This window comes from Tachyglossus aculeatus, chromosome 10, assembly GCF_015852505.1.
Source record: "Tachyglossus aculeatus isolate mTacAcu1 chromosome 10, mTacAcu1.pri, whole genome shotgun sequence".
NCBI lineage: Eukaryota > Metazoa > Chordata > Mammalia > Monotremata > Tachyglossidae > Tachyglossus > Tachyglossus aculeatus.
In genome coordinates, this window is record NC_052075.1 from 27431426 (window position 1) to 27503514 (window position 72089).

Genomic DNA, 72089 nt, shown 5'->3' on the forward strand with positions numbered 1-72089 from the left:
GAACTTGTTTACCAACTGTCATATTGGTGGCCTCTGCACACAATAAGCACTCAATATATGATTGATTGATTGCCAATGTCTAAGGAGCTAATCTCCTTAAGGCCTGGTATCACTGACTGAGGACTATCCACGTCTTCTGGACCACTACTCTGGCAGAAATTAGGCCTGAGTGAGAACAAAGCTTCTACTGTATTCTTCCCATCACCCACTACAGTGCTCTGCAAGGAACAGGTGCTAAATAAAGTATGCTCTGCAAGGAACAGGTGCTAAATAAAGTACTGCATGAACACTTACATGAAGTTCTCCTATATAAAGCTCAACACAATTTTGGAACCAGAGGAAGACAAATTAGCAGAGGAAATGCTGTTCTCAAGGAACAGTCAAAAGCTTGGAGCCATTTATTTTTGGGGACCAAACAGTTGTCTATAAATGGATTAACCACGTTTCTCAGGCTGTAATAATAATAATGGCATTTATTAAGCGCTTACTATGTGCAAAGCACTGTTCTAAGCGCTGGGGAGGTTACAAGGTGACCCGGTTGTCCCGTGGGGGGCTCACAGTCTTCATCCCCATTTTACAGATGAGGGAACTGACGCGCAGAGAAGTGACTTGCCCAAAGTCACACAGCTGACAAGGGGCAGAGCCGGGATTTGAACCCATGACCGCTGTCTCCAGAGCCCACGCTCTTTTCCACTGAGCCACGCTGCTTCGAGCATAAGCCTGCTTTCCTCCGGCTCCGGCGTTCAGTTGGCAACAGACTCTTTCTATAGGCTTCCGTGCTTCAAGGCCGTCTCACTGTCAAGACGGATTTTCCGAAGCTGATCCCTCCTACTGCCTCCTAGACACGCAAGCACACGCATACACACAATTTCATCTTTACAGCAGTTGCTACCACGCAACGTGCTTCGTCAACATTTCATCCCCGTTTCACAGGTTGGTTCAATGTAGAGCCACTGACCAAAATGCCAATTGAAACAGCTCTAAAAAGATGTCCTCCTACAGCATCCAAATAGTCCTGGCATTTCATCGGTTCCTTCAGTGGACTTGGCAGTGATTTGAAGTCTGTGACTTACGATTTATTATTTGTTTAACTACAGTCACTCTGATATTATTAATATTTTATATCACACCACAGCACCATCCGGATAAAGTTAAAGACAGCTGAAGTAACATAAATGTCCAAAGAGGTGGATCTTCTGAATTATGGGCGCAGTTTGAAATACATTTTCATGGAAAACTACAGCTACGCAAACTTGGGACGCAAATTACGCACGAAGCTGCACTACAGGATACTGCAGGTGCATTGTGCAACTCCTGGAAACCATTTCCAATGGACTCCCAATCCCTTTTCAGGACAAAAATGTTTGCTCCCAGCTATTATTCTCCAACAGGATTAACCCTTTTCCTGACCTGGGGAAAATACCTAGATCCTTAAAGCTGTCTCCGAAAGACCAACACCGAAAGGTTCACGTCTTCTGCTCTGGAGATCTTAACTGTCTAGAAGTGTTGATTACATTAATCAGGAGAACGCACTCAAAGTAATGATTTCGTACAGCATTTAATAGTTTGTCTAACTCCCAAAGACACCAGATAGATCAGTTTATATGGTGCCCAGTCACCTATAAATTTTCAAAATTTCTCCCTTACCCATCACTGAATATCAGAAATCCAAGGTCAAATCAGATGGTAGATTTATTGATTAGCTATGATGAATAATCAGGAGAACACATCTGAGTTAAGAGCATTCGAAACATTCCTTATGGCTTCACGTTGCATTGGGAGACCAATATCAGTCATGTGAATGAGGCTGGGTTGGCATACAATGGCTACCCAAAAGCAGGGGCAGTGTTGGTTCACGCTTGTCCAGTGCTCCCTGTCACAAGGTTTTTACAGTAGTTTCCTCTTCTCAAACTCCTGCAGGAAAAAAAAAATGGATGGGGAGGGAGAATTATAAACCTCTCATTTGCACAATCCTTTGAACCATCACAAAAGGCAAATGCAAAAAGTACCCATAACAAGACACTTTGGGAAAAAAAAAAAAAAAGCTTTCAAAAGAATCTACGTCAGCTTAAATTTCACTGAACTAGATACTGGGCCTTCAGCCTTCTTCCTCCTAAATACCAAAAATGAGGACCGCAATTTTTCGGCTGCAGAATTATTATTTTGGGTTGGAGAATCTTGTTTCTAGCCATTTAGACGTATGGTGCAATAAGAGTACCGTTACTGGGTCCTTTCTGCACATGAAAGATGGCCAAACTTGGGCTCTGTTTTCCAAGGGGATGGTAAGGGGATGAGGAGGGAGAATCAATCAATCAATCGTATTTATTGAGCGCTTACTGTGTGCAGAGTACTGTACTAAGCGCTTGGGAAGTACAAGTTAGCAACATATAGAGACAGTCCCTACCCAACAGTGGGCTCACAGTCTAGAAGAAAAATTAAACACAGAGAGGAATTCAGACTGTTCAGATTTGAGAACAGTAGAAATGCTGAGAATACGATTGAATGAACGAAGAAAGGAAACAACTTCTGATAAGGGCGTTTCTCAAGCTGGTCGTCAACAGCAGGAATTTTAAAATGAAGATTAAAATGAAGACCTCTGCTGCCACAGGCTGGGGTAAACCGGTAACATACATACAAATATCAATCGGAGTCTGTTTCTGCTCATTTTCTACCAAAATGTAAAATCCTTGTATTCTATTTACCACCACCTTCCTACACCCAACCATTCCAATAACCAACCCCCCATCCACTGTGCCAGCCAATCATTCAGGAGTGTAAAAGGAGGGGGGGGAAAAAAAAATCAGTCAAGTCACCAACTTGTCCCTTTAAGATGAAGCACAAATAACAGAAGGCAAAATTTCTTCCTTTTCCTAGTGCTCACTGCCGCCGCTACCACCGACTTCAATTAAATACCCAGGCCGCTCGCTGATCACAATGGGAAAATCAGCCAGACTTTTATTACGTAAGACCCAAGGGGCCCTTCAATACCTAGGAATAATGCTCCTTTTCCCAGTGTCACAGAAAAGGCCAGGACTTTTAATGCTTTTAAGAATAAATGATGTTTCTGTTTTTCATGAACGAAACAGAAAATCATTTCCAAAGAATGGGATGATAGTAATACATCACAGTGTTATTCCAAGGTTCACTTCTAGGACCCAAAAAAAACAGATGGGTGAGTGAAGTGATGAATGAATTGGCTAGATCCATGATACAGGTAGTAATTAGAGTCAAAAAACAACCCAAGACAAATTAGAATTGAACACTGATATCCGTGCTTCAGGTTCTGGGTCAGGTCCAGCCCCAGAAGCAACACTTAATACCTGGTGTTGTGAATACAAACATCTTATCACCTCCTAGGCCTGGGTAAGGAAGGAGGATGGTCAGGGCTCCTCAGCAAGGGCCACACCTGGCTCAAAATCCCAAATAATCTGGAAAACACTCTGCGTCAACCCGCATGAGCCACCTCCTCACTCCTTAGGAAAGAGCCTTTAAAAGAAGGAAACGCTTTGCTTCAAAAAGTTATTTCCGGTCACGCCCAAGTGGAATGGGATTGAGCTACCGATGAGGTTACCTGAAATGAAGCAGATGGAGAGCCACCACTTTCAAGGGCCTAATTATAATAATAATGGTGGCATGTATTAAGCGCTTACTATGTGCAAAGCATTGTTCTAAGCGCTGGGGAGGTTACAAGGTGATCGGGTCGTCCCATGGGGGGCTCAGTCTTCACCTGCATTTTCCAGATGAGGTAAATGAGGCACAGAGAAGCTAAGTGCCTTGCCCAAAGTCACACAGCTGACAACTGGCAGAGCCGGGATATGAACCCACGACCTCTGACCCCGAAGCCCGGGCTCTTTCCACTGAGCCACGCTCCCCAGCACCTGTGAGGGTCTCATAACTCACCTTGTACATGGTGCTTCCCAGCTGAGCCGGAGACATACTGACGACCACGCCAGCACTCTGAAGAGCAGCGATTTTTTCTTTAGCTCCACCTTTCCCACCAGCAATGATAGCCCCGGCGTGACCCATTCTCCTGCCCGGAGGAGCAGTCAAACCCGCGATGAAGGACACTACTGGCTTGGCATGTGGCCCCTGCGGAGGAAGCAGAATGCCATTTTTAGACAACCAATGGCCGGCATCTGGGAAACAACCTAATGAAAAGAAATCAATCAAATACCAGTCACTAACTGAGGGGCCGCTTCCAGCAAATGGCCCGTGGTAGTTCAGCTTGGCAGAAGCCTAATCACCTCCCAACAGTATGGGAAACTGACACCACACATTACACCATGATTGGGGTCTCTTTGGACACTGCTGAGTTATTCCAAATTAGCTCAAGGCAGCTTGGAAGAAGTTTTCAATCAATCAATGGCATTTATTGAGTGCTTACTGTGTGCAGAGCACTGTATTATGTACCTGGAAGAGTACAAACTATGGGTTCTAATCCCGGTTCTGCCACTTGTCAGCTGTGTGACTGTGGGCAAATCACTTCGCTTCTCTGTGCCTCAGTTCCCTCATCTGGAAGACTGTGAGCCCCACATGGGACAACCTGATCACCCCGTATCCCCCCAGCACTTAGAACAGTGCTTCGCACATAGTAAGCACTTAACAAGTACCATCATCTTTATTACAAACTAACAGATTTCAATCTAATCAAACTTCCGTGACACAACTTGTTGGCTACATATCCACCTGGACTTTCATACCGCACCCAGTAAGCGCTCAATAAATAACGCTGACTGATTGGAAAGTGAGGATTAAGACTGTGAGCCCCCCATGGGACAACCTGATCACCCTGTAACCTCCCCAGCGCTTAGAACAGTGCTTTGCACATAGTAAATGCTTAATAAATGCTATCATTATTACTATTATGAGCAAAGGAGTGGGTCTGGAGTTTGGGAGACTGGTTCTGGCCCTGCAACAACCTGACCAGTTAAACTTTCAGGGTTTATCTTAACAGGCAGGGTCCTGGGGCTAGCATGCCATTTACTATGTTCCTGCATAAATTCTTAAATTAGCCAGCCCCCAGGTAACACAGAAAAAAGTTTCACTGGCTAGAAGCACTATGTCTCTTGCTGGAAACATAAGCAGTTTTAATGTAGCAAAGTAACCCAATGCCAAACAGCAGACCACGGGAACGTCATATTCCCCCTGGTTTCACCTCGCCACCAAAATCTTATTCTCCTACAAATTACGACTAAAATTTTGCAGTTTATGAATAAAAAACACAGCCCAATTTTAAAGATGCATTCGTGCAGTGGACAGAATAGAGCGTTTAAAATCTCTCGCACACCCAGGTTTACTTTTTTTCACCAGAAGTGAAGGTTTTCAAATTATTTCCTTGCCACTGGACACAAATGGGGAGTGGGGTCAGTCAAATCTGTGTCCTAAGAGAGAATACAGTTTTCTTCCTCACATTTTCTTTGCAGAACTATTAGGGACACATTGGCCTGAATCAATGGTAGTTATTGAGCACTTTGTGCAGGGCACGGTACTAAGTGCTTGGAAGAGTTACAACAGAGTAAGTAGGTACTATGCGCGCGCGCGCTCAAGGATCTTACACTCTAGTCAAGGAGTGTAGGAAGGGAGTGAATACCTAAATGTCTGGGGGGTAATTATTATTATTATGGCATTTGTTAAGCACTATGTGCTGAGTACTGTTCTAAGCGCTGGGGTAGATACAAAGTAATCAGGTTGTCCCACGTGGGGCTCGCAGTATTAATCCCCATTTTACAGATGAGGTAACTGAGGCACAGTTAAGTGGCTTGCCCAAGGTCACCCAGCAGACAAGTGGCAGAGCTGGGATTAGAACCCATGTCCTCTGACTCCCAAGCCTGTGTTTTTTCCACTGAGCCACACTGCATATAGACTCAAGTCCATGGATAATGCAGAAGGGAGGGAAAACTGGGTGAGGAGATGAGAGATTAGTCAGGGAAGGCTTTCCGGAGCAGATATGATTTGAGTAGGTCTATGAATGCAGGGCTAGACATGAAGTGAGAGGGAGTTCCGAGCAGGAGGGAGGAATGGCATGGGAAGGGATCGACAGTGAGAGAGATGAGAGGGAGGTTGATGTGTAGAGGACTGAAGTATTTACATTGGGTACTATTGGGAGGGAGCTGACTGACTGCCTTAAAGCCAACAGAGAGGAGCTTCTACTTAATGTGAAGGTGGATGGGAGGCCCATTGGAGGTTTTTGAGGAGTTGGGAGACTTGCACAGATTGACTTTCTTAGTAAAATGACACGGACAGCAGAGTGAGGGACGGACTGCAGAGGGAGAGGCTGGAGACAGGAAGGTCACTGAGGAGGCTGAGTAAAGTAACTGAGATGGGATACGACGCGCATGGACCAGTGTGATGGTTTGGATGGAGAGGAAGGGGTGAATCCTGGAGATGTGGTGAAGATAGAACTGGCAGGATGAGGTGACTGACTAGATACGTGGGGTGAAGGAGAAAGATACTGTCAAGGACAATGCCGAGATCGTGCACTTGTACGACAGAGAGGATGATGCTCCTGTTAAGAGTGATGGAGGAGAGTCGGGAGGAGGAGGATTGGGAGGGAAGATGAGAAGTTCAGTTTTGGACATGTTTCCCAGACTACCCAAATAACTGAGAAAGTATATTTGGGGGACATTAATCTGTAAGCATGAGCCTAGCATGAGAATGGTCAGCATTAAGTAAAATGTCCTCAACACTAAGTAGGTACTATAGCTGTTGAAGAAAAAGAAATGTATCAAACTTTCAATTAATCTTCCCTGTTCAGGAGACTCAACCATCATCTACTGTGAAAACCCCGCTTATTGAACTCTAAGTGAACTTCAGCCCTTGCTCTCAGTTCTCCCTTTCTGTAGCCGTGGTCATATCTTCCCCCTTATTGGAACTCCTTCCCCATTCAAATCTGCTAAATCATAAATTTTCCCATCTTCAAAACCCTCTTGTAACCCCACCGCCCCTGGGAGGCTTTCCCTGAATAATGTTTTCTCAGCTTCACCACTTACCTGTTAAGTGACCTTGAGTAAATCACTAAACTTCTCTGTGCCTCAGTTTCCTCTGTAAAATGAGGATTCGAGACCAGTTCTTTTTCCCCTCTTAGATTATGAGCCCTGTGTGGGACAGGGACTGTGTCCAACCTCATTATCTTGCACCCAGCGCTTAGAACAGTGCTTGGCACATAGTAAGCGCTTAACAGATGTCATCATTATTATCCACCCCGAGCTTAATATAGTGCTTGACAGATAGCATGCACTTAAATATTCATTCATTCATTCAATTGTATTTATTGAGCGCTTACTGTGTGCAGAGCACTCTACTAACTGCCTGGGAAGTACAAGTTGGAAACATATAGAGAAGGTCCCTACTCAACAACGGGCTCACAGTCTAGAATATCACTATTATTATATTATTAATAATATCACTATTATTACTATTATCATCCCCAGTTATGTACCCACAAACACCTAAGGCACATGCACATGTTGATTTGTGAACTCTACCACTTATTTTATCTTTTCATTCTCTTGTTATAAGAAGTTGTATCATTCTTTTACCTTTCAATTATAACTCTGTGTCCATCTGTCTTCCTGTTATATATCTTGAGAGCAGGGATTGTGTACTTTTCTTCTAATATACTCTTCCCAACAGTACAGCGCTCTGCACGTAGTAGGGGCTCGATAAATACTATTGACTGATTAATCTATTTTAGTGACACTAAATACAATTTACTTTAATCTATTTACAATTAGAGTATTTACAATTTACTCTAATTTACAATTAGAGTTGTAAAAAGGAGCAATGCTTTACAACCCACCTACGATGTTCTTTTAGGAAGAAATAAGAAGTCTTATTTTTTCCCCTATGCTATACTTACTGAATTATGTTGCTTCAAATATGCCGCTGCATCCTCTTCAGCATTGCCACCAATTTCACCAATTAGTATGATTCCTTCTGTGCTTGGATCTTTGAGAAAAACTTCAAGGCAGTCAATGAAATTTGTTCCATTAAAGGGATCACCTCCAATTCCTGAGGGAAAAAGATTACATTATTTGAAAATAGGATGTTGGATTTGAGTTTGGAAAATCAAAACAGGAAGATTTGACTTTTTAAGCATTCTCTTTATAGTTGTGGATATTTTCAGAAGGATTTACAATTATTTAAAAATTTCAAAGTTAATTTTTTTTTGCTTTGTAAAGTCATCTTGAAATAGTTTTAAAAATCAAAAACCTTAAATGTAGTGGGATTTGATGGGAAATGGCACACAAACTTTAGGGGGAGGCGAAAACCTACTTGGTAAAGAGAAAGTTGCTGCAATTTAAGTAAACAATATTTAGGGGCTACCTAGAACAGAAACGCATAATTTGAAATTCAAAAACTTGATTAAAATCTTCTACCCAATTTCATTTTCTAAAGTGAATTGAAAAGGACATTAAAAAAAAATCACCAATGCTTACAATAATGATATCAATAATAACTCTGGTACTTGTTAAGTGTTTGTGAAGCACTGTGATAAGGGCTAGATTAAATACAATCAGCTCAGATACAGCCCCACATGGGACACATCGCTGAAGAATGGGTACTTACTCCCTGTTTTACAACTGAGGAAACTGAGGCACAGAGAAGTGAAGTGACTTATCCAAGATCATACAGCAAGCAACTGGCAGAGCGAGGAGTAGAACCCAGGCTCCGAGGCCCAAGCATTTCCACAAGTCACGCTTCTACTTTATAAGTATGTCTTTTTTGTAAAGCCTGCAAAATTGACACCTCTAATGTCTTTACATTACTTTTGCATCGCAGGAGCCAGATGGCGCAGCTCAAATTTTGAAATGATTTTACGTCTTTACATAAACCAACGGTTCCTCTACATCCCGACAAATGAACTTCAAGGCTGCGTGACTTTTAAAATGTTTTTTTTAATGGTATTTGTTAAGTACTCTGTGCCAGGCACTTCACTGAACACTGGCGAAGATAAAAGCTAATCAGGATGGCCAGAGTCTAGGTCCCCATATGGAGCTCTGAGTCATAATCCCCATTTTACAAACGAGGTATCTGAGGCACAGAGCAGTTAAGTGCTTTGACCAAGGTCACACAGCAGACAAGTGGTCCTTCAGACTTCCAGGCCTGGCTTGTGGCCTTACAGTAGACCACACTGCTTTCTCACTCCACTCCTCTGACTTCATCTTGAATAAAATTCATTCAAAGAAATTACCCACCAACACAAAATGACTGTCCCAATCCAACTTGTGTTGTCTGATGAACCGCCTCATATGTCAGGGTGCCAGATCGTGACACAATACCTTAGAGGAAGAGAAGTCAGACACATTTGGTCTACAGCACAGTACTAGGAAGAATCTAAGTTAGGAAATAATTTTAGATTATTATAAAACTCGGTTTACCAAACCAACACTGGGTCTTTCTCTGAAAGGCCTTCATAAACGGGTTTGACACTAGTTTGCCTGAGCTGGGAAGTTAAAAGCCTGATGGGAACCCTTTGCAGGACAAAAGGAATATTCTCTGGACTAACAGTCTTGAAAACATTCGCTGGTGGCCTCAGCTTTACCATCCCCCCATTCCTAGTCATCTCAACTGCCTTTATCGGTGAACAAAGATGCAAGTATGTGCACTACAAGATCACCTAATGGTCTTAAAAAGATGCTCAGCCCAAAGTTCCTGACAGCCAGGGAGTAGCTTTAGACACTGGGAGTATTGGATTCACTGGATTAAAAAACTCCAAGTTGGTTACACTATCAACCCCAGAGTATGGAGCTGAATGCTGCAATAGCAACAGTGACATAGTTAAAATACATGGGCTCATCTATCTCTTGTCTTGTTACATCCCCTTGGGACTTATAAAGAGGCTGTCTCCCAGGAAATAGCTTCTCCGCTGGCCAATTAAAATGCACATCACACTGGGGGGTATAACTCCTAATTTCTCAGCATCAGCACATTTGAACTCGTAACCACAGTGCTGTGTTAGCATCATTTTACATCCGTTTGCAGCTAAGTTTATGGTTTCGCTATAAATTAGCGTTCCCATTCAAATCTGCATTTTGGTTCAAGCCAGTCTTACACCAGGACAAAGTCAAATTTGTGTTGCCCATTAGTCACAGTGAAGACAGATCACCTTCTAGTCTGGAATTTGATTAAATAAAACTTTTACCATGAGTATGATAGGTCTTTAAACTAGTTCCACTTTTAAAACATACACGCTCCCCAGGCAAGCATTTTCTTTCAAAATGAACGCCAGGTCTGACTGACATTGCCAACCAGCATTCCATCGCCACTTTTAAAGGAGCAAGCAATGAGAATAGTATTTTTTAATGGTATTTTAAGTGCTACTATGTGGTCAGGCACTGTACTAAGAGGCGGGCTAGATACGGGCTAATCAAATCTGACAGAGTCCGTGTCCCACGGTTTTAATCCCCATTTTACAGATGAGTTAACAGGCACAGAGAGGTTAACTGACTTGCCCATCATCACACAGCACAGCAGCGGTGAAGCCAGGACTAGAACTCGGGTCCTTCTGACTCCCAAGCCCGTGCTCTATCCACTAGACTATACTGCTTCCACTACAGAGTCAAATTTGTTACAACAGGAAGGGATGAATAGAAAGGGAAGGAAAAGACAGAAGAGGGAGGGGAGAGTCAAAAAAAGAAAAGCAGAATATGATACGGATCCCATCGTTTCTGGCACGATTCAGTGAAACTAAAGAAAAGTCTTCTCTTGCCTCATCCTTCCACTCATGCCTGCCTTCTTCCCCTCTATATTGAAACACATTCAGCTCCTTCCCCCATCATGAAAAAAGTAACTCTCCCACATAGTATTCTTCTCTATACTCCTTGAACAAGTTGTCACCTCTCACTTCTCCATCACCTCATGGCCAATTCGCAATCCAAGCCCTTTTAATTAAAAGCTCCCCTAACCAACAACTTCTTTATAACTGGAGTGATAACTCCTCCACCCCATTTCTCCTTAGACATTTCCCACAGGCCGGGTTCAACACTTTCCTTCACCATTCTCTAAGAATCCTCTTGGGTTCAGAGGTCTAAGTAACAACTTTCTCACTCTGGAAAGACAGGCCGAGGATGGGCTTTGGGGGAGGACGAGGGAGAGACAGGCGAGAACTGCTCTGGTGCACACTGTGAGGAAGATGGGAACCTCAGAGGTCCCCAGAAGGAACGCACCCAACCAGCCCAAATAGGTGGAGAAGTGGGAGGGCAGGGCCAGCTTCCCTTCCAGGCCCGTCCAGAGCCAAGCTGGACTTCCAGCAGGAGCTGACAGCATTGCCGATGGCTGCCTGACTGCTTGATATGCTGCTATGTCCTTAAGCAGGAACCAGTGTCGCATCTGGCCAAACCCACTGCTTCCAAAGGGAAAAGAAAATGTGCTCCGAAATCATTCGTACTGGAAGAGCCGCAGTGTGGTGCCCTGGTCAGGTGCAGAGCAGCCTGGGCGGTTCCAGCTGACTCCCCCTCCGGTACAGTTCTCCTCCTAAACCTTCCTTCCAGGACCCCACCTCCCATTAATGGTAGAAATTCCCCAAGCACTTACTTCAAGGCCTCCTAACCCTTCCCTTTCACATAATTTCACCTCCTCTCACAGCTTTAGCTTCCACTTCTTCAGAGAGGATACACAGCTTTCAATTCACACTATGGGACACTTCTAATCTGCCAGCATCCCTGTCAAGTTGATGTTGCAACAACAAAGTTAGTGTCTCCCGTCTTTCTACCTAAACTCTCCTCCTACCCAACCTCCCGGCTGCTTTGAACGACATCATCTTTCCCAACCACCAAGGCCAGAATTTCAGTCATGATACATTTCTGCTTTTCTTGTGCCTTTCCCAAATCTGCTAGCACTTTCCCAATAGTGTATGCAATTCCTAGCCCAAGTCCTGGTGACACCTCAGCTGAAGACGCAGAACCAGCTTCTCCAAATGCCTCTGATTCCAGCACTGCTCCCTGAACATTCAGATACCACTTCTCTTGCCCACCTTGTCAGCATTAACCCACATCTCAAAATCTTTCAGCAACCTCTCTTCACTCTTTTAGCAAAAGAAACAAACCCTTGTTCTCCCCAGATCCTTCGTCGAAGGCCTCTTTTGTGCCGTTGGCCTTCCCATTTACAACTCCCCATCCAAGCCCACCTCGCACCCTTCTTTTCCTCAATCTGCTCTGACAACACGAAAGTCAGACTTGATTACTCCTTCCAATCCTGGCATGGCATATCACCTCAGTGCCTGCAGTTTCCAAGTATACTGCAAAAATCTACCTTTATATTTTTATATATTTCCATATAAAATTGCCTAGTCTCTGTTGTTTCTGTGAGAGGCTGGTTGCTCGTTTAGGTGTGTCCCTGTCAACGTGATCCAGTTCAGATTAAATACACTTAGAGAGCAGGGATCCCATCTATCCGATTCACTACATACAATGTCCATCACATCACTAAGTGAATATAGACTGAATCAACTCTTTGTTGCTGATAAACGGTTACAGAAAATGAATACATGACTGGAATTTTTATTCAGCTTTAAAAAAAGATTTTCCATTGACTCTGCAGACTGTTATTTTACCAATACAGGCAAATTACAGATTAAAAACAGCAGAGAAAGAAGGTAATTTTTATACTGTAGTTCGCTTCTTTCTCTCAAGCCTAAATAGTAAAACAGATGATCATAAAAAATCTGTAGTAACAGCAACCAAGGCTTAGCACAAAAGTTAAATGTCACTCAGTTTGGAAAGTGTTCCCCTTCCTTCAACAACATTCAGTTAGAGGATTTGTTTTTTATTGCTCCTCAACCCCACCACAAACTGGAAATCTACAGTAAAATTTTACCACAATTAAGTTGTTTGAATGCATTTAGAAATAACGAAAGCGCTTCTGGATTCTCCAATACTTGCACTTTTCACTACGTTGCTACAAGGCAAACTTTAAGGTAATGCAAGTACCCAGCAGCGTGGCTGCCAAAGCAGTAGAGTGGCTGGAGCACACTTCAATCAGTGGTATTTATTGAGCACTTACTGTGTGCAGAGCACTGTACTAAGTGCTTGGGAAAATAAAATACAACAGGGTTGGTAGATGTGATCCCTGCCCACAAGGAGTTTACAGTCTACAGGGGAAGACAGACCGTAAAAATGATTAGCAACAGGATAAATAGTAGAGCATAAGAATATTAGCAAAAGGATTGTGGGGTTGGGATGAGTATCAAAGTGCTAAAGGGGAACATAGACAAGTTCATTGTCAATGCAAAGGAGAGGGCAGATACGGAAAATAAAGGGCTTAATCTGCAAATGCTTGTTGGAGATGTGATCTTCTCTTCTGGGTTGTGTTGTAGCAAGAGATAAGCGAGGTAAGGAAGGAGAGAGCTGACTAAAGCCCACGGTGAGGGGCTTCTGTTTAATGTTGAAGTGGATGGGCAGTCTTGCAGGCTTTTGAGGAGGGGGAGATATGGACTAAAAGGTTTTTCAGAAAAATGATCCAGGCAACGGAGTGAAGTATGGACTGGATTCGCCTCAACATCCTTTACTTCGCTCTTTCCATAAACTGAATGGTGTCAGATGTTTTATTTCAGGAACAATTAAGACAGTACTTTCTTAAAAGGAAATCCCGCCCAACACTTCAGAAAAGCACACCAATTCTTTATGGCCATAAAGCGAACAGATCTACAAAGGGCAAAATTGGCCAACTCTTTCACTTTTCCATTTTAACAACATGGGTACCCTAGAAATTGGAGGAGTGACTAGAATGCTAACTCTTCAGATTATACCATCGCCTCTTGTGCTCAACTTTATAGCAGACATACATAGCAGTCAAATACAATTAATAGTCTTAGTGGATTTGTACATGGGCCACCTAGAACATTCTGCTGGCTTTGTGGTTACCATGTCCACCCCTCTGAAAATGCCTGATAATGTGCTTCTGCCACGCACACTGACCCTAAGGGACATTAGTGTATCCAAAAAAAAGGCAACCTATCAACAAGACATTTGCTAAACTATATGGTCTCTGTTAAGTTGCCGTGATGAATAATTCTGTTCAATGACTACCAATCGCAGTACTCAAAAAAGGGGCATAAACACATTTGGCATTCCTGGAAAGTGTTCCCTTCAGATTGGTACTTAGAAATTGAGTACCCCCTTGAATTGAATTGAATGTATGAATACTTTGGTCAATTCTGCAACAATAGCATAGTTTTTCAGTGAAGTTCAAAGCTATGTGCATTAAGACCACATTTCCTTTGACACCTAGGTTGGCCAAAAAAACCCAAACACTCAGTTTTTAAATTGTTAAATGGAAATGAAGGAGGAAGGCTAAGAAAAGCAACTGAAAACAGAAGGCAAAGTTTAGTACCTCTAGGTCACTAACTCAATCTAGCCAACCTAGTAGTGACTCAAAGTCACTGACAATTTTTTTTAATGGTATTTGTTAGCACCTACTATGTGCCACACACTGTACTAAGTTCTGGGGTTACAAGTTAATCAGGTTGGACACAGTCCGTGCCCCATATGGGGCTCATTATCCTGTCACTCTTCTCTCCGGTCCATACTTCACTGTCCATACTTCACTCTGTTTCCTTATCATTTCTCTACCAAAACATTCAGTCCACGTTTCCCCAATCCTCAAGCACCTCCAAGGGTTGCCCATCCACTTCCACATCAAACAGAAACTCCTTACCATTGGCTTTAAATCACTCAATCACCTTGCCCCCTCTGACCTTACCTCACTGCTCTCTTACTACAACCCAGCTCGCCCACTTCGCTTCTCTAATGACAACTTACTCACCACCAATCTCAATCTCAAAATAGATTCAATCTCAAAACCTCAATCTCACCACCAACCTCTCGCCCACGTCCTGTCTCTGGCTTGGAATGCCCTCTCGTCATATCCAACAATAACTCTCCCCATCTTCAGGGCCTCTTTAAAGGCACATCTCCTTCAAGAGGCCTTTCCTGACTAAGCCCTCATTTCCCCTTTCCCCACTTCCTTCTAAGTCACTCTGATTTGCTCCCTTTATTCACACTTCCTCAGCCCCACAGCACTTATAAACATATCTGTAATTTATGTGTTTATATTAATGTCTGTCTCCCTCTCTAGACTGAAAGCTCACTGTGGACAGGGAATGTGTCTACCAACTCTGTTGTATTGTACTCTCCCAAGCGCTTAGTACAGTGTTTTGCACACAGTAAGCCTCAATAAATAAGACTGATCAATCCCCATTTTACAGATGACACACAGAAGTGACTTGCCCAAGGTTACAGAGCAGATACATGGCAGAGATGAGATGACAACTCAGGAACTTCTTACTCCCAGACCCACGCTCTATCCACTAAGCCACGCGACTCCAATGAAAGAGAAAAGAGGAGAAGAAACCCAGAATTAAGTTTTCAAATTTCATTCAGCCCTGATTTCCCATTTTTCCATGGTGAAAGGAAAGGAAGGGCGGAAGGGGAAGAGAAGTGTGTGCTTGAAAGTGTAAGGGTGTGTCCCTTTGTTGCAATGTGAGGGAAACAGAATTCAGCTAAAGAAAAATCAGACTCCCTCTCTATAACTTCCACTAGCCACCCTCTTCACCCTGCTGTTACTTTTCTTCACCCCGCAATGAGGGCTGAGAGTGACAAGACTCCAGATGCTTTTTTTTAAACAACCGATGTGTTCAGTATGAGTAAAAGAGGAACTTTCAAGAGTGCGTTTTTGAAAAATGACTCTACAATTCACAGCTTTTACAAATTCACAGTCCTTCCTATCTGTCAAACTTAGAGATTTTACTGTATAAGGAGGAAGTCACTGCTACTGACCTTTCCCAGGGCCGAAACCTCTTACTGACTCTCAACTCACATTAAGAAAAAGGGCTTGGAAAACTACATTTCTTCCTGGATTTGGAGACACTCTTCCTTTTCTTTCCATGTCCGGTGTTATTTAACTCATGACATGGAAATGATAAAGCATCTGTTTTAATGCATGCTTCTTCAATGCCGATTCTGTTTTTCTGAGTCACTGCCATTTTTGGTTGAACCTTCTGTTCTTACCCCAGTAGTTGAAAAATTTACAGTGGTTATATCTTTCTGCATGTGCCATCTGAGCTTTTATGACAAAGTCTCTGTTTTCCATACAGTGAACAAATGAACGCTGAACGGAATGTTAGTGCTCAACACTTACCAATTCTTCCTTTCTTGTGAATGTGGCCAGGCATGATGCCGATTTTGCATTCTCCAGGCTTAAGGAAAGTAAATTAGAAGCATAGATTTTTTTAAAGGCTTTAAAAAAAAAATCTCAGAACACTACACACAGATGACCCGAAAACGTACGGCTTCAATGTGTGGCTAAGCACAAGGAAAGGCCACTTTTTAACTCACTTACATTGATAACTCCGGGGCAATTGGGACCAACTAGCCTTGTCTTGCTCTGTCGGGTTAGGGAGTGTTTCACTCGCACCATGTCCTGCTGCGGAATCCCTTCAGTAATGCACACTACTAGAGGGATTTCTGCTTCCACCGCTTCGTTGATTGCAGCGGCAGCAAATGGGGGAGGAACATAGATTACAGACGCAGTAGCTCCTGTTTGTTCTTTGGCCTAAAACAATAACCATGATACTTTCATTAGAGAGTGAGAAACATCACAAAATACATTAGGTCCCCAAATCTCGGAGGCCACCAAAGAACAAGGCCCTTCTTTTTCCTCCCTCCCAAATTGCCACCAACCAACACCACCGAGAAATAGAGGTGCAGGGCTCAGCGTCGCTCTAACCTTATATAATAATTTATGCTCCCTCGTTGCCTGTGGTTTCCACTTCCAGGGATGGATAAGGCAACATTTCCTAAGTCAACACTGAGAGTGACAAGACTCCAGATGCTGTTTTAAACAATTGATGTGTTCACTATGAGTAAAAGAGGAACTTTCCAAAGAGTGCGTTTTTGAATAATAATAATAATAATGGCATGTTAAGCGCTATGTGCAAAGCACTGTTCTAAGCGCTGGGGGTGATACAAGGTGATCAGGTTGTCCCACATGGGGCTCACAATCTTAATTCCCATTTTACAGATGAGAACTGAGGCTCAGAGAAGTTAAGTGACTTGCCCAAGGTCACACAGTAGACATGTGGCAGAGCCGGAGTTCGAACCCATGACCTCGGACTCCCAAGCCCGGGCTCTTTCCACTGAGCCATGCTGCTTCTCTAAATGACTATAATTCAGTTTTTACTAATTTAGGCAGTCCAAACATTGGTTTGGTAACATTTTGAACACTTAACAAGGCTTACCCTAAAATAACTGAAACAAAGGTTTTAGAGACTCCAAATTAATATTTTACAGGCCTGTGGCCTTAAGAACATAATTCTAAAAAGTGACAGTGTAATTATATCAGTTAATTTGAGAAATATCTCAACATCATCATGCAAAAAATTTTGAAAATGGTCATGGCCCTTGCTGACTGCACCAAATGGTAAAGGAACAATGGCAATCACACCTACACAATATAACTGGTGATGCTTTCGTGATCATTTCAATCACAGAAAAATTAAATGCAGAATATTTCAAGGTATCTTTAAAAGAAGGCACTTTTTTCAGTACTTTCTTGGGCTAAGCATCGTTTGTTCATTAAATTGTAAGCTCCTTTTGGACTGAGGCTGTATCTCCTTAAGAACATAATTCTAAAAAGTGACAGTGTAATTATATCAGTTAATTTGAGAAATATCTCAACATCATCATGCAAAAAATTTTGAAAATGGTCATGGCCCTTGCTGACTGCACCAAATGGTAAAGGAACAATGGCAATCACACCTACACAATATAACTGGTGATGCTTTCGTGATCATTTCAATCACAGAAAAATTAAATGCAGAATATTTCAAGGTATCTTTAAAAGAAGGCACTTTTTTCAGTACTTTCTTGGGCTAAGCATCGTTTGTTCATTAAATTGTAAGCTCCTTTTGGACTGAGGCTGTATCTCCTTAAGAACATAATTCTAAAAAGTGACAGTGTAATTATATCAGTTAATTTGAGAAATATCTCAACATCATCATGCAAAAAATTTTGAAAATGGTCATGGCCCTTGCTGACTGCACCAAATGGTAAAGGAACAATGGCAATCACACCTACACAATATAACTGGTGATGCTTTCATGATCATTTCAATCACAGAAAAATTAAATGCAGAATATTTCAAGGTATCTTTAAAATAAGGCACTTTTTTTCAGTACTTTCTTGGGCCAAGCATCGTTCGTGCATTAAATTGTAAGCTCCTTTTGGACTGAGGATGTACCTCCTATTTCTTTCATACTCCCCAAGTGCTTAAGACACAGCTCGGTAGCTTAAGACACATGAACTTTCAGAAGATGCTATTATTGATTAATCAACTGAGAAGCACTGCTGCCTGGTGGATAGAGTGTGGGCCTGGGAATCCGAAGGCTCTGGGTTCTAATTCCAGCTCCGCCACTTGTCTGCCATGTGACCTTGGGCAAGTCACTTCACTGGGCCTCAGTTACCTCATCTGTAAAATGGCGATGAAGACTGTGACCCCTATGGAGGACAGGGACTGTGTCCACCGGATTTGCTTACATCCACCCCAGCGCTTAGTACAGTGCCTGCTACATAGTAAGTGCTTAAATACAATAGTAATAACTACTATTATCATTATGACAGTATATAAAATTTGTGAGAGAAACAAGTTTCCCTTCACATCAAATTAGTCACAAACTGAGCCTGTTGATATTATTTTATCTGATTTCCAGTAGGGCTCTTTTGAATATCAAAACCAGGCAGATCATCCCTAGAAGGAGTTGGGGGGTGGAGAAAAATGAGACTGTTGTGGGCAGGGAATATGTTTTATCCTGTATTCTCCCAAGCGCACAGGGTAAGTGCTCAATAAATACGACTGACAGGAAAAAAATAAGAAAGTTAGGCTCTGCTAGAGATTGTTAGATTGGACAAGTTTGACCATGATGAAAGGAGCTGCCCTAGAGAAACTACTTTGGACTACCACCTGTTTCCATCAGACAACCCTTCCTACTGTACACAGAGTGCTATCCTGAATCATAATCACCCTGAAAAGAATGTTTCTTACTCAACTCTCAGCTGCATAGGGCACAGGCTGGCAATACACACCACAAGAAGCAGAAGGCATAAACACCACAAACTTCTATTAGGTACTTTTAGGGCAGAAATTATATTCTGAACCTGGACTCTTGGTCGTGGACTTTTACCGACCAGTGTTTCTTTCCCAAAGTAAATAACAGCAAGGCTGACTTCCTCCTCCCTCTGGTCCCCGACCGGGCCCAGCAGCTATGGATTACCTCCTTCACGGTGTTAAACACCGGGAGACCCAGATGAGTCTTGCCTCCCTTCCCTGGAGAAGTTCCTCCGACTAAATTGGTACCATACTCCAACGCCTGCTGGCTGTGAAAGGTGCCCTGGGGAAAAAAAGAAAAAAAGCACAAAAAAACTTGAAAAAGGCGAACTGAGAAGACTAAACAGACCCTGCGGGCAAAATCTATTCTGATTCATTCTCACGTACAAACTGGAAAATCTATATCTGTCCCTAAATGGGGAGTGGTCTGAGAGAAAGAACAGCTCCAAAGAAAGCACAAGGGGAAGAGAATGAGCAGGTTAGGACAGATTGACAGATCAACTGAACAGCACAGCAGTTTAAGACTTACTAATAGACTGTACGCTCCTCATGGGCAGGGGAAGTGTCCACTAATTCTGTTGTACTGTACTTTCTCAATAATAATAATAACAATAATAATAATGGTATTTGTTAAGCACTTACTATGTGCAAAGCACTGTTCTAAGCGCTGGGGAGGTTACAAGGTGATCAGGTTGTCCCATGGGGGGGCTCACAGTTTTAATCCCCATTTTACAGATGAGGTAACTGAGGCCCAGAGAAGTTAAGTGATTTGCCCAAAGTCACACAGCTGACAAGTGGCGGAGCCGGGACTTGAACCCATGACCTCTGACGCCAAAGTCCGGGCTCTTTTCCACTGAGCCATGCTACTTCTCTTGCAAGCACCTAGTACAGTGCTCAGCAGATAGTCAGTGCTCAATACCATTGACTGATAGGTAGAGAAAGTCAGGAGGATGATTTGCTACCATCCTACATACTGGAAAAAACAGTCTTTGCCCTGTTGTGATCTTTGTTGGTTTGGCTGAGATTAACTTCTCCCAGAATCACAAAATGGATTTTTAAAGTACTAAGAAGAAGAAAACAGATTCAGATTCAATCACTAACAGGTGTAGAAACTGAATGCAAAAATAAATTCCCATTCTGTATTAAACTAAAGAGCTGTTACTTAAGCAATAAAGCTAACAACCATCTTCCATTTTAAGATACTTCATAATTTTTTGCAATACAACTATAGGATGTACACTCAAATAGCACTGTTTTCTTGTCTACCAAAATCCTCTAAGCCAAGAGTATGCATCTATGGAGGCAATGGAGGGGAAGCTACGCACGGGAATGAGCATATGACAACGGCCTGCTGTGTGGTCTAAAGAAGTTGAGGGAGGAGGAAAAGGTACAGAGGGCTGAAAATGAGCAAGAGGAACAGGGGGATGGGGACTGTCAAGACACTGATCTGGTAACCTACTTTTGTCACCAGCAATTGAATTTCCTGGAAGTTTTTCAAGCATCAGTATTACCACTGGGAAAGGATGTTTTTTTTGTTTTCCCTCTATCACCCAATGCACAGTTTTAAGAACAGGCTCACATTTTACAATCCTTCAAAATATTTCAGCAGCTCATAATAAAGAGATATATGGAATGAATGTTGACAGCCACCAATAATTTTCCTGGCTCACCTACCACCAAATTCAATTTTTGTTCACCCAAAAGGGTAGCAATAAGTGAATAAGATAGTGGAAAGAGCATGGGCCTGGGAATCAGAGGACGTGGGATTGGAACACAGGGTTCTAATCCCGGCTCTGCCACTTGTTCTACAGTGGGACCTTGGGCAAGTCACTTCACTTCTCTCTGTGCCTGAGTTACCTCATTTGTAAAATGGGGATTAAGACTGTGAACCCTGTGTGGGACTGGGACTGTGTCCAACATGATTATCTTGTATCTACCCCACCATTCAGCACAGTGCCTGGCACATAGTAAGTTCTTAACAAATACAATTATTCCCTCCGGACTATAAGCTTGAGGGCAGGGAACGTGTCTACCAACTCTGTTATACTGTATTCTCCCAACCACTTAATACAGCGCTCCGCACACAGTAGGCACTCAATAAATGATGGATGGATTTAAGAGTTAATGAACTGAGGTGAAATACGTACCCAGCTGCTCAATAGAAATAAGATCCAAACTTAAAACAAAAGTATTAACCCCATAATAACATAACTGCATTTCCACCTGAATGAGTAAATCCCAGCCAGGACAGCTAAGGACTCAGTTATTTAATATGAGAATGAAATTATGAAGTGAAATTACAGGTAACTTTTCAAATTTAAGTTATAATTATGAATAAATAATTAACCCGGGTTCCACCTAATTTACAGGCAACAGATAAAGCTCCAAAAAGTATCTACCCCATGTAGCCCTGAGGCTTAAAAGAAAGTAAAATTGAGTAGAGAGTTGGGTTAAACACATGACATATGGTAAAACAGGCATGTAACACAATATAACAATAATTATAATGGTACTAGTTAAGCCTTTACTATCACTATTATCAATGGTATTTATTAAGCATTTACTATGTTTAGAATACTGTACTAAGCACTTGGGAGAGTACAAAAATAATACTAATAACGATGGTATTTGTTAAGCGCTTACTATCTGCAAAGCACTGACAGTTGGTAGGCATATTCCCTCCCCATAACAAGTTTACAATCTAAAAGGGCTTACTATGTAGTATAATAATAATTGTGGTATTTGTTAAGCTCTTACTATGTGTCAGGCCCTGTACTAAGCGCTGGGGGGATACAAGGTGGTTGAGTTGGAAACAGTCCTTGTCTCATAAAGGGCAAACAGTCTTAATCCCCATTTTACAGATGAGGTAATAGAGGAGAGAGGTTAAGTGACTTGCCCAAGCTCACACAGCAAACAAGCGGCAGAGCCGGGATGAGAACGCAGGTCCTTTGGCTCCCAGGCCCGTGCTCTATTCACGAGGCCACACTGCTTCTCCGACCAGCTACGTGACAAACACTGTACTATGTACATTGTACTATTTGACTACAGTGACTGTACTATGCACTGGAGTACGTACAAGTTAATCAGGATGGACACAGTCCCTGTCCCACACAGGGTTCACAGTTACTAGGAGAGAGTAGGATTTAATCCCCATTTCACAGACCGGGTAACTGAGGCACACAGAAGTTAGGTGACTCACCCAAGGTCACCCAGCAGACACTATGGCCGAGCTGGGAATAGAACCCAGGTCCTCTGACTCCAGGCCCTGCTCTTTCCACTTGGCCCCGTTGCTTCTCCAAAATGTATTTCGTGAATTGCTATTTTAAAAATGAGTTGTCGAAAATCCTTCCTCCCACCATCCTCTAGCAACACAGCACCCCCCAGGCAATCTCTTCCCTCTAGACTGTAAGCTTGTTGTGGGCAGGAAACATGTCTACCTACGTGGCTTAGTGGAAAGAGCACGGGCTTGAAAGGCAGAGGTTGGGGGTTCGAATCCAGGCTCTGCCACTTGTCAACTGTGTGACTCTGGGAAAGTCACTTACCTCATCTGTAAAATGAGGATTACGACTGTGAGCCCCAGGTGGGACAACCTGATCATCTTGTATCTACCCCAGCGCTTAGAACAGTGCTCGACACATAGTAAGCACTGAACAAAACCATTATTATTATTAAGCGCTTAACAAATACCATAATTATTATTATTATTACTCAGTTGTACTCTCCCAAGTGCTTAATACAGTGCTCTGTGCACAGAAAGCGCTCTATAAATACTGCTGACTGACTGATCACTACGGTCTGTAACTCACGGTAACGAGGCCCGGAATCTACTATTACCAGTGTCCATTACAGTCTGGAACTAGCTTCTATTTCATTTAAGTGGGCTCACTGTGAATTTGTTTTTTATGCTTCGCAATCACAATACCCAAGTCATTGAAATAAACTTTTTTTTGGACACCAAACATATTTTTGTTGCCATTCACTGAAAGAAGTAGTTTCTTGCATGAGAAATCTCAAAAGTTAAATAACCTGGGATGCTTACAAGTTACTACACTTCAGCCTAAGGATAAAACTTGAAATGGATCATATAGACTGTGGCACCGCCTGAGGTCCGAGGTCCTTCTCTCAGACTGTCACAAATGCTAATAAATGTGACTGAATGAATGCTAAGGGAAACAAGACCGTAAAGCACGTATTCACACCACGGTTTAAGCCGGAATAGTTTATTACTGTACATTACAAGAATGAGTTACTTATGCGTACCTGCTTGCCAGTGAAACCTTGGCAAATAACCTTTGTGGTTTTATTGACGAAGAGATTATTCCGTGAGGCTGTGTAGGAACAGTGCCGAATTCCCTTCTGTTGCACTGAAAAACGCATAAGATAATTACATGTGTTATATCATTTCTTTACTGACCCACATCAAATATCCCAATGGTCACTGCATGAAAACTCATGACTTCGCAAACATGAGGCCCTCCTATGATCTCTCCCTTCACAACATCAACTGCTAAGTGAGAGTCTTCAGGAAAATGGGACAAAAGGTAGCCACTCACGCCACTGGGGTTGTCTCCCTACCTGAATACTACCACCTTGAATTCATAGAGCACCTTCAACAAGCTGGAAAAGTGTTTTTTAAATAATCAGTGCCTCCATCGCACAGCTGAGAACATGATGCCAAACTAACGGAATCACAATACAGCTCTGAAACCACAACAACTGTGGATTTAAATGATCCCTTGAAATCACGTTTCAGAATTTTTTTAAAAATCTATTCTTTCATTGAACTTTCCTCACATTCCTATTTTAAAAGCTACCCCCAAATTGGCTATCCCTCTCATTCTCTCCATTTTTTCTTCCAAACTGACAGCCTACATCCATCTCACACCTGGATCAGAGCAGTCGGAGCTGGTGGCAGCTGGAAAAAACACCCAGAGGCAAACACAGAAAGACAGTATATTCCTGACCAATCCTTCCTTCCTGCGAGGCAAGTTACACTAAAACTTTTCACCCCGCTGCAATGTTTCCTCTGTAGTACCAGAAAAAGACTTCCAAGTTCTTATGTCACTTCATGTTGAAAGGAGGGTGACTGAAGGACCAAAAGCCAGGAAACTTGGGTTCAATCTCAATCATCGGCAAAAAACATGAAGTCATACTCAAGAAAAAAAAAAAAAAGTCTCCCACCACAGTGTTACAAAAATTAAACTGCCAGGACAAGATCAAGGGACTAAGTAGTATCTATTACTATATAGAAACTAATACTACTTATGATTAGCCTTGCCATGTTTCCCTAAGTTCCCTGCTCAACATTCTAGAGCCTAATAAACACCCCTGGTTACTCCAGAGGGCCCCCCAAATTTCAATCCAGTCACACTCCATACTGACCTTTGAATCTGTTTGGTTTTCATTAACTCCTCTCAAAAGTGATTTCACAACTGTTAAATAGTGCAAAGGTAAAGACCTTCCTTCCTAAAAAAGTTGGTGCCTATGTTTTCCTGGATAAAGGCAAATAGAAATTTTATAAAATGCATATAAAGAATCATTAGACTGCGGTGAGCTCCTGGAGGTTTAGGACTTTATGGAGTGTTTCTCTTGTAATTCCCTTCGGCACCCTGTCAAGTGCGGCATTGTACAAAAAAAAATATGAATATACTGTGAATATATTGAATATATGAATATATTATGAGTAAATATACTGTTACCAGAAAGGCAACTGGGTCAGAAAATCAAAAATAAATATTATCAGCCACTACCACCTCAAATTCCACATGACACCTACATAGAAATTTGGGTTTGCTATTGTGGATTAGTGCAGGCCCGATTCTGTCTGAACACCTGAGCTGGCTTCAGTTCAGATCATCCTCAATCGTATTTATTGAGCACTTACTATGTGCAGAGCACTGTACTAAGCGCTTGGGAAGTACAAATTGGCAACATATAGAGACAGTCCCTACCCAACAGTGGGCTCACAGTCTAAAAGGGATGTCAGATGTTCAGATGTCTAGTTGGTTCAGAGAAAGATACTTGCTTAAATTATACCTTCAATTTTAATCAGAAATGGGTACACCTACAGAATATGCTACATAACCCCATGGTCTCATCTGTTCTTTTATACTATATGTTTATATTAAGTAGCTAGCCTGATTGTCCATGAGGCCCCTTTCAAAACTGGGAAAAGTGGAAAAAGAGACACAAAAAGGGTAGGGGTGGAATGTGGGTTGTTCCCCAATGAAGACAGACAGGGGAAAGAACTTAATTCTGGTCTCTCAAAAAACAGGAAAGGGGGCCTCACACTGCAATCTATAAGTGCCACAGCAGGAATATTAAGGGTTAACCCAGAAGAGACTTCCCTCCCTGTAAAAATTAGAATCAAACCAGGTGGCAGCCATCTCCTAAGGGTGGTCTGGGGACGGTCCCACCGGGAAGCAAGCACCCTCCCCAACTGACCACTCGCTGAAATTTTCAGCCCAGTAACTAAAAACCTCCACCTCTCCCTAAAAAGGTGGTACTGGAGTCCTGACCGCCCTCTCAAAGTTCCAGCAGGCAGGCAACGATTAGTGGATGATAATAATTACGGTATTTGTTAAAGCGCTTACTATGTGTCGAGGACTGTTCTAAGCGCTGAGGTAGCTACAAGGTAGTCAGGTTGTCCCACGTGGGGCTCACAGTCTTCATCCCCATTTTCCAGGTGAGGGAACTGAGGCCCAGAGAAGTGAAGTGACTTGCCCAAGGTCACACAGTGGAGCCGGGATTAGAACCCAGGACCTTCTGGGAGTTAGGCCCTAGTTCTAATCCCAGCTCCACTACATGTCTCCTGTGTGACCTTGGGAAAGTCATTTCATTGTGCCTCAGTTACCGCATCTGTAAACTGGGGATACAAGTGTGAGCCCCATGAGGACAGGGACTGTGTCCAACTTGATTAGCTTGTGGCACGTAGTAAGCGCTTAGCAAGTACCATAATTAGTATTATTATTAGATTTATAATTTAAGGCTGCAGACCCAATCAACCCACACAACACGGTGGCTTTGAAGCCCTGGCCAACCAGGGCAACTGGCTGCTCCACCCCTGGCCGGTCTGTGGGGTGGGGGTGAGGTCTCTGCCAAGTCCCCTCCACCCCACACACTCTGATACACACACAGAAGGTTGGCACACGTAAAACACACTGGCACAAACAGCGTGAGAAGCAGGGTGGCCTTGGGGAAAGAGCCCGGGCCTGGGAGTGAGAATGGCCTGGGTTCCGATCCCAGCTCTGCCACTAGCCTGCTGCAAGAACTCGGGTAAGTCACTTCACTTCTTCGTGCCTCAGTTACCTTCTTTGTAAAACAAAGATTAAGACAGCACTTTTGTGAACATCTGTAATTTATATTAGCATCTGTCTCCCCCCGTCTAGACTGTAAGCTCCTTGTGGGCAGGGGATGTATCTGTTTACTGTTATACTGTACTCCTCCAAGCTCTTAGTACATTGGTACACAGTAAGCATTCAAATACAAATGGCTGAGAGCCCCATGTGGGATAATCATCAATCATATTTATTGAGCGCTTACTATGTGCAGAGAACTGTACTAAGCTCTTGGGAAGTACAAATTGGCAACATATAGAGACAGTCCCTACCCAACAGTGGGCTCACAGTCTAAAGGATAATAATAATAATGGCATTTGTTAAGTGCTTACTATGTGCGAAGCACTGTTCTAAGCGCTGGAGGGAATACAAGGTAATCAGGTTGTCCCACTGGGGGCTCACAGTCTTAATCCCCATTTTCCAGAGGAGGGAACTGAGGCACAGAGAAGTGAAGTGACTTGTCCAAAGTCACACAACTGATAAATGTCAGAGCCGGGATTAGAACCCACGATCTCGGCCTCCCAAGCCCGGGCTCCTGCCACTGAGCCACGCTGCTTCTCCAAAGCCAGGGATTCCCAGGCGGTCTCCCATCCAAGTACTAAGCATTCATTCAATCATACTTATTGAGCGCTTACTGTGTGCAGAGCACTGTACTAAGCAGGCCCAACCCTGCCTAGCTTCCGAGATCAGACGCGTTCCTGATTACTTTGTATCTGCCCCACTGCTTAGAACAGTGCCTGGCACATAGTAAGCACTTAACAAGTAGCATAAAACACAAAACACATACACACGCACACATAATGATCCATTTGTGTACCTCTAATGCATGCCTTTATGTCCTCGCTCTATACCCAGAGAAAATTAATGCTACTGCTGATCATTAGGACAATGATGATGGTAGGGACCCAGGCCAGCACACACACCAAATCTGACACCTGTGCAAGGGTGGAAGCATGTGCGCGTGTACATGTACATACACACAAACATAAACAAAAAATAAATAAACAACCCCAGCATGGAGAACACAGAGCATCGGAATTGGGGAGGCAGAGAAGCAGCGTGGCTTGGTGGAAAAAGCATGGGCTTTGGAGTCAGAGGTCATGGGTTCAAATCCTGACTCCGCCAGTTGTCAGCTGTGTGACTGTGGGCAAGTCACTTAACTTCTCTGTGCCTCAGTTACCACATCTGTAAAATGGGGATTAAGACTGTGAGCCCCCTCCGTGGGACAACCTGATCACCTTGTTACCTCCCCAGTGCTTATAATAGTACTTTGCAGATAGTAAGTACTTAATAAATGCCACTATTATTATTACTATATGTAGTGGGAAAGCTGCAGCCCTGGAAATCAGAGGTCCTGGGTTTTAGTCCTGGCTCTGCCACCTGTCTACTGTGTGGCCTTAGACAAGTCACTTAACCTCCTTGTGCTTCAGTTTCCCCATCTGTAAAATGGGGACGATAATACCTGAACCCTACCCTGCAGAGGTGCTGTGGGGAGCAAGTTAAAGTCACTAATGTAAGGTGCTTTGGCAATAAAAGCAACGAACAAAAACTCTAGAGAAGCAGCATGACCTATTAGATCAATCCATCAATCAATCGTATTTATTGAGCGCTTACTGTGTGCAGAGCACTGGACTAAGCGCTTGGGAAGTACAAGTTGGCAACATATAGAGACAGTCCCTACCCAACAGTGGGCTCACAGTCTAAAAGGGGGAGACAGAGAACAAAACCAAACATACTAACAAAATAAAATAGAATAGATATGTACAAGTAAAATAAATAGAGTAATAAATATGTACAAACATATATACATACATACAGGTGCTGTGGGGAAGGGAAGGAGGTAAGATGGGGGGGATGGAGAGGGGGACAAGGGGAATCAATCAATCGTATTTATTGAGCGCTTACTGTGTGCAGAGCATTGAACTAAGCGCTTGGGAAGTACAAGTTGGCAACATAGAGAGACAGTCCCTACCCAACAGTGGGCTCACAGTCTAAAAGGGGGAGACAGAGAACAAAACCAAACATACTTACAAAATAAAATAAATAGAATAGATATGTACAAGTAAAATGAATAGAGTAATAAATACGTACAAACATATATACATATATACAGGTGCTGTGGGGAAGAGAAGGAGGTAAAATGGGGGTGATGGAGAGGGGAAGAGGAAGGAAGGGGCTCAGTCTGGGAAGGCCTCAGTGCAGTGCAATCCTGGGAGACAGAAGGATCTGGGTTCTAATCCTGGCCCCGCCACATGTCTGCTGGGTGACCTTGGACACACAACATTCCTCCTGTCAAGTGGGAGACGAGGGTTCGATTCCCAGACTTGGCGGGGGGGGGGGGGGACGGTAATTTAATTTCTCCCCCTCTAGACTGTAAGCTCAAGGTGGGCAGGCAATATTTCTCTTTATCGTCGTATTGCGCACTCCCAAACTCTTGGCACAGTGCTCTGCACACAGTAAGCGCTCGCTAAATACGACCGAAAGAACGACAAGTCACAATTTCTCTGTGCCTCCGTCACCTCATCTCTAAAACGGGCGTCAAGACTATGAGCCCCATGTGGAACGCGGACTGTGTCCAACCTGATTAGTTTGGATCTACACCAGTGTTTAGTACAGTGACTGCCACATAGTAAGCACTTAACTAAGAGCATAAACAAACAAAAAAAAAAAAATCAGAAAAGACACCAACATGAAGTCAAAGTGCAATAGGGTGAGCCGCACACGGCCCGTACGCCCCGATCTGGGTACTACGTTGGGGGGGATGCTCACACATATACACACACACCCCTGGTCCATATTATACAGGGGGGGGCAAGCTCGTGCGCGCACACATACACAAACACACACACACACACACACACATTTAATCGTATTTACTGAACGCTTGCTGTGTGCAGAGCACTGTGCTAAGCGCTTGGAAAATACTATTCAGCAACAAAGAGAGAAAATCCCTGCCCACAATGGGCTCACAGTCTAGAAAGGGGGAGGCTGACATCAAAACAGGTAGAGAGGCATCAATAGCATCAATATAAATAAAGTACAATTATAGATGTATATAGAGAAAGAGAGAGCAGCATAGCTCAGTGAAAAAAGCCCAGGCTTGGGAGTCAGAGGTTGTGGGTTCCAATCCCGCCCTGCCACTTGTCAGCTGTGAGACTCTGGGCAAGTCACTTCACTTCTCTGTGCCTCAGTGACCCCCATCTGTGAAATGGGGATTAAGATGTGGGCCAACCTGATTACTTTGTATCTACCCCAGCATTTAGAACAGTGCTTGGCACATAGTAAGCGCTTAACAAATACCATCGTTATTATTATTAACCCCTGGGCCTCAGTTACCTCATCTGTAAGGCGGGGATTAAGACTGTGAGCCCCATGAGGGAGAACCTGCTTACCTTGTACCCACACCCAGGGATTAGTACAGTGCGTGGCCCATTCTAAGTGCTTAACAAATGCCATTATTATCATTATTATTATTATTATTATTATGGAGAAGCTGCATGACCAGTGGAAAGAACCTGGGCTTGAGAGTCAGAGGTCGTGGGTTCTAATCCCGGCTCCGCCACTTGTCAGCTGTGGGACTGTGGGCAAGCCACTTCACTTCTCTGTGCCTCAGTGACCTCATCTGTCAAATGGGGATGAAGACCGGGAGCCCCACGTGGGACAACCTAGTCACCTTGTATCTCCCCCAGCGCTTAGAACAGTGCTTGGCACATAGTAAGCCATCGTTGTTATTATTACTATTATATGTATATACATATAATACAATATAAAAAACCATGGCATTTATTAAGCACTTACTATGTGCCACACACTGTTCTAAGCGCTGGGGGGGTTACAAGGTGAACAGGTCGTCCAATGGGGGGGCTCACAGTCTTCATTCCCATTTTACAGATGAGGTAACTGAGGCCCAGAGAAGTTAAGTGACTTGCCCAAAGTCACACAGCTGACAATTGACGGAGCGGGGATTTGAACCCACGACTTTAAGATGTGCCAAGCCCTTTACTAAGTATGGGAGTAGATCCAAGATTGTCAGGTTGGACTTAGTACAGTGGTTTGTACATAGTAAGCGCTCAATAAATATGATAGAATCAATGACACAGTCCATAATTGTAATGGTTTTTACAAAGCAATTTCCCTCCCTCCACACATCCGCCAAGCTAGCTCCCTTCCTCCCTTCAAAGCCCTACTGAGGTCACCTCCTCCAGGAGGCCTTCCCAGACTAAGCCCCCTTTTTCCTCTCCTCCTCCCCCTCCCCACAGCACTTGTATGTATTTTTACAGATTCATTACTTTGCTTGTACATATTCATTATTCTATTTATTTTGTTAATGATGTGCATGTGGCTTTAATTCTACTTGTTCTGACGATTTTGACACCTGTCTACATGTTTTGTTTTGTTGTCTGTTTCCCCCTTCTAGACTGTGAGCCCGTTGTTGGGTAGGGACCGTCTCTATATGTCGCCGACTTGTACTGCCCAAGCGCTTAGTACAGTGCTCTGCACATAGTAAGCGCTCAATAAATACGATTGAATGAATGAATACATCCACCAAAACAAGTAGCGGTGCACACATAAATACACATACACACATACATCCATACATATATACGTGTGCACGTATACATACACGCATGCATACACGCATTTATGCGCGGCTCAGTGGAAAGAGCACGGGCTTTGGAGTCAGAGGTCATGGGTTCAAATCCCAGCTCCGCCAATTGTCAGCTGTGTGACTCTGGGCAAGTCACTTCGCTTCTCCGGGCCTCAGTTAACTCATCTGTCAAATGGGGATGAAGACCGTGAGCCCCCCCATGGGACAACCTGATCACCTTGTAACCTCCCCAGCGCTTAGGACAGTGCTTCGCACATAGTAAGCGCTTAACAAGTACCAACATTATTATTATTATATACACACACCCGGACACATATCTATTCTATTTATTTTGTTAGTATGTTTGGTTTTGTTCTCTGTCTCCCCCTTTTAGACTGTGAGCCCGTTCTTGGGTAGGGACCGTCTCTGTATGTCGCCGACTTGTACTTCCCAAGCGCTTAGTACAGTGCTCTGCACATAGTAAGCGCTCAATAAATACGATTGAATGAATGAATACATCCACCAAAACAAGTAGCGGCGCACACATAAATACATATACACACATACATCCATACATATACACGTGTGCACGTATACACACACGCATGCATATATGCGCGGCTCAGTGGAAAGAGCCCGGGCTTTGGAGTCAGTGGTCATGGGTTCAAATCCCGGCTCCGCCAATTGTCAGCTGTGTGACTCTGGGCAAGTCACAACTTCTCTGGGCCTCAGTTACCTCATCTGTCAAATGGGGATGAAGACCGTGAGCCCCCCCAGGGGACAACCTGATCACCTTGTAACCTCCCCAGCGCTTAGAACAGTGCTTCGCACATAGTAAGCGCTTAAGTACCAACATTATTATTATTATTATATACACACACCGGGAAACATATCTATTCTATTTATTTTGTTAGTATGTTTGGTTTTGTTCTCTGTCTCCCCCTTCTAGACTGTGAGCCCGTTGTTGGGTAGGGACCGTCTCTATATGTTGCCAACTTGTACTTCCCAAGCGCTTAGTACAGTGCTCTGTACACAGTAAGCGCTCAATAAATACAATTGATTGATTGTTATACACACACCCGGACACATATCTATTTAATTTATTTTGTTAGTATGTTTGGTTTTGTTCTCTGTCTCCCCCTTTTAGACTGTGAGCCCACTGGTGGGTAGGGACCGTCTCTAGATGTTGCCAACTTGTACTTCCCAAGCGCTCAGTACAGTGCTCTGCACATAGTAAGCGCTCAATAAATACGATTAATTGATTGATTGATTGATTGCCATTAGTGGCGCACCAGGAAACCGGGGAGGGAAGGAGGCCCGTTGTGGGGTTGCGGCCTTGTCCTCTCCCAAGCGCTTAGCCCAGTGCTCTGCACACGGGAAGCGCTCCATCAATACGATGGAAGGAAATCAATCAATCCATCAATCGTATTTATTAAGTGCTTACTGTGTGCACAGCACTGTACTGAGCGCCGGGGAAGTCCGAGTTGGCGACATACAGAGACGGTCCCTACCCAACAGTGGGCTCACAGTCTAGAAGGGGGAGACAGAGGACAAAATAAAACATATTAAGAAAATAAAATAAATAAAGGGGGAGGGAGGGAGGGAGGCCCGAGCAGGGGCTACTCACGGAGGAAATGGCGAGCGAGGAGCCGGACGACGGCGAGGCCCCCGCCGCCCGCGGCCATGGCGGACGCTGAGGAGGAGGCTGAGGCGGCGCTGAGGGGGCGGGGGGAGGGGCGGTCACTGACCAAGGACACGGGGTCCTCCGCCCAGCGGGCCGCCAGGCAGGGCGGCCGACCACCGCGCCTGATGAGACGGCGGATCTGAGGAGCTTCCCCGGCCCTGGACTTGTCACTGAAGGACGGCCGCCATCCTCCACAGAATGGTGTCGCTCCGATAAAATCCGTCCGCCCCTCCGTCCTCCCGAACGACGGGGTTCTGTTGGCTCGTTTCTACAGGCGGTCCTAGGGGCAGCCCGGACGGGGGGGAAACCCAACGGGACCGCCAGGGCCGCCCTTGGAATGCTGGGAGTTGTAGTTTTCTGCCGCCGACGCCGCGGCCTCCAGGGGGCGGGAGGCAGAAAACTACAACTCCCAGCATTCCAAGGGCGGCCCTGGCGGGCCCGTTGGGTCCCGGTGCCTGCTCCCTATTCCACACCATTTTACCTTTAATAATAATAATAATAATAATTTATAATTATTATATTATATTATAATATTATTATAATAATAAAAATGATGACATTTTTTAAGCGCTTACTGTTCACTCATTCATTCAATCTCAAGCTCATTCATTCAAGCTCTCTTCCTCCCTTCAAGGCCCTACTGAGAGCTCACCTCCTCCAGGAGGCCTTCCCAGACTGAGCCCCTTCCTTTCTCTCATCATCATCATCAATCGTATTGATTGAGCGCTTACTGTGTGCAGAGCACTGGACTAAGCGCTTGGGAAGTACAAGTTGGCAACATATAGAAACAGTCGCTACCCAACAGTGGGCTCTCCCCCTTGTCCCCCTCTCCATCTCCCCATCTTACCTCCCTCCCTTCCCCACAGCACCTGTATATATGTATATATGTTTGTACATATTTATTACTCTATTCATTTTACCTGTACATATCTATTCTATTTATTTTATTTTGTTAGTATGTTTGGTTTTGTTCTCTGTCTCCCCCTTTTAGACCGTAAGCCCACTGTTGGGTAGGGACTGTCTCCATATGTTGCCAACTTGTACTTCCCAAGCGCTTAGTACAGTGCTCTGCACACAGTAAGCGCTCAATTAATATGATTGATGATGATATGTTGCCAACTTGTAATTCCCAAGCGCTTAGTACAGTGCTCTGCACACAGTAAGCGCTCAATAAATACGATCGATTGATTTATTGAGCGCTTATTGAGCCCACTGTTGGGTAGGGACTGTCTCTATATGCTGCCAACTTGTACTTCCCAAGCGCTTAGTACAGTCCTCTGCACACAGTAATCGCTCAATAAATAAGATTGAATGAATGAATGAATGTCTCCCCCTTCTAGACTGTGAGCCCGCTGTTGGGTAGGGACTGTCTCTATATGTTGCCAACTTGTACTTCCCAAGCGCTTAGTACAGTGCTCTGCACACAGTAAGTGCTCAATAAATACGATTGATTGATTGATTGAGCGCTTACTGAGCCCACTGTTGGGTAGGGACCGTCTCTATATGTTGCCAACTTGTACTTCCCAAGCGCTTAGTACAGTCCTCTGCACACAGTAAGCACTCAATAAATATGATTGATTGATTGAATGTGTGCAGAGCACTGGACTAAGCGCTTGGGAAGTACAGGTTGGCAATGTATAGAGACGGTCCCTACCCAACGACGGGCTCACAGTCTAGAAGGGGGAGACGGACAACAAAACAAAACGTGTGGACGGGTGTCAAGTCATCAGAACAAATAGAAGTAAAGCTAGATGCACATCATTAACGAAATAAAATAAATAGAATAGTAAATATGTACGAGAAAAATAGAGTAATAAACCTGTACAAACATATATACAGGTGCTGCGGGGAGGAGAAGGAGGTAGGGCAGGGGGATGGGGAGGGAGAGAGGAAAGAGGGTGTAATAATGATAATGATGACATTTATTAGCGCTTACTATATGCAAAGCACTGTACTAAGCGCTGGGGAAGTTACAAGGTGATGAGCAGCGGCGTAGCTCGGTGGAAAGAGCCCGGGCTTGGGAGTCAGAAATCGTGGGTTCGAATCCCGGCTCCACCAATCGTCAGCTGTGTGACTTTGGGCAAGTCGCTTCACTTCTCTGTGCCCTCAGTTCCCTCCTCTGTAAAAAGGGGATGAAGATTGTGAGCCCCAGGTGGGACAACCTGATCACCCTGTACCCCCCCCAGCGCTTAGAACAGTGCTTTGCACATAGTAAGTGCTTTAACAAATACCATCATTATTATTATTATTAGGTTGTCCCACGTGGGGCTCAATCCCTATTTTACAGATGAGGTAACTGAGGCACAGAGAAGTTAAGTGACTCACCCAAAGTCACACAGCTGACAAGTGGAGGAGCCGGAATTTGAACCCATGACCTCTGACTCCAAAGGCCGTGCTCTTTCCACCGAGCCACGCTGCTGTGGCTCCCTGTCATGTGAGGCCTCTGCCCTCACGGAATTTGCCCTTTCTTCTCCAAGCGCTGATCATGTCCTCTCTGGATTACTGCGTCGTCCTCCCTGACCTCCCTGCCTCCTGTCATTCCCCACTTCTCAGGGATCTCCCAATAATAATAATAAATGAGGGTGGTATTTGTTAAGCGCTCACTGTTCATTCATTCCTTCATTGAGTCGTATTTATTGAGCGCTTACGGCGTGAAGAGCGCTGGACTAAGTACAATTTGGCAACAGATAGAGATGGTCCCTACCCTACAACGGGCTCACAGTTCAGAAGGGGGAGACGGACAACAAAACAAAACATGTAGACAGGTGTCAACAGCATTAAAATAGATAAGTGGAATTGTAGATATATACACATCATTAATAAAACAGTAGCAAATATGTACAAGTAAAATAAATAGAGTAATAAATCTGGACAAATATATACAAGTGCCGTGGGGAGGGGAAGGGGGTAGGGCAGAGGGAGGGAAGGGGGCGACAAATAGAGACAATCCCTGCCCACAATGGGTATGGACTGGTGTAGAGACAGGAATAGTAATAATAATAATAATAACAATAATAATAATAATAATAATAATAATGGCATTTGTTAAGTGCTTACTATGTGCCAAGCGCTGTTCTAAGTACTGGGGGTGATATAAGGTAATCAGGTTGTCCCACAGCCTTCATCCCCATTTGACAGACGAAGTAACTGAGGCACAGAGAAGTTAAGAGACTCGCCCAAAGTCACACAGCTGACCAGAGGCGGAGCCGGGATTAGAACCCATGACCTCTGACTCCCAAGCCCGGGCTCTTGCCACTGAGCTCTGATTTCCATCCAACTCCCCACCAAATGGAAACTCCTTACCATCAGAAGGAGGGAAGCAGCATGGCTTAGTGGCAATAGCATAGGCCTGGGAGTTAGAAGCCCTGGGTTCTAATTCTGCCTCCACCACTTACCTGCTTTGTGTAAATTCAAGTCACTTCGCTTCTCTGTGTATCAGTTCCCTCATCTGCAAAATGGGGATTCAACACTTGTTCTCCTTCCTACTTAATCTGTGAGCCCCGTGAGGGGACTGATTATCCTCTATCTACCCCAGCACTTAATACCTCATATAATAATATTATTATTATTCCCGTCTCTACCCCAGCTTGGCCTATAGTAAATGCTTAACAATTATTATTATTACTATCAGCCTTAAGGCCCTCAGTCAGCTGTCCCTCTCCTACCTTATCTCACTGACTTCCTACCCAGCCTGCGGACTTCAATCCTCTAACACAAACCTGCTCCCTGTACCTTGATTTCAGCGCTTAGTACAGTGCTCTGCACACAGTGAGCGCTCAATAAATACGACTGAATGAATGAATGAATGAATTACTCTATTTTATTTGTACATACTTATTCTATTTATTTTATTTTGTTAATATGTTTTGTTGTCTGTCTCCCCCTTTTAGACTGTGAGCCCGCTGTTGGGTAGGGACCATCTCTATATGTTGCCGACTTGTACTTCCCAAGCGCTTAGTACAGTGCTCTGCACACAGTAAGCGCTCATAAATACAATTGAATGAATGAATCTATCCTGCCCATCAATCCCTCTATCTTAGAACTCCCTCCTTCTTCATACATAACACAACACCATTCTCCCCATCTTCAAAGACCTGCTGAAGTCACACCTCTTCTAAGATGTCTTCCCCAACTAATCCCTCATTTCCCCTACTCTCTCCCAACTGCTCTCTCTTCTGCATTATCTGTGTACTTAGGTCTGTACACAGCACTAAGAGAAGCACTGCAGCTCAGTGGAAAGAGCCCGGGCTGGGGAGTCCGAGGTCCTGGGTTCAAATCCCGGCTCCGCCACTTGTCTGCTGTGTGACTGCGGGCAAGTCACTTCACTTCTCTGGGCCTCAGTTCCCTCGTCTGTAAAATACGGATTAAGACTGTGAGCCCCACATGGGACAACCTGATAACCTTGTATCTACCCCAGCGCTTCAAACAGTGCTTTGCACATATTAAGCGCTTAACAAATGCCATCATCATCATTATTAGTATCTGTAATTTGTGCATATTTATTACTCTATTTAGTTATTTATTTATTTTACTTGTACATATCTATTCTATTTATTTTATTTTGTTAGTATGTTTGGTTTTGTTCTCTGTCTCCCCCTTTTAGACTGTGAGCCCAATGTTGGGTAGGGACTGTCTCTATATGTTGCCAATTTGTACTTCCCAAGCGCTTAGTACAGTGCTCTGCACATAGTAAGCGCTCAATAAATAAGATTGATTGATTGATTGATTGATTTAGTTTGATATCGGTCTCCCCTCTAGGATATAATCTCCTTGCGAGCAGGGAAGGTGTTTACCAAACCTGTTATAGTCTACTCTCCTAAGCACTTAGTACAGTGTTGTGCGCACAGTAAGTATTCAAGAACCAATTGTCGGCTGTGTGACCTTGGGCAAGTCACTTCACTTCTCTGGGCCTCAGTTCCCTCATCTGTAAAAAGGGGATGAAGACTGTGAGCCCCCTGTGGGACAACCTGATCACCTTGTAACCTCCCCAGTGCTTAGAACGGTGCTTTGCACATAGTAAGCGCTTAACAAATACCATTATTATTATAATTATTAAGAATTGCAACTGATTGATCGATTGATTGATAATGCACTGTAGCTAAAATAAAAGAGGAACACGTGATTCCTTTCAACACAAAACTTTCCTTCCACAACCTAACTCTGGTGCTCTTGCTTAATCCAGATCCTGAGTAAACATCTTCAAAGAGAAACAGGTTTCTCAATAATTAATGAACACCTAGGAAAGGGTAAAGTACTAACCAAGAAGCCATCCTTTAATTTTTCAGAAATGTATATTAATATATATTTGCTTCCTTCTCATACCCTGCCTTCCTTAGCCAAATTTGAACAGTCAACCTGTAAAAATGTATGGTGAGGATATATCTGTTATCAAGGAGTCTCGTAGAGAGAGATAAACAAAATCATTAATGATCCCCATTCCTGAAGAGGAATGAGCACACCACAACCTCCTCCACTATTTCAACCCCAACTTTCTCCAGGGCAATCATGAATAATAATAATGGTATTTGTTAAGCATTTTCTACGTGTCAGGCACTGTTCTAAGCGCCAGGGTATATACAACTTAATCCAATAGGAAAGTGTCCCTGCTCCACATGGGGTTTACAGTCAAACTAGGAGGTAGGTTACCCTGTAACCTCCCCAGTGCTTAGAACAGTGCTTTGCACGTTGTAAGCACTTAATAAATGTCATTATTATTATTATTATTATTAACAAGCATTGAATAAACATTTTACAGATAAGGAAACTGAGGCATAGAGTAGTGAAGTGACCTGCGGAAGCACACACAGAGGCAAGTGGTGGGAGTCAAAAGAACCTGGGTTCTAATCCCACCCCTGCCACTTGTCTGCTCTGTTACTTTGGGCAAGTCACTTCACTTCTCTGTGCCTCAGTTACCTCATCTATAAAACGAGGATTAAAACTGTGAGCCCCATATGGGACATGGACTGTGTCCAATCTAATTAACATCTCTACTTGGATGTCCTCCCATCACCTCAAACTTCGCATGTCTAAAACAGAACTTCTTATCTTCCCAGCTAAACCCTGTCCTCTGCACACAGTGTGTGCTCAGTGATTATGATTGATTAAGTGCATAATAAATACTATTATTTAAATTCATAGATTGTGAGCTCCACCACCTGTGTGTTCTCCCCCAGTGTTTAGTAAAGTGTTCTGCACATAGTAATGGCCTACTGGATAGCACGGGGAGTCAGGAGGACCTGGGTTCTAATCCTAGCTCTCCCACTTGTCTGCTGTGTGTCCTTGGACCAGTCATTTAACTTCTCTGGGCCTCAGTTACCTCATCTGTAAAATGGGGATTAAGACTGTGAGGCCTAAGTGGGACAGGGACTGTGTCTAAACCGATTATCTTGTATCTACCCCAGTGCTTAGTAGAGTGCCTGGTACATAGTAAGTACTTAACGCATACCACAATTATTTTTATTAGTGATAATAATTATAAATGATATTACTACTAATAATAATAATCATGGTTCTTGTTAAGCACTTGCTATGTGTCAAGCTCTGTTCTAAGCCCTGGGGTAGATACCAGTTAATCAGTCAGTCAGTAAGTCAGTAGTACTTATTGAGCACTTACTGTGTGCAGAGTACTGTGTGAAGGTACAGTTCAGCAATAAAGAGATACAATCCCTGCCCACACCAGGCTTACAGTCTAGAAGGACTCTCTAGACGCTCTCTCTAGAGGGAGTCTCATCTTCTCCCACAACCCCAGACTCACTGAGAGGAGTTGGCTTCCTTCTTCTTCCCTGGTGTCATTTTTGAACCATCCCACCTCCCAGTTCCCTCTTTTCCATCCTCTGAAGTCCACATCATCCACCTCTACCACCTACTCCAGTTACTAGTCATGGTCATCTATCGCCCCAAGCCCCCTACTCCAACTCTACGAACCATTTTGGTTTTTTCTCATAATCCTTCTCTCTTCTACATCTCTACCATGATTCTTGGGGACTTCAATATCCACGTTGGGCCCTTCTGCTGCCCCCTTCCTCTCTCTCCTCAACTCCGCTGAACCTCCTGCTCAGTAGAGAGGAGAGGACGTTGTCAGAAGAACCAAGGGTAGACAGTGTTTCCAGAAGGAGGGGAAGTGGGAAATTTCCACAGTGGGAAAGACTACTGAGAGGCCTGGAAGGTTTAAGATGGAGTCAGGTTCATTGGATTTGGCAAGGAGGAAGCGGTTTGAGTGGAGTGGATGGTTCAAAAACCAGATTGCAGCAGGCTGAGGACAGATCTGTAGAAGAGAAGGAGGAGACAGTATATACAACCCATGTCCTGGAGATCGGTCTAATACACTGGCGTCAGGGAAGAGGGTCCTGGGACTCAGGCCAGCAAATGGACACCTGTGGGAAGGTCCCAGATACTTAATTGGAATCCCAACACTTATGCGGAAGGACTTGGTTCGGCAGCCTGTCACCGGACAGGAGAGCCAGGAGACCTGGATCAGCAGCAGAACACATTTGGGGAGGGTCATGGGACCTGAATCAGAACCCCAACATCTGCGTTGAGATTCCGTGAACCTGGGCCATACTTGTACATATCTATTCTATTTATTTTATTTTGTTAGCATGTTTGGTTTTGTTCTCTGTCTCCCCCTTTTAGACTGTGAGCCCACTGTTGGGTAGGGACTGTCTCTATATGTTGCCAATTTGTACTTCCCAAGCGCTTAGTACAGTGCTCTGCACACAGTAAGCACTCAATAAATACGATTGATGATGATGATGATGATGGGCCAGCATTCAGGGACTCTGAGGAGAGTCCTGGGGCCTCCTGCATCTGTAAGAAGGGCCCTGGAACTTGGCTCCAGTTGGGGAACTGGCTCAGCACCCCGTCACCTGAAGGAGGGTCCTGGGACATGGTTCAGCCTTGAGGCACCTGGAAGAAGGGCCCTGGGACCTAGACCAGAACCTCAGAACTACGCCAGATTTTGGGTCGGCCCCACAGAATCTACGATGAGGACCCCGAGAGCAGGATTGACATGCCAAAACTTATAGGGAGGGCCCAAAACCTGGTTCATCTCCCCAGCTCTGGAGTGGAGGGTCACACTGATGAGAAGCAGTGTGGCTCAGTGGCAAGAGCCCGGACTTGGGAGTTAGAGGTCATGGGTTCAAGTCCCGGCTCCGCCCCTTGTCAGCTGTGTGACTCTGGGCAAGTCACTTCACTTCTCTGGGCCTCAGTTACCTCACCTGTAAAATGGGGATTAAGACTGTGAGCACCACGGGGGACAACCTGATGACCTTGTGTATTCTTGTGCCTAAAATTTCATGATGGTTGAACACTGTCTTCCTGGATTTACCATCATCAACTTGTCAACAAGCTTCCACAAACTGACCTGTGGATTAATAATAATAATAATAATAATAATAATGGCATTTGTTAAGTGCTTACTATGTGCAAAGCACTGTTCTAAGTCCTGGGGAGGATACAAGGTGATCAGGTTGTCCCAAGCGGGGCTCACAGTCTTGATCCCCATTTTACAGATGAGGGAACTGAGGCTCAGAGAAGGAGCTAAGAGGGAAGGAAGAACGTTCTGCCTCCTGAGCCACGAAGAGCAAGGTCTTCCATATTAGCATTGAAAGGGAGTGAGCAAGGGGGACTGTTGTCCCCCAGAAAAGTTACCATCCCTCCAAACCCCCAGCAGTCAGGCCTTGGGAAGTGGGACTGGCTAGCTGAACCCCAGACGCTTCCCGAGCCCTCAGAGATTTCAGAAACCCGGAGTTGCGGGATGGTGGCAGCACACCGACAATCTTGGGGAACACCAGCCTGGAGTATGAAAAAGCCCTTGTCTTAGCTGTTAATGGAGCTGGACCCTGGAACCTGGGTAAACCCCTGGGTGTCCACATTATAAGTGAAAAATGGTATCAACTGGGAGGGAGGAAAGAGCCGGGAGGAATCTCCCCATTTTGCAAATGAGCGACTGGGGGGCCAGGGAGGTTGAGAAGCCAGTCTTGGGTGCCAAAGCAGGAAAGTGGTAAGGGTCAGAACCCACATCTTTGCTGGACTAAATTCAACACTCACTGTGCCCTCTGAGGTGCCAGTACTGAAGTATCATCCTCATCAGGGATGGACATTCCTGTTTGATGTACCATTCTGCTTCCTGAAACTGGAAGAGTCTCTCCTCCCAGAAATGCCCAAACTGTTTTTCGGCGAGCTCGGTAATTACCCAGGTCCCCTTCAGCTCATCGAGCCACAACATATCCTGCCCTTGATAGGCAACCCTGAACCGAGAAACCACCTGGATGCCTCTGTCCAACTCACAGCTCATGATCAGCTGAATCGTTTGGCTTCCTGTAGGAGGTGGAGAAAGGAGATGGGGCCTGGGTGAGCACACACAGCCAACACAGAGGCCTGCCAGCTCCATCCCAGGGAGACGGACGCACATGTTGCTGACACTTTCCCAGAGCCCCAGCTCTGTCCAGGTTAGCACAAGCCTGGCTGGGCTCCCCAAAGCCCATGGACTTGGGAGCTAAGTGACCTCTGCGGGCAGAACCCCAAGCACCCCAAGAACTGAGGACCCCAGGAAGAAGGGATGCTTTGGGTCTCTCCAGGGTTTGGGATCCAGTTTCATATTCCTTAGGCCAGTCCATTCAGGACATTCCTGGCCATAAAACAGCCTCAAATCCCTGGAGGCTACTATCCCCTGGACTCTTCAGAATCTCCGGGATGAGTCGAACCCCTCAAAGGGATTGGGGAGAGATTAGCTATTCCCATCTACCCTCAAAACCCTAGGGACCATTTCCAGATCAGGTTCAGTCACATCCGGGCCGAGGGAGGGAAAATGGGGAAAGGAGATGCTGGGAGACTGGGCCACTCACCCCTGCCGTGGTTCTGGTACTTGGACAATTTCTCCATGAGCCAGCGGAAATCGCTCTCGTAGCTCTCCAGCTCTACTGTCTTCTCCCGGATCAGCTTCCCACCCAGCACCTGGTACAACCAGTTCACCTTGGAAACTAACTCCCGATTCGTGCTGTTGTACGACATCAACGGCTGCCCATCCAGCAGGATGACGGTGGTCATCTCGGAGAAGCCGTCATCACCACAAAAAGCTGTTAAGTAGAAGGTCCCGGTGTGATGTTCTGCATGGGGGAGATACATTGCAAGATGGATAACACCTCAACCCTACTCTGAGACAATATTATCAGGTCCCTCATCCCACCCCCTTCTCTCCAGTACTACTTGACAGCTCCTGGTCCTTGGCCTCTTCTCTTTTCCCCCACCATAGCCCCTCCGTACTGCAAAACACTGCTAAAATTCACAGCATCCAAGGAGCTTCCCCAGATGAAAAATTCTGGCTCCATTCCTGCAGGTGACTGACTCTCGTAAACCTCAGCCCTTGTGCCCATCTCTGTATGGCACAAATGACTCGGGATAAAGAGCGGACATCCAGGGTTTGGGATCCAGTTTCATATTCCTTAGGCCGGTCCATTCAGGACATTCCTGACCATAAAACAGCCTCAAATCCCTGGAGACTTCTATCCCCTGGACTCTTCAGAATCTCTGGGACAAGTGGAACCCCTGCAAAGGGAGCCTTGGGGAGGGATTAGCTATTCCCATCTCCCCCAAAACCCCCTGGTACAGTTTCCAGATCAGGTTTAGCCACATCCAGGTTGAGCATAAAACTGGGAATTCATTCATTCATTCATTCAATCGCATTTATTGAGCGCTTACTGTGCAGAGCACTGTACTAAGCGCTTGGGAAGTACAAGCTGGCAACATATAAAGACGGTCCCTACCCAACAACGGGCTCACAGTCTGGAAGGGGGAGACAGACAACAAAACAAAACATGTGGACGGGTGTCAAGTCATCAGAATTAACTCCTTATCCTAGTCACATTCTTGGTTTATATGTTTTCAATCATTGTGTTTCCATATAGTAATAAAGTGCTCTTTCTATGACTGTTGGTTGTATAATAATGATAATTATGGAATTTGTTAAGTGCTTACTATGTACTAAGCACTGGGGTTGATACAAGGTCAGCAGGTTGTCCCACAGACTTACTCCCCATTTTACCGATGAGATAACTGAAGCACAGAGAAGCTAAGTGACTTGCCCAAAGTCACACAGCTGACAAGTGGCAGAGCTGGGATTAGAACCCACGTCCTCTGACTTCCAAGCCCGTGCTCTTTCCCTAAGCCAGGCTGCTTCTCATAACCACGCTGCTTCTCATGGTATGGACTACACTGTCTGTCCTCCAAGGGAGGGAATAGGTCATCAGGAATTCCTGTCTGTTTGCTCCCTCCACCCTCTGCAGGTCTCGGTAAAATGTTTGTGTCTTTATGTGTGTGGGTGTGTCTGTGCCGTCTCTGCGATTAGACGGTCAGCTCCTCAAGGATATGAACTGGGTCATCTCTCTGTCCCTCTCTGAGCACCTGGTTTAATGAGCTGTGCAAAAATATGAATGTGTGGGAATGTGTGTAGTTTTTCTCCCTCAAGAGACTGTCGGCCTCTTGAATTCAGGAATCGCATCTTACCACATGCAATGCCATGTTTTTCCTTTTGTTTGCTATTAAATCCCATTCTGGTGATAATAGATATAATAGACTTCCACAAACTATAAGTTCCTCCACCATGTTTGGTATACTCTCCCCTTCGTCCATCAGTAAGCCACCACCCTCATGAATTACAATTCTGGGATCGCTAACCTCAATTCCCTTAGCATCTTTAAGCTGAAATGAAACCATCATTATTGAACTGATATTTCATCGGAGCAGTGTGAGGCACACAGAAAGAATGTAGTTCAACCATAAACCCAACCGATGGTGCCAAGCAAACCCTGTGGCATAGACCATCTCAAGTCTTTAGGACTAATGCAGTCACTTCTAGACTGTCAGCTCATTGTGGACAGGGAATGTGTCCATTATATTCTTGTACTGTAATCTCACAAGCGCGTAGTACAGTACTCTGCACACAGTAAGTGGTTGATAAATACAGTTGATTGGTTGATTGATTAATGTCTGGAAAGTTCTGGAGCTCTAGAGCTCAACACCCTGAGAGTTTCTGCTGCCTCCACTTTGATAACCAGAGCTCAGGAATGGGTCCCTAGAAGGGGAACCCAAGATAAATCCCGGCCAGAACTTAGGTGCTGGAATAATAATAATAATAACTATGGTATTTGTTAAGCATTTACTATGTGCCAGGCACTGTACTAAGCACTGGGGGGAATACAGGTTGGACACAGTCCCTGATTCCTCCATTTAAAGATGCAGTAATTGAAGCCCAGAGAAGTGAAGTGACTTGTCCAAGGTCACACTGCAGATAGGGGGTAGAATTTATGACCTTCTGACTCCCAGGACCATGCTCTACCCACTATGCTATGCTACTTCATGGAGGAAGGAAGGAAACAGCAGGGAGCCACAGAGACTTCTGTGACTGTGGTAGGGGGATGCTAGCCAATAATTTGGTGATAGGGCACTGAAATATACTCAATGGAATCTGTCAGATCTCTTTCCCATCCTGTCACCAATCCTACTCCTAAATCTTCCCAATCATTCCCCATGTTTGAGTCTACTTTCTATTGAATTCAAGTTGAATGTCCCCTGGGCAAAATAAGGCGTAGTTAGAACTGGCTCTTCAGAGATTTAAAATAATAATAATCTCTTTCCTCTCAAAAGGGCAATCATACCCTAAAGCTCTGCTTCATATTAATCTTTGAAAAGGCCTTCCCTATCACCCTATGATTATTTATTTTTCTTAATCATTTCTTAAGAACAACCTCACTGGTAGGGTCTCAAGAGCACAAATAAATTATGTCCTCCAAATTACTGTTTCATGTTATTTACCTTAAAAAGAAAGCAACCGTATCAGGTTAGTCAGGCATGTTTTTGCTATATTGAGATGGTATACTTTATATAGGTTGGGTACTTCAATCTCCCCTCATTTATCTTATGATCTACATTAATTTTCATATCTTCCAAAATATTGCAAATTCTCATACTTCAGTGTTCTGTGCATTTTTGTGGTAGCATTATTTTAGAAGAAAATATCGGGTAGAGGGGAGTGGAGACAGAGGGATTATAAGGCCAAATATAAGTGAAAATAACCACCCAAGTCAAAAATATGATTTTTACAAATAACCCTACTTAGGGTGAGTGGTATACCGATGAATGAAGAATAAACCCTGCTGCCTACGGTTAGACGAGGGTGTCCAAACTCCCTTCATTTTCAAATCCCTCCAGGCCAGGTTTAAAAACGTGTGGTAAGAGCGGCACACATAAGAAACTTCTATTAAGAGTCCATTTGTGGTAGAGGAAGGGAAAAGGAGGGAAAGATTATAATAATACCAATAATGATATTTGTTAAGCACTTACTGCTTACCAAGCACTGTACTAAGCTCTGGGGTAGATACAAGGCAATCAGTTTGGATACAGACTCACCCTCCAGGGTCTGTGTCAGGGAGCGGGAGCCCAGAAGGAGCCAGAAGAAAGAAGCCAGGCACCCCAATCCCCTCCGCGGCTCCATCCCGCTCCCCGGGCCTGGCCCTGAGCCCCAAACCATGGTCCCGGCTTGTAGGGTTCAGATGCTCCTCCCCAGAACCAGACGCCGACTCAGGGTTTGAGGTTGACGAGAGTCCCGGTGTTGCCCCATGGTTCAGCGAGGAGCCCCGGGCCTCGTTCCCCCGAGATAACGGTCGCACAGGGAGACACCTGCTTCCTCCCACGCTCAGCCCCCAAGCAAGTCTCACCCTGCCTTGCCTGGCCTTGCCCTCCCACAACCTGACTCCACCCGCCGGGCCCACCCACCACCACCCCCGGCCTTGGCACCGGACACAAAGTGACCGCACAGAGGAAGAGAAACTGGGCCTCCTCCGGGCAGGAAACCATCTCACTGCTGCTTTGTGTCCACCCCCAGATAAAGCAGTAGAAGCAGCAGCAGTGCGAATAGCTGGGCCTGTGGTGACCCCCGGCCTTTCTGAGTCATGCACACTGATGTCTCTCAACTAGAATAAGTGGAAACACATAAACTTTACTCACCCCACCGCTCAGCACTAAGACCATGTTGATAATTTATTTATTATCCTTCTCCCCCTCTAGATTGAGCTCCTTGTGGACAGGAAATATGGCTACCAACTCTGATATACTGTACTCTTCCAAGCACTAAGTTCAATACCTTGTACACAGTAAGCATTCAACAAATATGATTGATAGGTTGATACACACACACACGCACTCTCCTTCATCACCAAGCGAGGTGGTGTCTAACTCACAAACAGTCCTGAATAGTCCATCTCTCCTCCGCTGCCATCACTCTGTCCCAGGTCCTTGAAAGAGGATTCCATCCATCAACTGTGTACCTGGGCCCATTATCCAACTTGCTATACTATTGGGCAACTCAGCCATGGTAACACACCTTGGTTTTACCAATGCAGTTCTCTTCCATTTCTCCTCCTCTCTTTCAGCCCCTACTTCTCAGTCACCTTCGCTGGCTCTTATTTTGCCCCTCAACCTCTCAATGGGGCAGCTATGGGAGCTCTGTTCTAGAGTCCATTCTCCTTTTGCTTTACACTCCCTTCCTAGGGATCTCATCCGCTCCCAAGTCTTCATTCATTCATTCATTCAGTCGTATTTATTGAGCGCTTACGGTGGGCAGGGCACTGTACTAAGCACTGGGAAAGTACAATTCGGCAACAAATATAGAGACAATCCCTGCCCAACAACGGGCTTACCTCTACTCAGAGAACTGCTAAATCGACTTCACAGCTTCACCTTGCTTTCTCTGTAATCGTACATCTCCTCTTTCCAGGGCATCACTACCTGGATATCTCTAGCTTAATATGTCCTAAACTGAACTCATCTTCCTTCCCAAATCCTCTTCTCTGATCTCTGATATCTCTCCCTGATTTCTCTTCCTCTCTGCAGTCTCACATTTCCTCCTATCTTCAAGACATCTCTACTTGTATGTCCTCCCACCACCTCAAATTAACAAGTCTAAAACAGAACTTCTTATTCCCGCCACAGCCCTGTCCTTCCCAAGACCTTCCCATCACTGTAGACGGCACCACCATCCTTCCTGTTTCAGAAGCTCATAACCTTGGCTTATCCTTGACGTCTTTCTCATTTAACTCCTGAATTCAATCCATCACAAAAACACACTGGTTCCACCTTCAAGACATCGCTAATATCTGTCCTTTCCTCTCCATCCAAACTGCTCATCCAATCACTTATCCTATCCTGCCTTAAAAATAATGGCATTTATTAAGCACTTACTATATGCAAAGCACTGTTCTAAACACTGGGGAGGTTACAAGGTGCTCAGGTTGTCCCTAGGGGAGCTTACAGTCTTAAACCCCATTTTACAGATGAGGAAACTGAGGCACAGAGAAGTTAAGTGACTTGCCCAAAGTCATACAGTGGACAGTTGGCGGAGCTGGTATTTGAACCCATGACCTCTGCCTATGCTCTTTCCACTGAGCCACGCTGCTTCTTGATTACTATATCAGCCTCCTTGATGACCTACCATCCTCCTGTCTCTCCACACTCCAGACCATACTTTACTCTGATGCCTGAATCATTTTTCTACAAAAACGTTCAGGCCATGATTTCCCTCTCCTCGAGAACGCCCAGTGGTTGTCCAAACACATCTGTAGAATAATAATAATAATAATGATGATGATATTTGCTAAGAGCTTACTATGTGCCAAGCACTGTTCCAAGTGCCTGGGTAGATACAAGGTAATCAGGTTGTCCCACGTGGGGCTCCCAGTCTTCATCCCCATTTTACAGATGAGGTAACTGAGGCACCGAGAAGTTAAGGGAAGAACTCGCCATTAGGTTGAAAGCACTCCATTCATTCAATCGTATTTATTGAGCACTTACTGTGTGCATAGAACTGTACTAAGAGCTTGGGAAAGGACAATACAACAATGAACAGACACATTCCCTGCCCACAGCAAGCTTACAGTCTAGAGGATCACTTTGCCCCCACTTACCTCACCTCACTACTTTTCTACTACAACCCAACCCACACATTCTGCTCCTCTAATGCTAACCTTCTCATTGTACATTGATCTCAACTATCTTGCCACCGATCTGTTCGCCCACATCCTGCCTCTGGCCTGGAAAGCCCTCCCTCCCCATATTTGACAACTACTCTCCCTTCCTTCAAAGCACATCTCCTCGAAATAGCCTTCCGTGCCTAAGCCCTTCTTTCCTCTTCTTCCACTCCCTTCTGTGTCACCCTGACCTACTCCCTTTATTCATCCCCCCTCCCAACCCCACAGCACTTATGTACATATCTTTAATTTATTCATATCAATGTCTGTCTCTCCTTCTAGATTGTAAGCTCAATGTGGGCAGGGACTGTAGCTGCTTATTGTTCTGTTGTACTCTCAAATGTGCTTAGTACAGTCCTCTAAACTGTAAATGCTCAATAAATTCTACTGACTGTCCAACTGACTCTTCTCCAAATTCAAGTGACAGCAACACAGCACGTGGGTTTTTTTAATTGCAATATTTAGTATGGGTGATGACAAAGTCCATTCCCCTAAAAGCAGACTCCACCTCGTCACCAAAAGGTGGGTGAGGTAGCTATTTATAATCCGCCGTAGGCGTGATGTTCCTACACACCAACGACAAGATCTAATCAACTGTGGCTCCACTTTTCTCAACTGATGACAGGATGTGGCTGAAGCTGGTGTCCGGGAAAGCTATGGCTGAAATTGATGTCAGGGGAAGGGTGTAGCTGAAGCACGAATTAGGAAAACAAGGTAGATTGATGCAAAATGGAGACTAAACCAGAATGGAGTAAGGCTGGTTAAGAGTTGGTTTCCACAGTACATATCCCATAGCCACTGACAACACCACCATGCTTTCTGTCTCCAAAAGCCAAGATTCTTGCCATTGACCTTGGCTCCTCCCCATCATGGAACCCTCATATTCAATCTATGGATAAAACCTAATTAACCCATCACTTAGAACAGTGCTTGACATATAGTAAGTGCTTACCAAATATCATTAAAAAATGTCCACCGCAACATATCCTGGATCCACCTCTTCTCCAGCAAAAGAGCTTCTTCTACAAATACTGTCTAGTCGTTTCCAACCCATAATGACTCTATGGACACACCTATTTCAGAACGGCCCATTTCTATCACAAACTTGCCCTGGTAGGTGTATCCATAGAGTTTTCTTGATATAGATATAGAAATGGTTTACCATAGCCTTCTTAACTTGAGTCTCTGCAGTTTTTGATCAACATTTTGATCACCTAGTCATCCATCTTTGACTTTTTCCCATGCTGCTGCTGCCCAGCACAGGTGAATAGACTTTGCCTGACACTTTGGCTTAGACCTTCCCATTTCCTACCCTATATGGCAGAGCTGGAAACTTCATCAGTGAGCACAAACTCTCCCGCCATGATCAGGCATCGATTCACAGGAGAGAAAAGAGCACCACCAGGTGCCAAATTCTTCTTGAATCCACACTTGTTTCCTTGCCTCCAGCCTCTCCCCTCTCCAATCCTTACCTCAGATCATTTTTCTAAAATGGTCGCTCTGCACACATCACCACACTCCTCAAAAACGTTCAATGGTTGCTCATCCTTTCTGCATCAAACAGAAACTCCTGATCTTTAGCTTTACACAACTCCATTAGTTCCCTCTCTCCTACTTATTCACTTCCTTTTCCCCCCACATCATAGCTGGCACTCTTGGATCCTGTCAAGTTAACCTCCTTACTGTGCCTCACACTCTTCTCTCTCACCTCCAACCCCTTGCTCCCACACTTCCTTCCTGTTTGGAACTCTTTCCCCTTCAATTTCCACAGAACATTGCTCTCCCCATCTTCAAAGGCCTTCTGAAATGCCACCTGCTCCAGAACGATTCTCTTGAGCCAACTCAGCACTTCTGCACTTAAAACTGCTCATAGCTCTTCAGTATATATTGATCTACATACTCTAATAATAATAATAATAATAATAATAGCATTTATTAAGAGCTTACTATGTGCCAAGCACTGTTCTAAGCACTGGGGAAGTTACAAGGTGAACGGGTTGTCCCACGTAGGGCTCACAGTGTTAATCCCCATTTTACAAATGAGGTAACTGAGGCACAGAGAAGTTAAGTGACTTGCCCAAAGTCACACAGCTGACAAGTGGTGGAGCTGGGATTTGAACCCATGCCCTCTGACTCCAAAGCCCGTGCTCTTTCCACTGAGCCATGCTGCTTCTCTACTGTATAAGCATGTTCCTGTCCACATATCCATCGTTCCAGTCTCTCCTTCCTCCCCTCTGTACTTTAGTGACTCTCCCCCATAAAAGTATAAACTTCTTAAGGGCAGGAATCCGTCTACCAACTCAACTGAACTTTCCCAAGTACTTAGTAAAGTGCTCTGCACAAAGCAGATGCTAAATAAGCACAACTGATGAATTGATTGAAGAAATTGCCAGATGTTTTCAAGGGTCCCTTTGGTTCCTGTCCTGGGGAACCGAACTGTTGCATTCAAATATGTAAAGGGTAAGATTAAGAATACAATTAGTCTAAACCCCACTGAGCTCCAGTCTAAGCCCCTCTTCCCGGACAAATCCTGACTTTTCCTCATCTCCCACTCCCTTCTATGTCACTCTGACTCACTCCCTTTGCTCTTCCCCCCACTTCCCACTCCACAGCACTTATGTATATATGTATATAACCATAATTCTATTTATTTATATTGATTCCTGTTAACTTGTATTGATACCTGTCTTCCCCCCTCTAGACTGTGAGCTTGTGTAAGCCTGTTGTGGGCAGGGATTGTCTTTATTACTGTATTGTACTTTCCAAGTGCTTAGTACAGTGCTCTGCGCACAGTAAGTACTCAATAAATATGATTGAGTGAATGAATGAAATAGTCATTGAAGAGTAGTTTTTTGAGCACCTAATGTATACAGAACTGTGTACTAAGTGCTACTGGTTCTAGACCAACGAGAGGATTTTACAATAAGTTGTGGTCTTAAATTGAAAATGAAGAGACTTGAGGAGGACATAAGATAGAGTTTTTCTATAATTGACAGTATGGGGCAGTGACTCAGTGTAGATGACTATATTTGGGGAGCAGAGTACCCAAAGTGCTTAAGTACTGCTGAAGTGGTAAGAAGGATTTTGAAGATGGGGAGTGCACTAGTCTAGCAGATGTGAATGGGAAGGGAGTTACAGGTATAAAGGAGGGCATGAGCAGGGTGTAGGAGGTGAGAGAGAATTGAAAAAGAGGTACAGTGACTTGAGAGGAGAGCAGAAGAGCAAAGATTAACCTGGGGAGAGAGTGGATTGAGCATTTTACAGTCAGTGGTGAGGGGTTTCTTCTCGATATAGAAAATAATGAGCAACCAATGGAGTTTTCTGAGGAGTGGGAAGATGTGTGCAAAATGATGCTTTAGAAAAATGATCCAGGCAGAACACTGGGGTATGAATAGCTGCTTCAACTTTGAGACATAAGACAGGAGGGGTAGGGAATAGAAAACCCTCAGACATCTCTAGCACTTATGCTCGAAGGAGAGGGAGACTCTAAACCAAGGTAGCTCTGGGGAGCTGGGGAGGGGACTGCTGGGATTAGATGGCTCTGGAGATAGGCTTCTGGCTGCTCCAGGGACATCCTTTCTGTGGAACAGGAATGGCGACTGGATCCAGTCCACCCTTTTTCATTCATTCATTCATTCATATTTATTGAGCACTTACTGTGCGCAGAGCACTGTATCAAGCACTTGGGAAGTACAAGTCGGCAACATATAGAGACAGTCCCTACCCAACAACGGGCTCACAGTCTAGAAGGGGGAGATAGACAGCAAAACAAAACACATAGGCAGGTGTCAAAATTGTCAGAACAAGTAGAATCCAGGGCATTGGACACCTGGATTTCTGTGGGGCTGTGGGGATGAACGGGTCAGCAGGGAGCAGTGAGGCAGCCTGACCTCAGCCCCCACCTCGCTCCTACACATTCAATGGCCCCCACTGTGCCTGCCACTTTCCTCTAAGGCTCTGGGCCCTCTGCCTCTTCTCCCAGCATAAAGCCAAACCTCTCATGTCCCTAGGACTGGCCCAGCCTAGAGAACCTGTTGATTGGACTCCATTCAGTGCTCTCACTTGGGGGGGTTCAGTCTCAGTGGAGCCCCAGGGAAGACCTGGGGTTCCCCTCCCACTTTTTGGAGGGCCCCTAGCCCTCCAGGGTGTGGTTGAGGAGGGTCTTGTTGGAGTTCTCCTCCACCCACAGCCCCTCCTCCCCATCCTTCACCAGCGCAGCAGGTTGGAGCTGGAGTGGGAGCCTGTGGCCACACAGGAGAGGGCCAAGCTGCCGTCCAGGGCTTCACGACAGGTCATCGTCACCTCCAGGAGAGCTGGGGGATGTGGGAAAAGCAGTGGGACCAATGGTTCGGGGAAATGGAGAGGCAAGTGTAAAACTCTGGATATCAGAGCTTGGCACATAGTAAGCGCTTAACAAATACCATCATTATTATTATTATTATTACTAGGAAAAAAACCTTTTCTAAACCTTTGTATCTTTCCCTCTCTCTCTCTCTCCTCATTAAATCACAGCTCATAGAAATTCTTCCACGAAATTTTCCCTCATCATCCTTTGCCTTTCTTCCCACTAGTAACACAGGGAAGTTAAGAGCTGGGGAAAAATAAGGAGGCTGCAGGATACCCATACTATGAAACCAGTTTGATCAGAAAGTTTGGGTAAGCAGTCAGTCAGTTGTATTTATTTAGAGCTTATGCTGAGCAGTGCACTGTATTAAGCCCTTGGGAGAGTTCAATATAACAATAAACAGACATATTCCCTGCCCACAATGAGCTTACAGTCTCAAGCTTACAGTTTTGCAGCCTAAGCATAGTTGGAAATCCCAGGCTGGAGTCATCTGGTCCTGGAAGTTGCCATAAAAGAAAGAAAGAAGGACACAAATGGTGAAACTTGTCCTGAGCATGAAAATGTCCTGGGATTCCTCTGCCTCATCGTCCCCAGACTCCTTGGGAAAATAGATCTATAACTCTGTTTTTCCAACACTTCCTAAAGCTATGTCCTCACTTCTGTCCTGAGAGTGGAGTGAGGGAGTCAAGATTAGGTCAGTGAGAACTAGCTCCATTTGGCAGAGGCTGAAACCCAGAGAGGTTTATCACTGCCCCTAGATTACACAACAATTCAGAAACCCTGGACTAGAGTGCCCCAAACTTTGATCTTGGCTCTTCATTCTCTAATTGCACTGCCTCTGGTTCAGTCAATGACTCACTGCTCCCTCTGAGGTGCCAGTAGCACAGGATGCTTCTCAGCATGGTGGCACACTTCTTTTTCATGTAATGGCATACTACCTGGGACCAGAAGGAACTGCCTTCCCAAAAGGGTTGGTGATGGTCCGCGGCCAGTGCAGAAGTTATACAGACTCCTGTACAGGTTAACCAGACAGTAGATATCTTCTCCATCGTAGGCAAACCAGAAGATGCTGCCAACCTGGATGTCTCTATCCAGGGCAGAGCCAACAATGAGCTGCAGTGTGTGGATTCCTGTGGGGGCCACACAGCAGAGGCAGGCTCTATAATATTTCCAAAACAGGGACCTCAAAAATCATGAAGTGCCATCATCTCCCCGGGACTTCCAGGTTTGAAAATGCCCCAGGCAGGTCTAGAATCCGATAGATCCCAGCCCCATGGATGGATTTGCAGCCGGGACAGGGCTGATGGGCAAATGAACCTACCCCAGAGCCATGAGCCAAGGAAGCTGTGTTTTGATCCCTTAGTCTCTTGCTGGTCAGTCCTACGATACAATTAGACACCTGGGTGGGCAAGGTGAGGAGGCAAATGCGACAAGGAAGCTGGGAATCCATTGCTGGGAGTTTTGACCCTCATCCCCATTGCAGATTTGGAAGCATAATCAGTTCTCCATGCCCCAGAGGAAATTCTTCCTGTAATTCATCAGCTCCTGCTTTTTCTCCGGGATCAGCATCCTGCCCACTGCCTGGTACAGCCAGCTCAGACAGACAACCACCACTACTGCCTATCCCCCAGCATGATGATTCGCAAGCCAAAGGGGGTGCCCTCACCCCTCAAAGCCATGAAACAGGCTTCCCACTTAAGAAGCCCTGAGGGCCAGGGCTGAGGTAGTGAGAAAGGGGAGATGAGGTGGCTTTAATTGGATCAGCCTACCTTTCATCACTTCCAAGTCATGCTCTGACTCCTGTATCCTCCTGAATTAACTGTCTCCTTTCTTATTAAGTGACATCCTGACTCCAACTCCTTCTGAACTCTCCTTAAGATCTGCCTCCTCTAGGAAGGCTTATTAGAGTCACCTCCCTGGCTCCAGTCACTTCAGTAGCCTCACAACTCTCATGGCTATCTCGGTTAATCAATCAATCAATAGTATCTATTGAGCACAATCGATCAATCAGTGAACCAATGATTTTTTGTTTGTTTTTAATGGACCCACCCAAAAACTTCCAGGAAAAATTCCATCCAACTTCAAAGCAATTTCACTTCCTATGATTTGTTTAAGAACATCTGACCCACTGAGTATTTTATCCTCAAGGTTTTAAATCTGTACAGATTTGGGGGGCTGCTACTCTGGACTGGATCTTTCCTGGATGAGGTAGGCCCAGGTAGGAGCTGAGGTAAGTGCGGGCAAGAAGGGAGAAATGCCCTAATTCCCGGGAAGGGTGGTTCATGGGATATCCTCAGGGTGGCCCTGGGAGCTGGCAAGTGTTGCCTTGATGGATGTCAGTGCATTATGCCTGCCTTAGTATTTCCACTTCAAAATCTGCTGTTGGGATTTTTGTTCCCCACAGGCAGCAAGGAGAGAATTGGCGTTCCTAAATCCGGAAAAGAAATGAGGTGAAGGGGCAGCTGAACAGGAAGGAGAATTCACACAATTGTGCCTGCTGTCGGAGGCATGGCCACTGCCCCTGTAGCCCCTTATTGCAGCCGGAGGGGAGCAAAGGCAGTCTGGTGAGAGGGGACCAGGGGAGGAGGGAGGTGTCAGACCAGGCCCAATTGGGGAGGGGGGACTGAGGGTCTAAGCCCACTGTGTCACTGCCACTAGGTGCCCCCTGATCTTTAGTGTGAGGCCCACTGCAGGGTGGGGAGAGTGGCAGCACAGGGAAGGGAGCAGCAGGGATGAGGGGGTTGCTGGGGACCCCTTCTCCATCTTTTCCCCTCTCCATCTCCCCTCCTCTTTCTCCAGCCACTTCCATTACTCCTCACCCCAACAGCACCCCAACTTTCGAGGACCCAAGGCCTCCAGCCAAGCCAGCTCTAACTTCGTACTGGACACTCAACAAACTGAGGGGAACCATCCTAAAGCACTCCTGCCCCCACCCTAAGGACCCCAGCCTTCCAGCCAAGCCACCTCTAACTTCTTTCTGGACTCTCAACACTCTGAAGGAAACCATCCTGAAGCACTCCTGACTCCACTCCAACCCCACACAACCCCATTCCCAAGCCAAAAGGTGTCTTCTGGGGCCTAGGGTTGTCTCTGACCACACTGTCTACCTCCCCCCGACAATCCTGGCCACTCCTCCTTCCAACACACCCACTCCCCGACACCCCCCGCCAGCTCCCTAAACCTGATCACCTCTGCCCCTTCCAGATATTCAAAGAGGAGCTTTTCTTCTCCAAAACACTATGTTAGTGAATAAAAGTTGTTAAAATCCCAACTAATAGTAATAATAATGTTGGTATTTGTTAAGCACTTACTATATGCCAAGCACTGTTCTAAGCACTGGGGTAATAATAATACCAATAATGATGGTATTTGTTAAGTGCTTACTATGTGCAAAGCACTGTTCTAAGCGCTGGGGAGGTTACAAGGTGATCAGGTTGTCCCAAGGGGGGCTCACAGTTTTAATCCCCATTTTACAGATGAGGTAACTGAGGCACAGAGAAGTTAAGTGACTTGCCCAAAGTCACACAGCTGACAATTGGTGGAGCTGGGGTTTGAACCCATGACCTCTGACTCCAAAGCCCAGGCTCTTTCCACTGAGCCACACTACTTCTCTACAAGCTTATCAAGGTTATCAGTTTGTCCCACGTAGGGGTCACAGTCTTCATCTTCATTTTACAGATGAGGTAACTGAGGCACAGAGAAGTTAAGTTACTTGCCCAGCAGAAAAACAGGAGAGCTGGGATTAGAACCAATGACCTCTGACTCCCAAGCCCGTGCCCTTTCCACTAAACCATGCTGCTTCTCAAACCATTCGTTAGAAATGTGAATTCCAACTGCTCCATTGGGTCCCTCGGATAGCTAGGTCCTGAAGGGATTCATTTCAGAGAAAGCGGGGCCCTAGGAGAGGACGAAGGCTCAAGTCAGGCTGTGGACCCCAGGGTCTGTTTGAGAAGAGAAAAGGAGGTGACTGTCTCGAGAAGAAAGCAATCCTTTACCTCAACTCCTGGCCAGCAAGGTGGTTGGAATCCCATACTAGCCAGATCTTCCTTTGAAAAGTACATTTCCAGCCCCCAGATCGATATAAAGAAAGAGAAAATAAAAGACTTATGTGTGCCTTGTAGCAGGCTGAATGAATACTGACTTTAGAAAAGGAATTCCTGTTGTTCCCTAGGAAAGCCCTGTTGTCACTGTGTGTTCAAACTGAGGTTTGGCCTCCCTTTCAGAGATTTCAAGTACCCACTTCACCCAAGGCTCCAGGAGATGAGGAGAAAGCACCAGAGGAGGAAGGAGGAGATGTGAACATCCTGCCCACCCCTGTACCAACCAAACCAGGAGCCTTCAACATGCCTGCCGGGGAGATGTGACAAGCCAAATAGTAGGAGAAATCCTTCCTCCTTTGGAGGGGAAATGATTATATACGGCCTCTCGGGGAGGCTGGAGGCATGTAATGTTTTGGGTGGGAGGGATTGCCTGTCTACTTGGGTATCTGGGAAATCTGATGGACTAAGCAGACTTTCAGATTTTGCTTTTTCTGGGAGAAGAAATTAAGAAAGAATTTGAATATTGGTAAGGAATCCAAAATGAAGGCAAGAAGCCTTTGCTCATTATGGCTCTCACTATGCCATAACATTGAGTTGCCTTTCAGATACCTCAGATACCTTTCAGGACTGAGAGCTGTTCCCAAGAGGAAGAGGATAGGGGAGGAGTGATTGGGGATCCCATCCAACATGTGGAGACCAGGACTCCCCGAGAGAAGTTGGGATTCGACTTGCCCATCGGGAAGAGAAAAAAAATAAGTATCTCCTCATATCCTAACCAAAACAAACTTGGAAACATTTACTGTTGGTAGCAAATGAGTTAGGAACTCTGAGAAGCCTCTTTCACCATTTTATGTTCAAGATGAAAAAGCATTTGGACTTTTCCCCACAGAATATCTCCCTAATCCATTTTCAGGGGAAAGAACTCTGCTGGCTAGGATGTTGCTTTTGCTCCTTAAAATTCAGTCAGAGGATGGCTAGGAGAGACCCGGGGCCTTTGCTTGGGAAGAAATAATAAGGAAAATAAAAGAGAGAGTAAGTGCATAGTACTGCTAGGCGATTTAAAAGTAGATGCAAAAACTGAACCTTACTGTAAGTTTCCAGGGGAAATTTACGTTATGTTTCATTAAAAAGAAAGAATAAAATGTCTTGGGACAAGGCTCCCTGATTTAGAACAGTTCACTCTCCTGACTACTGGGATTGGGTTGATATTCCATATGAGGTTTGGCTTTAGTTTACGAAGAGAGACAAGAAAATTCTTGCACATCCTTGAGCGGTGTGATTCTGAAAGGGCTCTGGAAAAGAACTGCTGTTGCACCTTGTGAAAACAATGGTATAGTCTGTGCTCATGGGCTCAAACCCAGGTTGATATTTTTCAGAGACTTATTCTGCTTACTTCTGGGAGTGCCCCAACCAGCAAGCATGCAGCCAGGCAGAGCTGCAGTCTCAGACATCAGCAGAGGCCGAGTCAATGGGAGGGTGAGGAGGGGTAGATGAAAAGATGCTGGCAGCAGCAATGGTATGAACCGAGAAGGGGGAAGGGTTTGGGGGTCGGGTGACTGAGGTCTAGAGCAATTTTGAGGCCTCACAAAGGGAAGAGCAGTCTCAGCAACTGTCAGAAATGAGAAAGGGGATGCTCACAATCACATGCCACAGGTTGGAATCCTTACCTGTGTTTTATCCCTGGGCACGATAATCTAGAAAAATGAAAGGCCAGAAGGTCATGCATACTCCACCCATTCAGGAAAGTGAGAGATTTCTTGCCTCACCTCGGGGAATATTTGACAAAGGAAGTCAGTCTAAGTGTGGATCGATGTACCTCTGCAGAGAACACTAATGAAGGTATTTTCTTTTTCCACCACAGGACTACAGCCTGAATTCCAAACCTCCAATTGGCTCGGCTTCTCCCAGAATATCGGAGCAGTGAAGATGGCCATGGAAAAAGACCTTTGCTCCAGCTTATGCAGCAAGGGATGGATAAAGGAAGAATCCTTTGAGGCTCTGAACCGATCCCCAGCACTGTAAGCTAAGTCTTTGTGTCCAGGTAGACAGAGGTAAAACACAAATAATTTTCATTACACAAAAAGATCTCCTGCTTGGATTTATCTTCCCAAGGTCTCACCAGCCTGAAAAGATACTGTGGAGTTAAAAAAGGATAATTTTGCTTCATGCAAAACCTCTCCTGCTCATTTGAGGTCTTCAGGGCTTCAAAAGGGAACACTCGAGGGTCCTAAAGGAGAAATTGGCTTCTTGCAGATACATCTCCTGTTCATTACTTCACCTCAGGCCTCCAAGGCCTCTGAACTGAGCATGAATGAGGGAACAAAGGGGAAATTTCTTCATGCGAATGTCTCTAGCTTGGATTTCTCTACCTAAGGTCGTCAAGGCCAGAAAAGAGGATATTTAAGGTCAGAAAGGATAAAATTGCTTGTTGGAAACCATCTCCAGCTTTTCTTTCTCTACCTAAGGTGTTGGAGGCCTTGAAAGATGGTACTTGAGGTAAGAAAGGAGAAAGTTAGTTTCATGGATGCAATCTCCAGTTTAGGTTTCTCTTCAAGGCCTCAGAGGAGACTATTTCAAGTGAAAAAGGAGAAACTGGCTTTATGCAAACCATTTCCTGCATTCAGTTTTCTAACTGAAAGTCTTCAAGGCTTGAAAATATATACCATCTGAAAAGCAGAATTTTGCTTCCTGCAAAAACCACCCAGCTTAATTTGTCCACCTTAAGGCTATAAGGCCTTCAGAAGTTACCTAGGAGCTGAAAAATGATCACTTTGCTTCATGCCACCCATTATCCAGCTTTTGTTTCTGGAAGGTCTTCAAGGCCTTGCAAGAGAATGATTTACGTGCAAAGGGAGAAATTTGCTTCATGTCGTAGATACATCTCCTGTTAATTTCTCCACTAGAGGCCTTCAGTGCTTTTGAACGGAGAATGAATAGAGAATAGTTGATGGTCAAAAGGAGAAATTTCCTTTATGCAAACCATCTCCAACTTGTATTTCTCTAGCTCTGGTCTTCAAGGCCAGACAAGAGAATATTTGTGGTGTAAAATGACCTATTTGCTTCATGTGAACAAACTCCAGTTTTTGTGACCCTAAGGCCTCCAAGGCCTCAAAAGAGAATATTTGAGGTGAAAATGGATAAATTTGCTTGATACAAATGGTCTCCTGCTTTCTTTCCCCAAGAGGGTCCTCAAGGCCTGAGAGGATAGTTTATGCCCTTAAAAAAGGAGAATTTTGCTTCTTGCAAAAACTGTCCTGCTTAGTGTTCAACCCAAAGTCTTCAAGGCCATCAAAGGTAATAGAAGAGATGACAAAGGGTGATTTTGCTTCTGCAAACCAGCACTTAGGTCTCTATAGGAGGTCTTCAAGGTCTTAAAAGAGACTGTTTCATGTGAAAAATGGGAGAAATTTGCTTCATGCAGATACACTTCCTGTTCATTTCCCCACCTCAGGCCTTCAAGGCCTCTGAATTGAGAATGAAAAGAGACTATGTGAGGTGCAAAAGGAGAGGTTGTATTTCCAGTTTGTATTTCTCTATGCAATGTCTTCAAGGCCTTAAAAGAGAATGTTTTAGGTGAAAAGAGAGAGAAACTTGCTTCATGAAGATACATTTCTTGTGCATTTCCCCACCTCAGGCCTTCAAGGACTTTGAATTGAGAGTGACTAGAGGATATGTGAGGTGCTAAAGGAGATGTTTGCTTCACACGAACCATTTCCACTTTGTGTTTCTCAATACAGGGTCTTCAAGACCTCAAAAGAAAATATTTAAGGCTAAAAAGGAGACATTTCATCATGAAAACAAGCTTCTTCTTTCATTTATTAACCCAAAGACCTGAAAAGAGAACATTTGAGGTGGAAGAAGAGAAATTTGTTTCATGCAAACAATCTCCTCCTTTGATTTCTCAACCTAAGGTATCCAAGGCCTTAAAGGAAAATATTTACGGCTTAAAAGGAGAGGGTTGCTTCACGTAAGCCACCTCCCACTTTGGTATCTCTACCAAAGGTCTTCAAGACCTGAAAAGAGACTGTGTCCAAAAAGAACAGGTTTTCTTCCTGCAAACCATCTCCTACTTTTGTTCCTCTACCTAAGGGCCAGAAAGAGTAGTGTATAGGAATAAAGAAGGAAAATTTGCATCCTAGAAAAACTCACCTCATCATTTTTCTGCCTAAGGTCTTCAAGACCTGAATAGAAAATATATGAAGTGGAAAGGGAGAAAGAAGTCTGCTTCATGCAGAAACATCTCCTGTGTGTTTCACCACTTGAAGCCTTCAAGGCCTTTTACAAGACAATTCAACCAGAATGTTGGTGGTGGAAAGGAGAAATTTGCTTCATGCAAAAAAAATCTCTTTTCATTTCTCTATCCTTTTCAGAGCCTGAAAAGAGAAGATTTGAAGTGAGAAAGGAGAAGTCTGCTTTGTGCAGAAATATCTCCTGTGCGTTACTCCACTTGAGGCCTTCAAGGCCCATGAATCGAGAATATATGAGGGGAAGAAAGGAGAAATTTGCTTCATGCAAACAATCTTCTGTTTTTGCATTTCTCCCTCTGGTCTTCAAGACCTGAAAAGAGAATGTTTATGTTGAAAAGGGAGTTTTCTGGATGCCATTTCCTGCTATTGTTTCTCTCCCTAAGGTCTTCAAGACCTTAGCAATCTGGGCTATCTCTCTTGGGAGCCTTTCTGTTTTCACAGAGGTCAGAGCTGCCCCAATTAGACCGTGTAGGCTCACTTTCCATGTCAAGAAATTGTCCGGTTTTATCAGGAGTTATCTTTCAAAACTCTATAGTGTTTTGTCAGGTTTTCAATTTCTAACCTGTATGACAAAAGCACAACAGAGATAACTCCTTGTCCTTCACTAAATCCTGGTTGACCAACTCAATGTTCAATGGAATGTTATTTTTCTCTCACTAAACTGATATAAAACAATTAAAAGATGTATGCAGCACATCACACCGGCATTTTAAAACTCATTTCAATAGCTAAAGACAATAAAAATGAATGTAAAACATAACTACAGGCAGCACAATAAAATACAATAAAATAGTTTAGAATCAAAGTTAATACTAAAATCACTGACATATAAAATAATTGACATATAAATCCATACAACACTCATTCCATTGAACATAGACGTCTGGGATATCTTAGGATTAAAACAAAACCAAGAAAAATACCATGCATTAGAAGTCCAAAAACGTCAAGGTTTATCTCTCTGCCTTTTCTAACGTTATTAGATGAATGGCTTTATGAACACAAACTGAATGTAACACTATAGACCCACCCAAAAACTTCCAGGAAAAGTTCCGTCCAACTTCAAAGCAATTTCACTTCCTATGCTTTGTTTAAGAACGTCTGATCCACTGAGTGTTTTGTCCTCAAAGTTTCTAATCTGTACAGATTTAGGGAGCTGCTACTCTGGACTGGATCTTTCCTGGATGAGGTAGGCCCAGGTAGGAGCAGAGGTAAGTGCGGGCCAGAAGGGAGAAATGCCCTAATTACAGGGAAGGGTGGTTTCAGGTCATATCCTCAGGGTGGCCCTGGGAGCTGGCAAGTGTGGCCTTGATGGGTGTCAGTGCATTTATGCCTGCCTTAGCTTTTCCACTTCAAAATCTGCTGGTAGGATTTTTGTTCCCCACATGCAGTAAGGAGAGAATTGGCATTCCTAAATCTGGCAAAGAAATGAGGCGAAAGGGCAACAGACCAATAAGGAGAATGCACGCAATCGTGGCTGCAGTCAGAGGCATGGCCACTGCCCCTATGGCCCCTTATTGCAGTGGCAGGGAAGCAGGGGCAGTTTGGTGAGAGGGGACCAGGGGAGGAGGGAGGTGGTGGACCAGGCCCGCCTGGGAACGGGGGGCCGGGGGTCTAAGCCCATGGCAGCACTGCCACTAGGTGCCCCCAATCATCAGTGGGAGACCCACTGCAGGGAGGACAGGCAATGCAGAGGAGGAAGCGGCAGGGATGAAGGGGTTGCTGGGGACCCTTTCTCTATCTTTTCCCCTCCTCTTTCTCCAGCCACTTCCGTTTCTCCTCCTTTCTTCCCTGAAATAAAGGAAAAAAATATTGTTTCATCAGTACCCCAACTTCTGAGGACCCAAGGCCTCCAGCCAACTCTGCTCTAACTTCGTCCTGGACACTCAACACCCAGAGGGAAACCATACTGAAGCACTCCTGCCCCCACCCTAAGGACCCCAGCCCTCCAGCCAAGCCAGCTCTACCTTTTTCCTGGACTCTCAACATCCCGAGGGAAACCATCCTGAAGCATGCCTGACTCCACCCCAACCCCACACAACCCCATACCCAAGACACAGGGTATCTTCTGGGGCCTGGGGTTGTCTCTGACTGCCCTGTCCAAGTATCAGCACCCCCACCCAACCCTGCCCACCCCTCCTTCCAACACGCCCCCTCCCCAACACACCCCGCCAGTTCCCTAAACCTGATCCATCTCTCCCCCTTCCAGATATTCAAAGGAGAGCTTTTATTCTCCAGAACACTATGTTAGTGAGTAAAAGTTGTTAAAATCCCATCTAATAATAATGATAATAATATTGGTATTTGTTAAGCTCTTACTATGTGCCAAGCACTGTTCTAAGTGCTGGGGTAGACACAAGGTAATCAGTTTGTCCCACGTAGGGCTCACAGTTTTCTTCCCCATTTTACAGATGAGGGACTTGAGGCACAGAGTGGTTAAATGCCTTGCCCAAGGTCACACAGCTGACAAACAGCAGAGCCGGGTTTAGAACCCATGACTTCTGACTCCCAAGCACCTGCTCTTTCCACTAAGCCATGCTGCTTCTCAAACCATTTGCTGAAAATGTGAATTCCAACTGCTCCGTTGGGTCCCTCCGATAGCTCTTTCCTGAAGGGATTCATTTCGGAGAAAGCGGGGCCCGAGGGACGGATGAGGGCTTAGTTTGGGCTGTGGACCCCAGGGTCTGTTTGAGAAGAGAAAGGGAGGCGACTGCCTCTAATAGAAAGAAATGGTTTACATCAACTCCTGGCTGGCGAGGATGTTGGAATCAAATTGAGTGTATCTACCAGCTCTGTCCCATAGTTCTCTCCCAAATAGTACACTGCTCTGTGTATAGTAAGGGTTCAGTAAATACCATTGACTGATAGACTGATGAGTGACAAGCAAGGCATAATCATGGACTTGAGCTGGAACTGACATCTCAAAGATCAATTATCAGTTTTGCAATTCCCGGATTGGGTTCAGTTTAGTGCCAAGAGCCCTTAGCAATTTTTCAGCTTGGCTCGTTGACCCGATTCTCCCAGCTGAAAAAAAACTACTTTCTGTGGAATTAATTAAGCCACCTCAGAGAGATAGCAACCTAACCACAAATTGCAAACATTCGTGACCCTGATGAGGCATGAGATAAATGGGGTGGCCTCTAATATATGAAGTTTTTAGATTAGAAGACAATCACCTCACTCAAAGTTTCTGTCCCACTTGGGGCCCAGAAACTGTTCCCCACCACTGAGGTGTTGTTGGCAGCATGAGAAAGCAACATGGGACTTTGTCCAGGCTCCAGGCTTTCAATCTAAGAGCCAATCAATCGATCAATAGTATTCATTTAGTGCCTACTATATGCAGAGCACTGTACTAACCGATTGGGAGAGTACAATATAGCAGAATTGGCGGACACATTCCCTTCCCAAACTGAGCTTCCAGTCTAGAGGGTGAGACCAACATGAATATAAATAAATTACAGATATAATAATAATAACAATAATAATAATAATAATGGTATTTGTTAAACACTTACTATGTGCAAAGCACTGTTTTAAGCACTGGGGGGATACAAGGTGATCAGGTTGTCCTATGTGGGGCTCCCAGTCTTAATCCCCATTTTACAGATGAGGTAACTGAGGCTCAGAGAAGTTAAGTGACTTGCCCTAAATCACACAGTGACAAGCCAGGATTAGAACCCATCACCTCCGACTCCCAAGCCCGTGTTCCTTCCATGGTGCCATCCTGCTTGACAAAAGTGCTGTGGGTCTGAGGGAGGGGGTGAATAAAGGGAGCAAGTCAGACCAATGCAGAAGGAAGTGGAAGAAAAGGGAATGGGGGCTCAGTTAGGGAAGGCCTCATGGAGAAGATGTGCCTTAAATGACCCACAGAATTCCCCCATTTCCCCAGGTTTGATGAGAGTTTAATCAGGGAAGGCCTCTTGGAGGAGACATGCCTTTAAAAGAACAATAAAATTCCCCCATTTTTCCTAAATTCCACCTCCCTAAAATGAGAAGCGCAGATGAAGGGTGAATTTGAGTAAAATAATGGCACGCTGAAGAATGAGTGGAAAGGAAAGGATCGACATTGTGAAGTTCAAAAAAGCCAATCATGCTCGGGTCTGGGAGTAAGAAGGTCAAGGGTTCTAATTTGGCTCTGCCGCTTGTCTGCTGTGTGACCTTGGCCAAGTCACTCTCCTTCTCTGTGCCTTGGTTCTCCTGTTCTCCCTCCTTTGTAGACTGTGAGCCCCATAAGGGAAAGGGACTGTATCCGAACTAATTCACTTGTTTCTACCCCAGGGCTTAGAATGGTGTTGAACACATAGTAAGCGCTCAAATAGCATAAAGAAATAGTATAAAAAAATTTACCAGAGACATATGACACACTGAGCAACGGGGCTTAGAGCAGTGTTTGCTACCAAGTAAGCGCTTAACAAATACCATTATTATTATCTGTCGGTCGAAGATCTGCAAAGGCCATCAGCGGCCATCCGAGTGGCCAGCCTTAAAGCTGACCCGCCCTTCCTTCCTGTCTTTTTCCCCTTCCCTGCCTTTTCCACCTTCCCTGCCTTTTCCTTCCACTCTTCCCAGGGTCTTGGATTAAGAGCCCCCCAAACCTGGCCTCCTCTAATTATTTCTCACACCATCAGTCCTTCCCCAGAGGCTGAAAGGAACAGAAGCAGGGAGGAGAGAAGTAGCGTGGCCTAGCAGAAAGGGCCCAGGCCTGAGAGTCAGAGGACCTGGGTTCCAATCCCGGCTCTGCCACCCCTCTGCTGTGCGACCCTGGGCATTTCGCTTCACTTCTCTGGGCCTCAGTCATCTCATCTACAAAATGGAGGAACAAGAGTGTGAGCCCAATGTGGGACAGAGACCGTGTCCAACCTATCTTGTATCCACAGTGGCGCCCAGCACAGTGCCTGGCACACAGAAAGTGCTTAACGTATGCCGGAGGAAACAAAAAGGAGAGACAGAGTGGAGGGGGGTGTGGAGGGCCTGGGGACTAGAGAGGCCTCAGGGAAGAGCTTGAGTTCATTGACTGATTGATTCATTTTGTTTTAATGGCATTTATTAAACGCTTACTATCTGCAAAGCACTGTTCTAAGTGCTGGGGTGGGGGGATACAGGGTGATCAGGTTGTCCCACGTGGGGCTCACAGTCTTCATCCCCATTTACAGGTGAGGTAACTGAGGCACAGAGAAATTAAGTGACTTGCCCAAAGTCACACAGCTGACAAGTGGCGGAGCTGGGATTTGAACCCATGACCTCTGACTCCAAAGCCTGGGCTCTTTCCAGTGAGCCGCGCTGCTTCATTGATTCATTTGCTCATTTATTCTTGTTTATTGAACATCCTCCTTGGTGCAAAGCACTGTACTAGACACTGGAAAAGCCCTGGATGAGAATTAGACCCTATCCTCGAGGAGTATGTGAATGGTTTGCAGGTGTCTATAATTAAGGATGTTTTTCCAGATCCTTTTAACGATGAGCAGCTGCAAATGCCCTTCTCCTTAGTAACCTTCTACCTTTTTTCCTTGCTCCTACACCCCCACCTCCCGGAAACCCAGTCTCTCCAATCAATGGGGCAAGGGCACTGTCCCTTTAAAGTCCTAGAGTTAAGGTCTGTGGGTTGAACTTGCTGTAGACTGAGAAGAAAAGACAGAATGTGTTCCTCTGGGGTTTTGGTGAGGAGGACCTGTAATGGTCCTGTGATTAGCTTATCTTTTATTCAGTTGTGGTAGTTGAAATATTAAGATTAATGTATCTTATATGATTAAGAGCCCCCCGAAGTTGGCTTTCTCTACCTATTTCATACACCAGTGGTCTTGGTGGTGCTGAGGCGAGTAGGACAAATGATTTGGTTTTTTTAATGTATCTTATATGATTAAGAGCCCCCCAAAGTTGGCTTTCTCTACCTATTTCATACACCAGCGGTCTTGGTGGTGCTGAGGCGAGTAGGACAAGTGATTTGGTTTTGTTGGCTCAGAATTGACTTGGTCTGATGCTTTTAGAGGGGTCTGTAACCAGACACGTGCAGAATGATGACATCATAGGTAACTATATGCAAGCACCCCCAAGCAGACAACTCAAATAATACCCACTCGTGCGTAAATAGCCCACCTGGGTGGGTGTACACTGTGTGTATTCCAGTTCTGTGCCTACACACACACGCAGAGACAAATACACTTGTGACTTGATTCCAAGGCTCGTGACAGGGAATTGTAACTAGACACACACAGAACAGAGACATAATAATAATAATAATGGCATTTGTTAAGTACTTACTATGTGCAAAGCACTGTTCTAAGCGCTGGCATTGTAGGTGGCAGATGCAAGCGCCCACAAGTAGACAACTCCATTAAGTTCACACCTATGCATAGATAGCCCAACTGGTTGGATGCACACATTAACACACACACACTTGTGCCCCGGATATCCCACCTACCTGTAATTTTATTTTAGGGTCCGCCTTCCCTGGTAGCATGTAAGATGTTTTAAGGCAGCGATCAGGCCTACCAGCTCTGTTGAAGACTCCCAAGCTCTTAGTATAGTGGTCTGCATCAAATAAACACCATTGATTAATCCCCCATGCGTCGGCCTCATAAGGAATGTCCAAACTGCCAAGCCAAAGCACTCTCCTCTAGTTAACAAGGCAGGGGAAGGAGGGAGAGAGGACAGAAATCTGGTTAGAAACCAGCTGGCCCCCACCCCTTCCTGCATAATAATAATTGTGGTGGCATTTTAAGTGTCCAGTTTGTGCCAAACACTGTCCCAAGCACTGGGTACAGTCAAGATTATCGGGTCAGATTCCGTCCCCGTTCCACATGGAACTCACAGTAGAAGAAGAAGGGGGAAGAGGTATTGAATCCCCATTTTATTATTATTGTCATTATTAATAATGGTATTTGTTAAGCCCTTAACTATGTACCACGCACTGTATCGGGAGCGGGATGGACACAAACAAATCAAGTTGGATGCAGTCCCTCTCCCACATGGAGCTAACACCATGACTTCTGACTACTTTTTTTTTTCCAATTCCAAATGGCAAAATCTCTTATAATCACTTTTTCGGGTGCTGGTAGTTCTGGATGCTCCAGTGAGTCTATCCCAATCTTTGTGGAAGTGGTATAATTGTTATATAATCATGATGAGCTCATTAATCAATCAATGGTATGGAGCGCTTGCCGTGTGCAGAGCATTATACGAAGTGCTTGGGGGAGTCCAGTACATCAAAGATGGAAGACACGAGCTGCCCACAACGAGCTTACAGTCTAGAGGGGGAGAAAGACATTAATACAAATTGCAGAGAGGGGAAATAGAGTGGAAGTGTAATTGATGATTTGATGACAGTGTCCTGAAGGAAAAAACTTTTCCCACTCTCACATGGCATATTGTTGGAGAGATGGATTTGGGAGTCATTCATGCTGACGTCGTAGCTGAAGCCATGTCATCATCATTATCATTATTATTATTACGGCATTTAAGCACTAAGCAGTGTGGCTTAGTGGAGAGAACCTTGGGCCTGGAAGTCAGAAGGACCTGAGTTCTAATCCCTGCTCTGCCGCTTGTCTGCTGTGTGACCTTGGGGAGGTCACTTAACTTCCCTCTACCTCAATTACCTCATCTGTAAAATGGGGATGAAGACTGTGAGCCCCATTTGGGACAGAGACTGCGCCCAAACCAATTTTCTTGTTTCTACCCCAACGCTTAGTACTGTGCCCGGTATATTTTAAGTACTAAAGAAATGCCACGTTACTACTTATTATTATTAATAATAACATTATTATTAATTGTCCCCCCTGTGCTCACAACCAGTGCATTTCTGTACACCAAATGCATAGTTTACAGATACGCACATAAATGCTGCAGGGGAAATAGGGAATGGTCACAGATGTAGAGGATGCAGAAGGGCGAAGAAGCCCGGGGGAAGAGAGGGCTTAATCAGAGAAGGCCTCTTGGAGGAGTTGCGACCTTAATAATGCTGTGAAGAGGGGGAGAGTGGGGGTCTGGCCCATGTGGAGCGGGGAGGGAGATCCAGGCCAGGGAGAGGCGGTGGGAAAGGAGCCAATTTGATGTTGCCAATTTGTACTTCCCAAGCGCTTAGTACAGTGCTCTGCACATAGTAAGCGCTCAATAAATACGATTGATGATGATGATGAGCCGCAGGCGACCTTAGAGGAGAGGGAGGCTCAGGCAGGAAGCCGGCGCTGTTAGAGCAAAGTGCCACCAGGTGGCGATAGAGGAGCGCGGACGCCCAGATTCACCATCTGGAAGAGAAGCAGCGCCGCCTGGTGGCTACAGCCCGGAAGGACCTGGCTCCAAATGCAGCGTCGGCCACTTCTCTGCGGGGTGACCTTGGGTAAGTCAATCAATCAATCAATCGTATTTATTGAGCGCTTACTGTGTGCTGAGCACTGTACTAAGCGCTTGGGAAGTACAAGTTGGCAACATATAGAGACAGTCCCTACCCAACAGTGGGCGCTCAGTCTAATAGGGGGAGACAGAAAACAAAACCAAACATACTAATAAAATAAATAGAATAGATATGCACAAGTAAAATAAATAAATAGAGTAATAAATATGTACAAACATATATGCATATATACAGGTGCTGTGGGGAAGGGAAGGAGGTAAGATGGGGGGATGGAGAGGGGGACGAGGGGGAGAGGAAGGAAGGGGCTCAGTCTGGGAAGGCCTCCTGGAGGAGGTGAGCTCTCAGTAGGGCCTTGAAGGGAGGAAGAGAGCTAGCTTGGCGGATGGGCAGAGGGAGGGCATTCCTGGCCCGAGGGAGGACGTGGGCCGGGGGTCGATGGCGGGACAGGCGAGAACGAGGCACAGTGAGGAGATTAGTGGCAGAGGAGCGGAGGGTGCGGGCTGGGCTGGAGAAGGAGAGAAGGAAGGTGAGGTAGGAGGGGGCGAGGTGATGGACAGCCTTGAAGCCAAGAGTGAGGAGTTTCTGCCTGATGCGCAGATTGATTGGTAGCCACTGGAGATTTTTGAGGAGGGGAGTAACATGCCCAGAGAGTTTCTGGACAAAGACAATCCAGGCAGCAGCGTGAAGTATGGATTGAAGTGGGGAGAGACACGAGGATGGGAGATCAGAGAGAAGGCTGATGGAGTAGTCCAGACGGGATAGGATGAGAGCTTGAACGAGCAGGGTAGCGGTTTGGATGGAGAGGAAAGGGCGGATCTTGGCAATGTTGCGAAGCTGAGACCGGCAGGTTTTGGTGACGGCTTGGATGTGAGGGGTGAATGAGAGAGCAGAGTCTCACAAGGTTGCGGGCTTGTGAGACGGGAAGGATGGTAGTGCCGTCAACAGAGATGGGAAAGTCAGGGAGAGGGCAGGGTTTGGGAGGGAAGACAAGGAGTTCAGTCTTGGACATGTTGAGTTTGAGGTGGCGGGCAGACATCCAGATGGAGATGTCCTGAAGGCAGGAGGAGATGCGAGCCTGGAGAGAGGGGGAGAGAGCAGGGGCAGAGATGTAGATCTGGGTGTCATCAGCATAGAGATGATAGTTGAAGCCGTAGGAGCGAATGAGGTCACCAAGGGAGTGAGTGTAGATAGAGAACAGAAGGGGACCAAGCACTGAACCTTGGGGAACCCCCACAGTAAGGGGATGGGAGGGGGAGGAGGAGCCTGCAAAAGAGACTGAGAATGAACGACCGGAGAGATAAGAGGAGAACCAGGAGAGGACGGAGTCTGTGAAGCCGAGGTCGGATAGCGTGTTGAGGAGAAGGGGGTGGTCCATGGTGTCAAAGGCAGCTGAGAGGTCGAGGAGGATTAGGATAGAGTATGAGCCGTTGGATTTGGCAAGCAGGAGGTCGTTGGTGACCTTTGAGAGGGCAGTTTCCGTGGAATGTAGGGGACGGAAGCCAGACTGGAGGGGGTCGAGGAGAGTGTTGTTGTTGAGGAATTCGAGGCAGCGCGTGTAGACAACTCGTTCCAGGAGTTTGGAATGGAATGGTAGGAGGGATATGGGGCGATAACTAGAAGGTGAGGTGGGGTCAAGAGAGGGTTTTTTTAGGATGGGAGAGACAGGGGCATGTTTGAAGGCAGAGGGGAAGGAACCAGTGGAGAGTGAGCGGTTGAAGATGGAAGTTAAGGAGGGGAGAAGGGATGGAGCGAGAGATTTCATGAGATGAGAGGGAATGGGGTCAGAAGCACAGGTGGCCGGAGTAGCGCTTGAGAGGAGGGAGGAGAGCTCCTCCGAGGATACTGCTGGGAAGGATGGGAGAGTAGCAGAGAGTGTTGAGAGCCGGGGGGTTGGAGAAGGGGGGGAAGTGACTTTGGGGAGGTCGGACCTGATGGATTTAATTTTGTTAATGAAGTAGGAGGCCAGATCGTTGGGGGTGAGGGAAGGAGGCGGGGGAGGAACCGGGGGCCTGAGAAGGGAGTTGAATGTACGGAAGAGCTGGCAGGGGCGATGGGCATGCGTGTCAACGAGGGAGGAGAAATAGTTTTTTCTGGCAGAGGAGAGGGCTGAGTTAAGGCAGGAAAGGATAAACTTGAAGTGAACGAGGTTGGCCTGGTGTTTAGACATTTGCAGGGAAGAAAGAGAAATGAAAAGCTTTGTATTACAAATGTAATATAAGAAAAAGGAGATGGTCACCAGTAACTAGGCAGAAGTAAGCCTTCACTAGCACTTATTCTAATTACTCTTAACTTCTTCCTCAGATCTTCTGGTATCTTTGTAATTTTGTCTGTTTTCTGTATTCTCCTGCCTCTGACACGCGTCCTTTATGTATTTCCCCTAG

General features: G+C 45.2%; 2 protein-coding genes across 2 annotated transcripts; both read right to left on the bottom strand.

The window, feature by feature from the left end:
- Positions 1–1542: 1542 nt before the first annotated feature.
- On the bottom strand, positions 1543–32750 carry SUCLG1 (succinate-CoA ligase GDP/ADP-forming subunit alpha). The gene is made up of 9 exons (XM_038752825.1): positions 32654–32750; positions 23362–23465; positions 19268–19384; positions 16339–16551; positions 16138–16195; positions 9198–9281; positions 7859–8010; positions 3901–4089; positions 1543–1914 (listed from the first exon to the last, which is right to left on the bottom strand). Exons 1-9 carry the CDS (start codon positions 32709–32711, stop codon positions 1888–1890), a joined length of 1002 nt encoding a protein of 333 aa, XP_038608753.1. The 5' UTR covers positions 32712–32750; the 3' UTR covers positions 1543–1887.
- Positions 32751–38026: 5276 nt separating this feature from the next.
- Positions 38027–46223, bottom strand: LOC119932840 (zinc-alpha-2-glycoprotein-like). The gene is made up of 5 exons (XM_038751959.1): positions 46115–46223; positions 42556–42816; positions 41759–42028; positions 40035–40219; positions 38027–38092 (listed from the first exon to the last, which is right to left on the bottom strand). The coding sequence occupies exons 1-5, from the start codon at positions 46197–46199 to the stop codon at positions 38027–38029; spliced, it is 867 nt and encodes a 288-aa protein (XP_038607887.1). The 5' UTR covers positions 46200–46223.
- Between the last annotated feature and the right edge of the window lie 25866 nt (positions 46224–72089).

What these genes read in the sequence shown, in the direction of transcription:
- SUCLG1 (XM_038752825.1), bottom strand. Translation starts at nt 32,711, where the DNA reads ATGGCCGCGGGCGGCGGGGGCCTCGCCGTCGTCCGGCTCCTCGCTCGC. An exon ending in ATTGCCCCGGAGTTATCAAT is followed by an intron (nt 16,196 to 16,338) that starts GTAAGTGAGTTA and finishes ACTTTCCTTAAG; the next exon opens with CCTGGAGAATGCAAAATCGG. An exon ending in ATTTGAAGCAACATAATTCA is followed by an intron (nt 4,090 to 7,858) that starts GTAAGTATAGCA and finishes CTTCCTCCGCAG; the next exon opens with GGGCCACATGCCAAGCCAGT.
- LOC119932840 (XM_038751959.1), bottom strand. Translation starts at nt 46,199, where the DNA reads ATGGAGCCGCGGAGGGGATTGGGGTGCCTGGCTTCTTTCTTCTGGCTC. An exon ending in GTACCAGAACCACGGCAGGG is followed by an intron (nt 42,029 to 42,555) that starts GTGAGTGGCCCA and finishes CACCTCCTACAG; the next exon opens with GAAGCCAAACGATTCAGCTG. An exon ending in CTGGCACCTCAGAGGGCACA is followed by an intron (nt 40,220 to 41,758) that starts GTGAGTGTTGAA and finishes GTTCTGATTCAG; the next exon opens with GTCCCATGACCCTCCCCAAA.